This window comes from Grampus griseus (assembly GCF_964374135.1).
Source record: "Grampus griseus genome assembly, chromosome: 6".
Taxonomy (NCBI): domain Eukaryota; kingdom Metazoa; phylum Chordata; class Mammalia; order Artiodactyla; family Delphinidae; genus Grampus; species Grampus griseus.
The window spans coordinates 876,886-942,690 of NC_139000.1; the positions used below are offsets into that span (position 1 = coordinate 876,886).

Genomic DNA, 65,805 nt, shown 5'->3' on the forward strand with positions numbered 1-65,805 from the left:
GAGGAAATCTCCCAAAAGTGGAGCAGAAAGAAAAGGAGTTAAAAATAGAAAAGATAAGGACATTCACAGCCCCAGGAGGGAATCTAAGATCTTAGTGATAGGAATTGCAGAAAGTGGAAACAAGCAAGGAAGGGAGTTAGTTATTGAGGAAAGAGCACAAGAAAACATTCTCAAACTGAAGGGCCTTATTGTCCAAACTTAGGGGGTCTAGAGTGTGGAGCACATGGTGGGGAAGCACACCAAGGCCATCACCCTGAGGTTGCAGAGAAAGGAGGGCAAGTAGAAGGTCCTAAAACTTCCAGATGGGGGGAGGGGGGAGGGAAGGGAGAGGAGAAGGAGGGAGAGACAGAGACAGAGGCAAAGAGAGAGAGGAGGAAGCCCACACAAAGCAGGTCATAAATAAAGGACTGACAACAAGAAAGACATGGGACTTCTCAACAGTAATATGGAAACTAGAAGACAATAGAGCCTGACTTTGAAATTCTAAGAGAAAACATATTCCAACCTGTAATTTGTTGCTCAAAGTATCAATCAATCACCTTGAGAGTTGATGATGGGATAAAGACATTTTCAAACATGCTGTCTCAAAAAATTTTCCTCCCATGTAGTCTTGGTCTGAAAGTTACTAGAGCCTGTCCACCAAGATAAGAGTGAAAGGAAAGAAGATGCTGGCATTGGCTCCAGGAGACAGAAGAAACTCCTCAAAAGACAGTTCCAGGCTCGGGTCTGGACGAAGCCCACCCAACTTTGCTGGGGAGAACAGGCTGCAGAGGATGAGGCTTGGGAAACACAGGGATGGCCAGTCACCTGATGGGTGGAGAGGAGATCTGCAGCCCCGACAGACAGTCTGGGGCTGAATTAATGGGGGTAAATAAAAATGAAGTGAATTAACATGCAGCTAATCAAAAAAATTAGAGACACTTGTCAACACAAGGAAAAAGTGATGGGGGAAAGGAAGTAGAATCCTAATGTATTATGTAGATCTGCTGTGAACAATACTTGTACAGTCATATTCATCAGAATACTAACAAAGGATGTAACCAATAACTTTTAAGTTAACAATGAGTAACAAGTAGCTTGTTGGTCTGTTGATCCAACCTGACATAGTTAGCTTCCATAGGGTGTTCAGCCCCTCTCAGCCCCCTGACCACTCCTTTTGCCCTGGTCAGTCCAATTCACTGCCCATACTCCCCTGAGCACTGCCTTCACCCCATGTTCACACCCCCATCCTCCACACTGGCCAGAGGGCTCTTCCCCAAAGGAAAACCTCAGTGGGTTACTCCTAATCCCCAAAGGCTCCTTCTTTTCAGAAAGTGCCTGTCTAGGGACTTCCCTGGTGGTGCAGTGGTTAAGAATCCTCCTGTCAATGCAGGGGACACGGGTTCGAGCCCTGGTCTGGGAAGATCCCACATACTGCAGAGCAACTAAGCCCGTGCACCACAACTACTGAGCCTGCGCTGTAGAGCCCGCGAGCCACAACTACTAAGCCTGCATGCCACAAGTTCTGAAGCCCACGTACCTAGAGCCCCTGCTCTGCAACAAGAGAAGCCACCGCAATGAGAAGCCTGCGCACCGCAACGAAGAGTAGCCCCCGCTCGCCGCAACTAGAGAAAGCCCGTGCACACAGCAACGAAGACCCAATGCAGCCATAAATAAATAAATAAAATATTTGACTACTAGTGAAATTTTTCCCAATTTTTTTTTTTGCCACACCTTGTGTCATGTGGGATCTTAGTTCCCTGAGCAGGGATTGAACCTGCACCCCCTGCATTGGAAGTGCATTGTCTTAACCACTGGACCACCAGGGAAGTCCCAAATTTTTCCCAATTTGATGAAAAACATTAATATATAGATCCAAGAAGCTCAGCAAACCCAAGGAGGATAAATATGAAAATGGTATAATTGGGCACATAATAGGAACCCCCCCCCCAAAAAAAGAGAAAATCTTGAAACAGCCAGAGAACATGTCACATTACATGCAGGGCACAATGATCAAAACAGATATGAACGACGGATGATTTATCATTGGAAACAATGGAGGTCAGAACACAATGGGACAATATTTATAAAAGACACCCTTCAAAAATAAACACGGCAATTCCTCAAAAAATTAAAACTAGAGTCACCACATGATCAGCAGTTCCACTTCTGGGTACATATCCAAATAACTGAAATCAGGGTCTAGAAAAGATACGTGTACATCCACGTTCACAGTAGCACTACTCACAGTAGCTAAATACGGAAGCAACCTGTGTTCATCAATGGCTGAACGGATAAGCAAAATGTGGTATGTACGTGCAATGGACTATTATTCAGCCTTGAAAAAGAAAGAAGTTCTGACACAGGCTACAACATGGAGGAACCTTGAGGACGTCATGCTGAGTGAAATAAGCTAGTCACAGAAGGACAAATATTGTAGGATTCCATTTATATGAGGTTCCTAGAATAGTTAAAGTCCGAAAGTCCGAAAGTAGAGTGGTGGGTGCCGAGGGCTGGGGGAGAGGAGGAATAGGGAATTAGTGTTTCATGGGAACAGAGTTTCAGTTTTACAAAATAAAGAGTTCTGGAGATGGATTATGGGTGATGGTTTCACAGTATCATAAATGTATTTAATGCCACTGAACTCTACACTTTAAAAATGGCTAAGATGGTAATTTTTATGTTAAGTGTATTTTATCACAATAAAAAATGCTTTTTACAGAGGGGAAAGGGATGACACAAAAGCTGGGCTGCCAGGAAGTGGGGTCCTTGGGGCCACCCTGCCTTTGAATGTGTGAGTAGCCCCTCCTTCGTGAGGGTACAGACCTTCACGTTTACTAGATTTTACTGGATAGTATTTAGTTGATAACTTTTTTTTTTTTTTTTTTTTTTTGCGGTACGTGGGTCTCTCACTGTTGTGGCCTCTCCCGTTGCGGAGCACAGACTCAGCGGCCATGGCTCACGGGCTTAGCTGCTCCGCGGCATGTGGGATCTTCCTGGACCGGGGCACGAACCCGCGTCCCCTGCATCGGCAGGCAGACTCTCAACCACTGCGCCACCAGGGAATCCCAGTTGATAACTTTTAATGCTAATTTTCACCAGGGAGGGACTTCCCTGGCGGTCCAGTGGTTAAGACTTCGCCTTCCAATGCAGGGGTTGCGGGTTCGAGCCCTGCTCAGGGAGCTAAGATCCCACATGCCTCGCGTCCAAAAAACCAAAACGTAAAACAGAAGCAATATTGTAACAAATTCAATAAAGACTTTAAAAATGGTCCACATCAAAAAAAAAATCTAATTCTCATCAGGGATACAATATTCAAGTTAATATCTTTATTTGGGAAATAGAGAAATAGCCATGTTTTATCTTTGTTTTCCAGAAGGCTACAGAATTCTCTTTTCCCTTCTCCATGAATGGAGATGTGTGACACTGGTTCCTTTAGTGAAGGCAAGCAGGGGATTCATTAAACAGCAGTGGTGTGGCGCCTCAGGGGAGATGTGAGCTGCTCACCAGGCCTCTTGAAGCTGATTCTCCATGCCACCTGCTGCAGCTTCGCCCCCAAAGCTACTCTCCCGTGGACCCTGAGTAAATCAGGAGCACCCAGAGCCAGGAGGGGGTGAGCACGGGTGACCCGACAGGGAATGGGTCGGGGGGAGGGGCACAGACACCTGTACCACCTGTGCCCTGGTGGTAGCTCATGCCACAAGGACGGGGGCTGCAGAGGTCTCTGTGGCATCAGGCTTGGACTCCTGACCAAGGGCCAGATGTGATGATGGCTATCCTGGCAGACACCTGCATGGACAGAAGACACCAGGGTCTAGGATGCCCCCTCTCTGGGCTGAGCCAACCAGGGCAGATGCAACACCACGGAGCTGATGCAACTTCTCCTTTGGGGATCACAGCCCTCAAGAGAGGGCCTCACTCGAGGGTTCACATGGCCGGGTGTTGCTTCAGTTCCAGGAGTAGGATATCTTGACTTAAAGAGGTTAAGACCGCCGTCTCTTTCTAAGCAGCCTCCTCTCTCTTCACACTCTTCCTGGGCCCGCTGCAGTGACCACAGGCATTTTTGGGACCCCACTAAGAGGAGCTTGAGTTGGGATGCACTTAGTTGGGGTACATGGGATATTTTTATGCTGTTCACAGTCTTGCTGGCCTGTCCTGGGGCAGGTACATCTTCTACATCTGCCAACTACTACCCGCACAGCGCCCGGAACTGGAAGTACGTGGAGCAAAGGAGAAACAAGGTTTGTCGTATGAACCAAAAGGGAGTCTATGCAAAATTGTTAGCAGAGGACTCGGCTGTCCCGACTCCTGGACAGAACGTGTGGATTTAATTACAGAAAACTCAGCCAGAGTTGGAGTCGACTCGGGACAGACCTGTACGGTGTGCCCTCATGCCTGCCATGCACGTCAATTACCCCAAACAGGAAGAGATCTCTGCCTACATCTTGGGCAGGAAGGTGCCTCTACTTACCGTCAGGCAGGAGGAAGGAAACTTCCCTCCACCCCCCAACAGCCCAGCCAATCAGAGACTGCAGCAGTCCAGCCAACAAGAAGCCTCCATTGGACCCCCAGCTCCCCAAACTCTTTGGTTATCACAGCCCGTCCCAACTGCCCCTTCTCCCTATAAAAGCAAGTTCTTCCTGTTCTCCCGATTTGCCTATGGTCTGCCACAGTTTTACTATTCTGAACTGTAATTCCTAAATATACTTGCTCTTGCTGGTAAGATAACTGGATGTTATATTATTAAAGTGTACACATTTATCAGAATTCCTGTGTTGTGGAGCATAAACCTATAAGAATGCTACAAAGAGTGAGCACATCTGTGCGAAGCGCAAGTATTACCCAAACCGAGGTCAACGCTAACAATCAGAGACAAATTTGATCACACAGCTTAGAAAAATGTCTGAATTGTCTTCCTGTTCTTTCCGTAAAACAATTCTGCAAAGTCATGATGTGGCATTCAATGAGGATACAGCCAAAAATGTAAGCAAAAGCATTAGAGATGCATTCATTAATTCATACAAACGTTATTTTTCTGAATTTTGTGATGTGTGGAGTTTGTCAGTTTTTTTAAATTTATAGACTTATTTTCTCATTATACAAGATTATCATAGGGCTTCCCTGGTGGCGCAGTGGTTGAGAGTCCGCCTGCAGATGCAAGGGACGCGGGTTCGTGTCCCTGTCCGGGAAGATCCCACATGCCGCGGAGCGGCTGGGCCCGTGAGCCATGGCCGCTGGGCCTGCACGTCTGGAGCCTGTGCTCCGCAACGGGAGAGGCCACAACAGTGCGAGGCCCGCGTACCGGAAAAAAAAAAAAAAAAAAAGATTATCATAAAATAACTATAAAATATTATAAAGTTATTGTTAAATAACTTATTCACGTTATATTACGTATACATATATTACATATTGTAAAATTATGTATATATTATATTATTCAAAATATACATGTTATACAAAAACATTCTCTTTTGTAACTAATTTTTTTTATAATTTTATATATTTCCTTGGAGTCCTCCCACAAAATATATTTGCTTCAGGCCCCACCTAACCCGCACCCTGGCCCCCATCATCTTTGCATCACGTGAGCAGAACTCCAGAGAAACAGAACTTCCATTTGCGTGCCAGGTGACCAAAAAAGGCATGAAACAGAAACTAACCTCAACTACAGGAAAATCAATGAGGCTACCTTTCCCTTGCATCCAGTCTGCGCGCCCACCTTGCCCGCGAGGGGCCAGGCCAGGCCGGGGCTGCTCGATCCCCATCCCCAAAGCTGCGACCAGGAAGCCAGGTGTGGACCCCAGTCTCCCTCCCCCTACCTGCTCCTCCCCCGAGTCCCCTCTTCTCCCCTTCTCGCCCCGGCGCACAGAACCCGCTACTCGCATTTCCCCTTCCCCTCCCAGTACCCCTCTTCACGTCCTGCGCCCCGACCCCGTTCCAGAGCCACCCTGCGCCGCCTCCCCAAGCCGGGTTCCCCTTCCTCCCACCCCCTCATCCTCTCGCCTCCCCGCCCACGGCCCCTGTACCTCTCATTGCCCCACATGCCCCTCATCACCCCCCACCGCTCCCAAGCGCCCCTCCAGCTGCCCCTGGCGCCCCCCCCCGGCCACCCCCACACACAACACCCCCCAGCGGCCGCACGCCCCGGCCGCGACTTCTCCCGCCCCACGTCACGCACCTCTGGCGTTTCCACAGACGAGCCGGGCACGGATTGGCCCCGAGCCGCGGGAAGTGCCCGCCCCCAGAGCCGCCGGCCAATGGGAGGAGGGGGCGGGCCAGAGGCGGGCGCCGGAAGCGCTCGAGCGACTAGGGGTCGTCGCGTCGCCGGGTTTCGAGCAGCTGCCGCGGAGCCGCCGGACGGACCGCCAGCGCCGCCTGCCCCGCCATGGCTGAGAGTGACTGGGACACGGTAACGGTGCTGCGCAAAAAGGGCCCCACGGCCGCCCAGGCAAAGTCCAAGCAGGTGCGGGCTCAGCGCGGGCCTCGGGGCCCAGGAGCGGCCGGGCGGGCGGGGCGGACGCGGGGCCGGGGGCGGGGAGGACGCGGGGCTGGGGGCGGGGAGTGGGGACTGGAGCAGGGACCGGGTGGGAGCGGAGCGGGGACAGGGGGCGGCGACGGGGCGGGGGCCGGGGGCAGGAGTGGGAGACAGGGGCGGGGTGGGGGTGGAAGGGTCCGGATGGTCTTAGGGCAGTGACACAGGCCTGCGGGCGAGGCGCTGGACCTCTTGGTGGGGACAGGTACATAGGGACTGGAGGGGAGCGGGGCGAGGTTAGCGGGGTGGACCTCGGGGCGCAGATGGGGGATGGAGCGCAGATAGGTGGTGGGTCGAGGGGAGGGATGGGACAGGGGCACGGTTGCCTGGCACCCCCGCCCCAGGGTCTCCTTCCCGCTTCTGCGGGCTGCCGGGTGCCTGGCCAGTCCGCTGCCGCCTGTGGAGCCCACTGAAGCACATTGCCGGTCATAGGGAGTCCCTGGCCCCAGGCTGAGGTGGCCTAGGACCCTGCGTCCCCAACTTGCAAGGGTAGCCGGCATGCCCTGAGGGGTACTTGGGGCAGAAGATTCCCTGGCTAGTCCATCCGGGGTTCATCTGTGAGTCGATGTGAGGGAAAAGGGGAAGGGCAGTTTAGTCCCCACCCCTGCTTGTTTCTGCTCTCAGGCCGCCTTGGGCCAGCCTTAGACACGCAGTGCCAGGTCTGGGCCAGGGCTAGCTTTGGCACTGGTGATCAGCATTCATTGACCTGCCCAGGACTTCTCAGTTAGTCAAAACCAAACTCACTCTTTTTTTTTTCCCAAAGGAAACTTAATAGCCACAAGCTAGGAATCATGTGAACAGCTCTAGAAAGCATCTGTGCACCTGTCACACTGAGAATGTCGCACAGTCATGTCTCTGAGGTGTCAGAAGCTTCAAGAAATACACTACATTAATACTCGGGGACTGTAGATCAGGGGATGTCGCTGTCTTTGCTGATGTTGGGGACGGGGGCTGCAGGCTTTGTGCGACGTACTGTCTTTTATCAGGAGCCGGACTGGCTGAGGAAGGCCAGACCAGGTCCTCACTTGACGTTCCTTCCTGCTTTTGCAGGAGAGTGTACTAGAGAGGTAAATCTATTTCAAGTGTGGGTTTCCGAAAGGAATCCATTAGCACGTTGTTTTCAGCAGCCAAGACGTGAGCTCTTTCTGTTTTCCTTAGCAGGAGTTTATTGAGAGTTGCCTGGATATTTGGTTGTAGAGGGATTTGTATAATGGGCTTTGGTTTAAACCCAGCATTTGCTTGTCAGTGCTTGGAAAAGCATCAGGTACTAAGCACGTAGCACTGCGCTTAGGGGCATGAGCTCGGAGCTCACGGGCTCAAAAAGCGCCAGGCGTTAGCAGTGCGCTGACTGGCTGACAGCAGCCTAAACCGGTGTTTGCCAAATACTGCAAAGCTAATTTTGACCGAAAAACACTTGCTAATTTTCCAGGCCATCTTAGCAGCTCAGAGACGAGGAGAAGATGTGGAGACTTCCAAGAAATGTAGGTACTCGTGTGTCCACTCGCAAGACCGGGGGGGGGTGCTCTTGGGGTTCGTACCTGCAGACGCGTGAGTGCTGCCCCCGGGCTGTCGGGTGGCTGCTGGCAGCTGAAGCCGCCGCAGAGCTGGGCGACGTCAGGGATCTTGTGAGAGCAGCTGTGGTTGGCGTAGGTCAGGAGGGATTGTTCTCCTCCTTAGTTCACAGATTCTGGACTTGTCCTTTGCGTGCTCTTGTCCCCACTTTGGGTGGCCTGGCCTAGCACGTCACCCTGGGCACAGGGCGCCTCTTGGGCCTGGTTCCCATTCTGAAACGGCTCTCCTTCGGCTTCATTGCAAACCCTCTCCTCTGCTCTTGCCTCGTGCCGGTCCAGGGGCCGCCGGCCAGAACAAACAGCATTCGATCACCAAGAACACAGCCAAGCTGGACCGGGAGACCGAGGAGCTGCACCACGACCGGGTGACCCTGGAGGTGGGCAAGGTGATCCAGCAGGGCCGGCAGGGCAAAGGACTGACGCAGAAGGACCTGGCGACGGTGAGCGCGGCGGGTCCCCTCCTCCCGGGCCGTGGTCGGGCAGGCGGGAGGCGTGGGCTCCGCTCTCCTGGTGACTTGAGGGCTTCAGTTCGCTCTTGCCCCGGGAACCCTGAGCCCTCTCGGGGGGGCCACACGAGTCGGCTGTAACTTCCTGAGCTGCTATCCGCTCAGACCCTCGGCCTGCACAGTGCCGCGGGGGTCGGCGCCTGAGGCGCCTCACCTGGATGAGTTCTAGTCTCCCAGCATCTCCTTCTGGAACTGACGTGTGCAAATACACGTTCTCTTTAGAAAATCAACGAAAAGCCACAGGTCATCGCGGACTATGAGAGTGGCCGGGCCATTCCTAACAACCAGGTTCTGGGCAAGATCGAGAGAGCCATCGGTGAGTGTCCCGCCATCCTTCAGTGGGTCTCGGCTGCCGCTGCCTGACCGCGCGCGGTACGGCCGCCCCTCCTGGGTGGGCTTGGTGAGGAGGGGCGCAGGAAGGCCCCTGGGGCCCCGGAATTCTCCGGCGCCTGAAGAAAATTCCCACGAGCATGTAGCGTCTGGGCGCCTCCCCCTTTGGCATCTCCCCGAGCCCCCTGTGCTGTGGGCCTCGCTCTCCCTGCCCCGCCCCCAGCATTGGCGGCAGCGTGGCTCCCAGAGCGAGGAGGCCTAGTTCTGGGGAGGGGCGTCCTCTGTCCCCATGAAGACGGGCAGGCACGTGCTCTTCAGAGTCAGGCGTGGAAGCTAGCGTGGTGGGCGTGGTGCTCATCGGTTTCCCGCCCCTCCACACACGCGCCCACTGCCCCCCGCCTCCAGTGGAGCCTGGGAGCCGCGCTCAAGGGTCGGTGCTGGTGCCGCTGCCCCCTCCGGGGCAGTGGGTAGTGGTGCTGTGGAGCTGCCCTGTGCCTTGAAGACCCAGGGGCGAGCTGCAGTGGTCATGGGCCGGTGGCTCTTTCAGGCCTCAAGCTCCGGGGGAGAGACATTGGGAAGCCGATCGAGAAGGGGCCGAGGGCGAAATGAGCACAAAGCCTCGAAATCAGTGCGTTCCGGCTGATCTCGTCTGGCTGGTTCCCCTTGACCACCAGCGCCAGCGCGGGTCTCCTCACCGGCCGTGCGGAACACAGGGCGGTAGCCCTGCCCGGGAACCCCCTCTACCCGTACCTGCTGTCAAACTAACAAAACCTTGCAGCGTGTTTGCTTCTCCTGATTGTTTTCCTTCCTGTCCCCGTCCCTCACGTGGGGTGCAGAGCGCTGCCTTCCTCTCCCCCGGGGTCTGCCCTGTCACGGCTGTGGCTCCAGGGAGCTCGGAGGGGGGACCGCCTCGCACACGGTGGGCAGCCACCGTCTGGGAGAGGAGCTGCGTGTCCGGCCCGGCTCGTAGAGAAGCTAATAAACGTTTGTCGCCCTTCCTGCTGGTGCTGAATCCTTGCTGTCCGGCCTCGCCTCTTGTGCCTGCAGCTCCCCCTCCCTCTAGCCCCCAGTGTGGCGAAGGGCTGTTTGCATGCAGCACTGTGGGGGAGTCTGCGGGCCAGGAGGGTCGCTCTGCACGCTGTTGCTCGTCACCTCTGCTGGGACGGTTAGTGGGCGTCCATCAGCTTCTTGGCGCCAGACCCTGGCCCTCCCCGGCACTGAGTCCCTGGTCACATCGTTCCGTGCAGAGCCCAGTGGGCCGGGGTGGCAAGGTGGAGCCACCTGGGCTGGAGTCCAGGGTACCTGGCCATGCAGGTGTGGCCGTCACCCCCTCCCCTAGGACAGCCATGCCCGGGGGGCCTTCCAGACCTGGCGGGTGGTGTCTGAATCTCCCTCGTGGAAGACCAGAGCCTGGGACTGTCCCTAGGTCAGAAAGACTCAGCTCCATTTTATTAGATGAGGGTGGCGTGTGGGCGGGGACCTTGACCATGGAAGGGTGGACACGGTGACCTTTATTTGGGACAGGGGACACATCAGGGCATTCCTCCTACAAGTCCAGCTCCATGCCACCTTGGACCCAGTTAAGTGTCTGCTCCTAAGTCTGTCACCGGCAGCTCTGGGGATTTGTCTCTGTCTTAAATCAGATGCAGAATCGCCCGGTGAGGTGGGGCCCCTGATGGGCCTGGGTCGGAGTCCCACTAGGCTGGCCAGAGGCTCGCTTGGCCTGGGGCAGGGGCTTCTCAGGTCCCGCTGCGCCTCCCTCCTGGTGCCCCTAGCCCCTGGCGCCGTCTCTGGGGACTGCCTGTTTCCAGTCTCCTGAGCCACTGAGGCACGTGGGAGGGGCCCCCAAGCACATCCTCTTGGGCAGGTCGGGGAGCCCGGGGAGCCCCCGCTTCCTGCTGGCCTCAACCTTGGCTGGCCAGCGGGGGGTCCCTTGTGGGCCGGGCCACTTATTGCTGGGGTATGTAGCTGCGGCCCCTGTGAGGGTGAGGGATGCAGGGGCTCGACGCCTCCTGGGGGGTGGGAAAGGTGTTGGTCCCTGGGCCACGGGGTCTTCTCTGCGTCATCTACTGGTCATTGGTGACCGATGCTGGCAGGGTGACATGGCCCTAGGAGGAAGGAGGAGATCTGTGGCCACCGGGCAGCGGTGGCCCCGCGTGTGGGAGGGTCCTGTTCACCGTCCAGCCGAGTGCAGGGCTCAGGGGCTCCTGCCCGCCACTCCCCCCAGGGCTCCTACCGCGTTGAAGAGAATGTTGTCAAAGCTGGGGGCCACGGTGTCCGTCTCCCCCCAGAAGGGGCAGCCCCCCCTGTTCTGCAGCCAGCGCCGTCCCGCAAGTCCAAGCAACACCAGCAGCATGAGGAGGAGGAGGGTGCCACCAACCACCGCTGGCACCGACGTGGCCACTGCTGTGTCTCCTGTGGGTGTGGGGTGCGTGACCCGGGATCCGAGCCCTCCCTGTCAGCCCCACGCCCGGGCACGGCCGTCCCCACAGCCCTGAGGACTTCTGCGCCCCCCGCTAAAGGAGGGGCGCCGGTCGTGCCCACACAAGGCTCCCAGCTGAGGCCGGGCCCTGGTGGGCAGGCGGCTGCCAGCTGCGGAGCTGGGGGAATCGAGGCCCCAGGCTAGGGCCCCACCCCGCCTTTGTCACAGAACACCAGCAACCGCAGGTGCTGCAGCAAGAGGCTGGCTGTGGCCTCTGGCCTGACCGGACGTGGGGGCGCGGAGTGCAGAGGCCGGGGAGGGGCGCCCCAGTCCTGAGCGAACAGGGGCCAGGGGCGGCCCAGCCCGGCATGGGGCACAGCGGGCGAGCGAGGGGACGGTGCAGGGCCCGGCCCGGTGGCTCTCCTGGTCTCTTGGGCCAGGAGCAGGCCGCTGGCAGCCACGTGGGCCGTGAACCACCGAAGCCGGTGAAGGCCCAGACCCGGGGCAGGGCTTACCCTGGCTGGGTGTAGGCAGCTGGCAACGTTGCCCGGCCAGGTACTCAACGTCATCCAGGGCAATGGGCCCCAGGGCTGGCTGGCCGCCCAGAGTGGCTTCAAACACAATCTAACCGGGAGGGAGAAGAGGCTGGGTGGGCCCGAGGAGGAGGATGGCCCCTCCTGAGCTCCTGAGCCCCCTGAGGTCCCCCGGCTCTGGGCGGTCCGGCCTCACCTGGAACTCCTCGGCGCTGGCCACTTCCACCTGGCCTTCCAGCCACTGGTGCCGCAGGCGCCCGCCCGCGCCCCACACGGCCAGCTGACCCCGGGCGCTGCTCAGGAGCACCCTCAGCTCACCCTTGTCTGAGAGCAGGGGGCCAGGTGTCAGACCCCCGACCCGGCGGGAGGCGGGGCTGCCCCCGTGCCCGGTGCCCCCACCACGCTCGCTGCCGGCCCGACTCACAGAAATGCTCAGGAAAGCCCATGTGGTACCAGAAGCGGAGGCAGGAGGCCTCGGTGGCGGGCAGTGGCTGGCTGCGCAGCCAGGCCGCTCGGCCCCCCGGGCCCAGCACGCCCGTTTCGAAGAGAGCAAAGTGGCCTGGCAACGAGAGAGGGCACGGTGCCCCGTGGACCGGATGGAGCCAGGCCCCCCTGACCTTTGGCCTCTGACCCTGGCGGGAGCCTGGCTGGGCTGGCCGGTTGGCCCGGACTGGGGTGAGTGAGGTGTGTGGCCGGGGGTGTGTATGGCGCTGGGGTCCCTTCCCGACTCAGACCCACCTGCCTCTGTGCCCAGGGTGTGGTCCACAGGCGGCTGGGGGTAGCGGGAGGGCGCAGCTCCACTGCTCCAGTCCCAGCTGTACCCGCCCAGGCCAGGCCAGGGCAGATGGTTCCAGCCACACAGACCAGCCTCAAAGTCACAGGAAGCTGCAAGGGACTTGGGCAATAAGCGGTGCTGCCCCCGTCCCCGGGGCACCACCGCTGCGGGGGGTAGAGGTCAGGCCAGGCGTCTCGGGGGAGGCACGGAGCCGGTACCACCAGGAGCCAGGCAGGTCCCAGGGCCAGGCCACGGGCTCCCACCTGGCCGAGGGCAGGGCCCATCCTGGAGGAGCAGGTCGTCCAGCGCGATGTAGGAGCGCTCCACGCCGGCAGCCACGGCCTCAAACACCACCTGGGCGGGCACAGGGCGGGGGGGCTCGCTTCCGGTCGGTACTGGATGGCCCTTGGGGGTGAGGAAGGCCCTCCACCCCGCTCACCCTCCAGGCCCGCTCGGCCTGCAAGTCCACGCTGCCCAGGCGCCAGGCAAACCCTCCATCGGTGCCGATGCTGAGCACCTGCCTCCTCTCAGCCTCCTCCACGTGGACCCTCAGCGTGCCTGCCACCCGAGCAGCCACAGCCCCGGTCAGCGGCAGGGGCGGCTCCCGAGCGGCCTCCAGCAGGGGCCTGAGGGACCCACGGGCCCCGCTCCCGGCAGCCCCTCACCTGGGTTGCGGAGGCTCAGGTGGTACCAGAAGGTCAGGCAGGCGGCCTGGGCCAGGGGCCTGTGCTCCTCTGAAATCAGGGAAGCCACGTGGCCACGGGGCAGGGCCTGCGGGCTCATGTCCACCACCATGTAGTGCCCTGGGGGGTGCCAGCGTCAGCCTGCCGGCCCCCCCCCGCCCCGCCCCTGCCCCCCAGCTCCCCACCCCCACCCCACGCCTCTGCCCCACCCCCTGCTGGCACCCTGAGCCGTCTCTGTGGTGTGGTCTGCAGGGGGGCCCCGGGCCGCCTGGCCCGTGGCATTGGTCTGGCGTGTCCAGAGGCCCCGGCCCCCCGTGGAGAAGCCGCAGGCCGAGTCCTCGAAGGAGCAGCGCTTGGGGGCCCAGCAGGGCCCGGGCCGCACAGTCATGTCGTCCAGCGCCATGGTGCCGTGGTACCCGTCCCGGAGGCCCTCGAACAGCAGCTGGGGGACAGCGGGGGGTCAGCTGTCTGGGGCCTTGCCCTGCCCACCTCTGCCGGGCACCGGGCCTCACTTGGTACTTGGCGCTGGAGTCCTGCGGGTGGTGGAGGGTGGCCCAGGCCTCATGCCAGCGGTTGCCGTGGGTGCCAGACCGCGACCACAGGTGCCTTTCTCTCTCCCCTTCTCGCCTCATTGCCAGGCGCAGAGTCCCTAGGGGGAGGCAGGGTTTGGAGGGGACAAGACCCCGACTCCTGCCTCTCACCCCTCCTAGAGCCCCGACGGGCCCAGAGACAGAACTCGAGCCCCCCGTGGGCCTCCACCGCGGCCCCGCCCAGCACGGGGTCTCACCGATCTGGGGCCCATAGAGGTGGTACCAGAAGGAGAGGCACTCCTGAGCGGCCGCGGGTGACTGGGGCCAGGTGAGCAGGTGAGCACCGGGGCCCTGGGCTGGGGGTTCCGTGGGGTCTAGGAGCATGAAGTGGCCTGCAGGCGGGCCGTGGGGCTGAGCCGCAGAGACGCCAGGCTGGGGACACTCAGCCCAGAGCTCCCCTCTGCCCCCTGGGAGTCCGGTCTGGGAGGCCCCCGGGGTGGGTATGGGAGGCCGCTCCGAGTCTGAGAGCCGCCCCCAGGTCGGGGCGCCCCTGCCTCACCTTGGCCTGTGGTGTGGTCGTACCCAGGGCCACGGCTCTCGACTCGGTGCCAGTGGGCATCTGTGAGGTGGCCAGTGTGCCAGCCGCAGGTGCCCCGCTCAAAGTTACAGGAGATCTCTGGGGGTAAGGCACTGGGGGGTCAGCAGCCCCCGCACCCCTCCTGAGCCCCGAGAGGGTGGGAGAGACTTGCTCCCGGACTGGGGACTCCCGGGGGTTCCTCGAGGAGGCCTGGGTGGGAGGCCCCTGGGTGGGGACTGGGCCACGGTGGTCACCTTTCTCGGTGACCGCCGCAGGGCTGCAGTCCTTCAGGGTCACGCTGTCCACCCCAGCGCCCTGCTGGCCAGGGCCATCCAGGTCCAGCAGCCCAACGAACTCCAGCTTTACGGGGGCACGGGGGACGGGCCGGTAAGTCAGGGCCGGCTCCGCGTGCCCCTCGCCCCCCGCCCCAGGCTGCCCGCCTCACCTGGAAGGGCCGGTGGCGAGCCCCGAGAAGGACTGTGTCCACTTTCCAGCCCCCGGAGCTGCTGCCCGCGGCCTGCCACACCAGCTCACGGCTGCTGCCTTCCACCACGACCAGCTCCAGGAAGCCTGGTAAGGGGTCACTGTGGGCTGGCCTGCCCCACCTCCGCCCCAGGGCTGGGCAGAGGGCCTGGAGGGACAGCGGTACCTTGGGGGTGACTCTGAAAATAGTAAGCCATGTGGAGTTCACAGCGGGGGCCAGAGGGGCCCAGGGTGGGTGTGAGGACGCGGGCCTGCTCTGCCAGCTGCCCCCAGGCCCTCTGCACGGACAGGAAGTGCCCTGGGGAAGAGCAGGCGTCTCAGAGCTGATTCCTGAGAATGGGGGACACCCCCCAATTCAGAGACCCTCCCCGGTGAAAAGAAGCAGAGCGGGGACCCTTGTGCGGGTGCAGTTGGAAGGCAGGCTGCAGGCTGCCCTGGGCGGGGCACTCGGGCCTCACCAGCGGCCCCGCTGGCGTCCATGCCAGGGCTCCCGCTGTCCTGGGCCGGGAGACGCACCCACTGCAGCCGCCCCACACTGGCATCCTCCCAGCCCCCGGCCGAGGGGGACTCGAAGTCCGTGGTGCCTGCAATGGCAGCCGGTGTGAACGGTCCCGCCCACCACTGCGAGCGGGGCTGGTCTGGGGGTAGGGAGGTGAGGGCTCCCCGCACCCAGCTCCGCCTCTTACCGCATTCCTGCTCGTCCTCGCCCCCAGGGCACTGCTGCTGGAAGTCACACAGCTGCTCCGGGGGGACACACAGCTCCCCACACAAGAGATGTCCGGGCTCGCAGAAATTCCAGGGCTGCAGGCTGGACAGCTGGGACCGGGGACCTGGAGCCCAGAGCCCAGGAGGTGGGCCAGCCACCTCTGTGGGGGCAGAGCAGGGATCAGGCAGGTGGGTGGGGGCTGTGCCTCTCCTCACGGGGGGCGGGGGGGTGCCCAGCAGGCTCACCTGGGACTGGTTTGCAGTGGTCAGACAGGATGAGGTCATCCAGGCCCACGACGCCCCCCGGGCCCGTCTGCCCGGCCAGGAGGATCTGAGGGCGGAGGCGGCTCTGTCATCCCTGGGTCTGCTCCCTCGAGCCCTCTCCCCACGACCCACACCTCGTACCTGTCTATCGCTGGACGCTCCCTCCCGTCACCACCCCAGCCCTGCAGGAGGGGCCTCGGCGGGCAGCCCCTCCTCCCCTCTGGCTTGCCTTCCTGCTGAGACAGCGGAGGGGCCCAGACCGGACTCCCTGAGGGGCCCCTGGACCTCCCCACGTCCCTGCATGGTGCTGCCCTCGCCAGCCTCACCCGAAAGGGGTGCTTGCTCTGGATGTCAACGCGGTCTCGGACCCAGGCGGCCCCCAGTTCCCCGTGGCGCCTGCGCAGCAGGACAGTGGCCTGGGGGGCGCCAGCGCTCCGCGTCTGCAGGAACACCTGGAGGCAGCCGGCCTCGGACCCGTGCAGGTAGTGATAGAAGGTGAGCTGGAAGGGGAGTGAGCATGTCAGGGGAGGCTCTCCAGGGCCTGGGCGATCAGGGTGGCCACCCTGTGTCCTCCACCCGCCTCACCGAGCACTTCTCGGGGGCCGAGGCCTGGAACTCGGGGCTGGAGAGGATGGCTGGGGCGCTGGGCTCTGCCACGGCCACCAGGAAGGAGCCTGGGGAGACAGCAGGCGTGAGCCGGGCTGGCAGGGGTGCTGTGGCCGAGCGTGGCCCGGGTGGCGGCCGGGGTCCCCGGGGGGCCTCACCCTGCGCGCTGTTCCGGCTGTGGTCACGGTGCGGCCAGGCGGGGTGCTGCGGACCGCCCGCGCTGTGGTTCCGGGCCCAGCCCTCTGAGCGGTTCCACAGGCCCAGGCCCCTCTCAAAATCGGTGGCCGTGTGGTGGTCTAGGGCGGGAAGCGGGGCTCCGGCTACCACGCGGGGCCTCCTCCCTGGGCCCCCCGCCTCCCCGGGCCTGTGCTGATGGCCCCAGCTCCAGGTGGACAGGAGCTGCCTCACCCCCAGAAGGACCGTGCCAAGGGACAACCCCCGCCCGTGGCCCCGCCAGCCCCGGCTCACTGCAGGTGGGCGTGTCTTCATCTGAACCGTCGCCGCAGTTGTCCTCCCCGTCGCACAGCTGGTGGGGCTCCACGCAGGCCTTGTTCTGGCAATGGTGATGCCCAAGGGGGCAGTGCGCCTGCGGGGCTAGGGTGGGGGAGGGTTAACCCACCACCCCACCCCAAGGCTCCGGGTCAGGGCAGCTTGGGGAGAGGCTCAAGGCCGGAATGAGGGGACCACGGGCTCCTGCTAACCCCTCCCCCACCCAGGGGTGTGTTCACGGCCTGGGGACCTTACTGGGCAACCCACAGCTCCAGAAGGCCACGTCGTCCAAGGCCACAGCACCCCTGCGGGTGGCGTTTCGGGTGGCAGAGAAGGTCACCTGAAGAGAGCGAGGTCCCTGGGATCTCAGGCAGAGCTCAGACCCTTCTCACTGCCCCCACCATGCGACCGTCCCCGTCTCACCCTGAAGTCACCCTGGATGCGGCCGGTGGGCACCACCAGCTCCTGCCAGCCTGGGACCCAGGGCCCCGAGCTCCGCCACAGGGTCAGTGTCTCCACACCGTGGGTCAGCTCCAGCCGCAGCTCGGCCACACCTGCAGTGGGGCGTCCCAGGCATCTCAGGCCCCGGGACCCCTCCCCCCGCCCGGTGGCTGCTGCGCCCTGCCCCAGGACCCCTGCCCGTCCCGTCCTGGGGGCGCCCTCCCGTCTCTGCGGCAGCTCCCCTTCCTTTTCCGGTCCCTCCCCTCGGGACCCGCACGTGGGGCGCACGGTCCTGGGCCCGCACCTCCAGAGGCCACGTGGTACCAGAGGCTCAGCTCACAGGAGGGGGCTGCCTCACGCAGGGTTGGGGAGCGCAGGGCTGCGGTGGCCACCTCTCTCCCACGGTGTGTGCCAGCAGCCGCGTACCAGCCTGGCCGGGCCGAGAGGTCAGGAGACCGGGCGGGAAGCACAGAGGGGAGGGCTAGTGTGGAGACCCGCCCAGGCCTCACCGAGGTCAGTGCCCAGAGTGTGGTCCGAGCGCGGCCCTGGACCCTCCGGCGTGGCCCCTGCCCGGTCTCGGAGCCAGCTGTAGCCCGAGGTGCTTATGTCCCGCCAGCCACAGGAGTCCTGCTCGAAGTCGCAGGCGAAGGGGGCGCCCAGGGTGGGTGAGGCCCCGTGGTAACCTGCAGGGCAGGTGGTCAGGTGGGGTGCCTGCAGGCGCCGGCCCTGCCCGCTCCCCGCCCGGCCCCGGCTCACCGCACTGGGCCTCGTCGGGGCAGCCCCTGCAGTCACACACAAAGTTGCACACGGCCTCGCGGGGGGGTCTGCAGCGGCTGGGGCCCCAGGCCCAGCCCGGGGACCTTGCTGCCAGCAGAGAGACAGCCAGGTGGCCTGGGGTAGGGAGACACCACATCCCAGTTTGCCTGGGACTGTTCCATGGCCCAGAAACGGCTCAGACTCGGGCGTCCCGGGACATAGGTCACACTGCTTTGGGGTCCAGGCCAGGAAGTCATGCAGGGAGGGGGCTGGGTCTGTGTCTGGGGGCCTGGAACCCAGAGAACTGCCACCTGGGGGGTCCCTGTCAGGGCCAAGCAGAGAATGACTGAACCTGGGGAGGCTGCCTGCGTGCCAGGATGGGGGGTGCATGGGCGAGCGAGGGACCAAGGACCCCTGATGTGGGACACTCCCTGGGGAAGAGAACAGGAGCCCAGCAAGAAACCGGAGGGGCTGCCAGCAGGGGGCCCCCTCAAGGGGCTGCATCAACGGGTGGCCCAGGCCCCCCAGAGCTCTGTCCAGGTCAAGAGTGGCTGACTACCATCTGCCTTCAGGGCCCTCTCACCTTGGAGCCCAGGTGGAGATGGAGGCCAGGGAGAGCAGCACCCTTCCCCGGCGGGGCCATCCTCAGGACCCCAAGGGCTCGCCTGCGTCCCCCACTGCAGGCCGTCCAGGGCCTGAACCCCTCCTTCTCTGTAGGCCCAGCACCCGAGCCCCCGGACACTCCTGCTTCGGGAGCCAGACCCGACGACTCACCCAGGAGCAGGACCAAGACGGGCAGGAGGTGGCCGGGCAGAGACATGGTCAGGCCAGAGGAAGGGAGACCAAGGGGCAGTGTGTGCACCGGCCAGCCTGGTGGGCACTTTTCCTGGTCATCAGCCCGAGGCCCCACCGGCTGACTCTGCTCTAATCGGAGAGTGGGGCTCAGCCCCATCTGTACCTGCGGCCCCTCGCCTGGCCCCGCCCTGCGCTGACAAGGACGGGCACCCGGCTGTAAAAGCATCCAGGAGAGGGGCCCCTGGCCTAGGTGGGCTCCCACCTGCCTGGCTCCTTCAGGCCAAAGGTCAGGCTCCGACCATCATGCCCACTGCTGCCCAGCCCTGCCGGGTGGAGGCCCCACTGGAGACAGCACCGAGTGACACCGGCCTCGGCCGCTTCTCCCGGGGTCTCTGACCCCACACCTGCTGGGAATTCAACTCAGCCTGGCCCGGGTCGCCGGTAGGAAACCAGCTTGTGCAAACCCCCCATCCAGCCCCTGAGTTCCCTGCACGGGTTGGGGCAGCCCTAGCAACCCGGGACGTTGGCCTCCATAGCTCAGCCTGTGGGTTCCTCTTCGCTTGCTCTTACAAACGATGGAGAGACTATTCGTCAGCGAGTGTCCTGAACGGTGTGGGCTGGACGCTGCCAGGCACAGGGTCCAGAGGAACCTAGAGACTCTGGGGCTTGTGGCACCGACCCCCCTGGAGGATTTGGAGCCAGGCTCCACCCGCAGTTTACTACGGTGCAGCCTGGGGAGCTTGTCTCACCTGAGCCTCAGTTTCCTCATCTTTGTTTTAAAATTTATTTATTTATTGGCTGCGTCAGGTCTTAGTTGCTGCACGTGGGATCTTTTGTTATGGCGCACGGGCTCAGTAGTTGCGGTGCGTGGGCTTAGCTGCCCTGCAGCACGTGGGATCTTAGCTCCCCGACCAGGGGTCGAACCCGCCTTCCCTGCATTGCAAGACGGATTCTTAACCACTGGACCACCGGGGAAGTCTTTCCTCGTTTTCAAACGCGGTCACAATGGTGCCTGCCTGGACAGGCTCCCGTGAGGGCCCTGGAGGCTCACAGGAGGCTGGCACGGCAGGGTCACAGCCTCGGCAAGGGGCACCTCCGCTCCCCACAGCCCTGCGCCAAGAGAAGGGTCTTGGGAGAGGGGCTCCCAGCTCCAAGTCTGAAGCCCTGCCTGTTTACTTGGAGCAGAGCCTGTGGCTGCGGCGCAGGGCCGTGGGACCTGACCTTGGAGTCGAGGGGTCGTAGACTGCCTGACTCATGACCTCAGTTGGCAGCTGGCCAGGAGGGTGGTTGCTGGCGCCTGCCCTCCCTGCACACTGGGATGGGTCCCCGCCTCGGCAGGCCCGAGGGACTCAGCCCTAGCTCCTTGCGTAAGGACTCGTCAGGCCTCCTCCCAGATGTCCTTGGGGATAGCAGGTGCGTGGAGAAGCAATCAGGCCATAAACGGGGGCAGCAGCCCAGGGGCCCCCTTATCAGGCCCCAAAGGGCTGAGTGTGCACTGCCACTCCCGGGGCCCCCAGGGGTGGAGCGGGGTGAGGGGCAGCCAGGAGTGACCCGCTGCCCCCACTCTAGTCAGGGGTACAGAGAGGTGACCTAGGAACAGAGAAGCCAAGACACACAGCATTCAGGGACCAGCAGAGGTGACGATGCTTTTAATTCTCCCCAGAGAGGTAACCCCGGGCACTGAGGCCTGGCCAGGGTGGCAAAGTGCCAGGGGGTGCAGCCCAGCCTCTTGGGAGGTGGCCTTGAGAACAGAGTTCCAAGTGGGTCGCTGGAGGTGGCTGGTCTCAGGTGGGCCTCAGTAGCCGTCGTCGGCCCAGGTGACCTCGTAGTCAGGGTACCTGGCTTTGATCTTCTCAGTGGAGACGGAGTGCTGGGCGCGACCGTAACCCTGAAAGGAGAAGGCAGCTCTCACAGCCCTGTCCTGGCTCTGGGCGCCCGGTCAGCAGGGACACCAGGGGCCAGCTCAGGAGGGGGCTGTCATCCCCTCCGACCACACCAGGGCGCTCTCCTGTGGAAGCGTGGCCACCAGGGTGAGCAAATCTTGAGGGAGGTTCCTTTAGCTGGAGGCCCAGACCCCTCTAGGTGCCCCCGTGTATCTGCTGGTAGCTTGGTGAAGGGAGGGACAGGGGCCTCTTAGTTTCACCCCAGCACTGATGGCCTCAAAGCACTAAAGGATGACGGCCAGTCAGGCTTTTGGACCAGGAACAGCACGCAGACCGTCAGAGCAGAGGGGCAGGGGGCGGCTCCCTCCCACCCTGTGTGCTTCCTGTGTCATGCCACGTGAGAAATGGGGAGCCTACAGGCCCCGGATGGGGGGGTTCTGCCGCCGAGAAGGGCCGGAAAACTGAGCACCCCAGGTCAGGCAGCTTGGAGGGCCAGGTCTCCCCAAGCCAGGACTGGGGCCCTCGGCCCACCCAGGCCCGAGGCTGTGGGCTCACCATGGAGTAGCCGTACACATGGATCTTCTTGTCCTGGCTCTGGTGGGAGATGCGCCCGCCCCCCAGGCACACGCAGTCATAGCCTTTCTTCTGCATCTCGCCTGATACCTTGTCATAGATGTCCGCTGGGATAGGAAGGGGGGCTCAGCACGCGCCCTGGCTGCCCTTGAAGGCTGAAGGGGTCTGAAGCCCCGCTCTGAGCAGCTCCCTCCCCAGGAAAGGAGACCCTCTGGGAAGGGATGAAATGGAGGAGGGGGTGCACCCGGGCAGGGGCGCTGGGACTAGGAGGGAGGAGTCGGGCCATGGCAGCCCCTCGTCTCCAGGACCATCTGGGTACTCCAGACTCTGGGTACTCCACGCTCCTCTGGGCCAGCCAGGGATGAAACCGGGTACAGGATCACCTCCCACTACGCCCCTCGGCCCCGCCCGCGGCCGTGGCTAGTCCCGCCCACAGACGCCGGAGACCCCGCCCCCTGGCCCTCCGCCCCGCCCTCACCGTGGTACTCGGCCCACTTGTAGCCGCGAACGATCTCTTTGCTCTCCCCCGCCGGGGCCCCGGAGGGCGGCACCGCGTGGACTCGAATCAGCACATACTTGAAGACGCCGTCGGAGTCGATGTCCACGTCGGGGATCTGGGAGAGGTCCGCCGCCGTCATGTTCCCGGAGCGCACTCACCCCCTGCGGCCCGCGGCCCTTCCCCCACGCGACCCGGGGCTGCGCCGACAGTGCGGGAGGCGGGGCTTGGGAGCCCATGACCAATCCTGCGGGGTCATGCTGCCCGAGCCCAGTGCCTCAGCCAACCACGCGGCAACCCGCGGCACAGACTGGCCAATCGCGATCCAGCTCCTTGCAGCCCAGACACCACGCCGGCTCCACTTAAAGAGGAACTTGGGACCGGGAGTAGGTGGTGACTCAATCCAGCCCCCGTGAAAGTTCCTTTCCAGGGAGCTTGCGGGGAGGAGGGGGGTGTGACAGGCCCCTTTGGTGGGGGTTAGGAGGCTCATGAGGCCCAAGGGACGCGCGCCGGCCCTGGCGCCGTCCCCCACGTGACCGAAGGCCTCCCTTCCCCTACACCGATCCTGCTGTCCGCTCCCGCTGTCCCTTGGCTTCCCTCCGGGTTCCCCCCACCCCGTGCCCGAGGGCCTCCCTCCCCAGTCCCCCACCGAGGCCGAGGGCCTCTCTCTCCTGCTTCCCACTCCGCGTTGCTCCATGGTGTCCCTCCCAGGTTTCCGAAGGCCCCCCCCCACGCCTCCGAAAGTCTCCGTCCCGCGTGCCACCCACTCCCCCGCACAAAGAATGAGGCAGCAATGGCTACATTCGAGTTTTATTTTCCTTGGTTCGAAAGCGCTCGCCCTCTGGAAATAATCCCGGCCCAGGGTCCTTCCTGGAGGGCCGGCCCTCAGGCGCGGGGCAGAAGGCGGAGGCACCCAGGCCGGGGGGCGCGGCGGCCAGTTTGGGAGGCCGCGAAGGCGGGTGGGGCAAGCGGGGCGCGTGGCCGGTGCAAATGCGCGGAGCCGAGGTGGGCGCACAGGCATTTAGGGGAGGGAGATGGGCGCGGGTGCACGGTCAGGGGCGAGGGCCGGGAACAGAGGCGGGGTTTGGGGGGGGGGTCCACAATTTAATTCAGTCGATGCCCCACCTGGCCCCAATGGGGGACTGGGGGCTACAGGAGGGCCCTTCCGGGCTCCCGGCCTTGCCCCCTCTCCAGGTTACTCGCCATCCTTGGAGCCCGGGCCAGGGCCAGCGGGCACCCCGGGGTAGGGCGGGGAAGGACGGACACTCGAGCGTGCGCTCCCGAGGGCCGGAGCCGGGCCCCCTGGCCGCACCACAGGGCACGGCTAGAGCGAGCGTTCGGGGGCGTTTGTTTAATCGCGCCCCCACCCCTCCGGTGTACCACCGCCCTGGCGAACCTGCTCCCATCCACGCTTTCCCCGCCCTGCTCCAAACTGGGAACGCCCCTCTTCTTTGGTCCTCCCTGTGCCTAGGAATAGGGTCCCTGCTGGACGGCCTCCTCGGCCCCTCCCGCAAATCCATCCTGTGCACCTGCTTCCTGCCTCCCTGTATACCTGCTTCCTGCCTCCCTGTGTGGGTAGGGCCTGCGCTGCCGTTTGCACCCCGGGTCTGCCCTGGCACACGCCTAGGGCCATCCTGTCGGGTGAGGGCAGGCAGCCCGATTCACGCCCAGCCAGGTCTCAGGTCTGGCCAGCGCCCCTACCCATACGTCCGCTCTGCTTCCCCCACCCAGGACTCCCTTCCCTCTGGCTGGGTGTCTTGCACCTTGGCTGAGGACCCCCGAGTACCCCTTCACTGCTGCTTGCCCAACCCCTGCAGCAGGGCGGGCAGCGCCGTCAGTTTGCCATGGTCCGGCACAGCAGGGATGGGGGCCAGCGGAGACACCACGCGCAGGTCCCCGCCGGCCCTGCCCATCAGGCCAGGACGTGCTTGGGATGCGGACACACCGAGGCCAATCAGGGTGTCCTCTAGAGGGGAAAGGCCTCTGAGCAGGACGCATCCCAGACCACAGGAGGCGGGTGGGCAGTGTGTTTTAAAGGGACGGGACTAGGCTTTGGTCGACTCGGGCTCCTGGACCAGGGCGAGCCGGGGTTGGAGAGGTTCCAGGGAGGCCCTGCAGACGGACAGGGGTCGGAGGAACCGATTATGCGCGGTGGGATCTGCAGCAGTGACCCCTCCGCGTAAAGGCAGGGCGGGCTGGTCCTCAGACCCACCCCGCCTCCCAGCGGGGAGCACCAAGCGGCCGAGGACCGGCCCTTGGGGAGGCCCGAAGGCGAGCTGGGGGAGAGGGAGCCGGGCGGGACTGGTCTGGGGGTTGGGGGGGAAGGGGGTTCGCAGGAAGGCGGAGGGAAAGGCGGAGCCTGTGGAGAACGCAATGGGGCGGAGCTTTTGGCGAGCTGGGCGGGGCCTGAGTGGACTGGGCAGGGCTCGGGTGGACTGGATGGGGTTCAGGGTGGGCCCTGGGTGGACTGGGCGGGCCCCGGGCGCGCCCTCGCGGCTCACATAATGTCATCCAACAGGTTGGCACTGGCCACCCAGTCTAGCGCGCGTGGCTCGGAGGCGGCCATGATCATGCACATGAAGGGACGGCCTGTGCGCCGGTCCGTGGGGTAGATGGTGGTGGGTGTGAAGCGCCGGTTGGCTTCGACGAACTCGCAGAGCTGCTCGTAGACGCGCGGGAACTCGTGGCGTAGGAAGACGCCGCGGAGCCGCAGCTCTCGCTGGATGTGGATGAAGGCCACCTCGCGTGCTCGCCGGCCCGCCTCGCCGTCCTGGTCCAGGCCCGCAGTGCCGGGCGGCGGCGTCAGGATCAACGTCTCCATGTCGGGTTCGCGGCCCCGCGCCGGGGGCGGCCGTGCTGGGCTGCCGGCCGCCAGCGCCACTTTGGCGAACTTGCGCACCGTGGGTCCGGGGCTGCGCGGCGCGGGAGCTGGCCGGGCAGGGGCGCCGGGTGGCACAGCGCCGGGGCCCACGGCCACGGACACGCTGAGCAGGAAGCACTCCGCCGGCTCGTAGAGGCGGCCGGCGGCCGCCAGCTCCCGAGCATAGCTGCCCAGTGGCGCCGCGTGCATGGCCAGCTCGCGCAGCGACAGGTAGGTGGGCGACAGCAGCAGCCCCTCGAGGCCGAAGCGCAGGAAGTTGTCTGCGGAGCCGGGACTCGGGAAGCCCAGGAAGAGAACGCCGCGGCCGCGCGACAAGAAGCCGACGCGCGCGATGCGCGAGAAGGCGCGGTGCACTGGGCCGCTGTCGCGGCAGAATTGCAACACGTGGCGGCACACGCTGCCCACGCGGCCGTACACGCAGCGCACCTTGTGCGCGTCCCAATCCTCGCGGCGACAGAGGCGCGAGCAGTAGTAGGTGTAGCAGCTATGGCAGGACTTGAAGTAGAGGCAGGCGTTGAACATGGTCTCGGTGCGCCCGCAGCGCGCATTGGAGCACGTCATCAGGTCATCCTCGTCGGCGCTGGGCTCCGGGGACGCGTCGGCCGCCTGACCCGGGCCCGCGGGCTCCTCAGCGCTGCCGGCAGACAGGGGTGGCGAGCGCGGTGCCCGCGTCGGGACCCCGGCGCCCGAGGGTCGCGAGTCTAGCAGGCGCCGCAGCTGGCGGCCCAGGCCGTCGGACGCGGGCTCGGGCGCTTGGCCGGCTGGGGGCCGCGAGTCGATGACCAGATCGGTGATGAGCTCGTCCAGCTGTTCGAGGCTGCGCTGGCGGCCAGAGGCGGGGCCAGCGGGGACGGCGGGCGGAGGCGGCCGCGGGCGACTCCCCAGCAGCTCCCAGCTCCTGGCGCTCGGGCGCTCAGCCGCGCGCAGGTCGTTGTCGGTGATGGTGATCTCCGGCGTGACGTACCAGTTTCGGGCCAGGCCCTCGCCCATACGGCCCTTCTCCGACAGCGACGTCTCGGACAGCGACAGCGCCGCGTAGCGTCTGGGCGAGGTGGACAGGTTCACTATGACGGGCGGGCGCCGGCCTTCGGGGGATGTGCCCCGCGGCTCCCGTGCCTCGCGCCCCAGCAGGTTCTCGTAGCTGCGGCCGCGGCCCAGTGGGTCTTCGCGGCGCGGCGCGGGCGCCAGGATGTTGTCCCAGGAGCGCGAGTAGTGGCGGCTGTCGGTCGCTAGCCGGGGTGGGCTGGTGCCGGTGCCGCCGTGCCACGAGGCGAGCAACGGGCCGGGGTCCGGGGGAGGAGGCGCCACCTGCAGGGTGCGGTAAGGCCTCGGGCCCCAGTCGCCCCAGGCCGGGCTGCTGCGCGGGTGCGGGTAAGTCCGCGTCAGGGCGTCTCGATTGCGGTACCGCCCGAAGTCCTCAGTGTAAAAGGGGCGGGCGGCGGGGTGAGCCCGGGGCTCTTCGGGGGCGTAGCGGGGGCCGCAGGGCGGGCCGTAGGCTCGGGGGGCCTCCCCGTAGTAGGAACGGGAGGGTGGTTCTTGGACGGGGAACGTGCGAACTTCCCCCGCATAGTAGATGCCCCCGTGTCTTGGACTGGGCCCGGGTGGCTCTTCGGACAGAAAGGGCCTGGGGTAGTAGCTGTCGAAGGGCGGCCCAGGGCTGGCCATGAAGCCACCGGCGTGGCCCTCGGGTTCCTCGCTGTAGAAGAATTGGGTGGGGCCCGGCGGGGCGGTGAGGGGCAGACTCCGGCGCTCCGCGTAGTCTCGCGGCCCGAGAAGGGGCCCGTCGCAGTACAGCGCCCGGGGGTCGGCGCAGTATGAGTCACTGGGGGTGGGGGTGAGCGAAAGCCCCACGTGGCGAGGCCCGGGCACCGTGAGGCCGTGGAGCTGCGGGGCGGCGCGGGGCCAGGGCGCGGTCGCGGTGGGCCCGCAGGGCCTCGAGCTCCGGGCGGCATGCTGCAGCACCGCGTCGTCGGGCTTGACGTCCAGGCGGCAGCGGACGTGGGGGGCCGGCCCCGCGGGTGGCTCGGCCGGCGCACAGCGGTTGGCGGCGGCGCACAGGGGCGCCATGCGGCCCGGGCCGCCCCGCTGAGGCTGCAGCTTGATGGGGTGCAGCTCGTTGGCGAGCGCGCGCAGCGCGGGGTACGCGGGCTCCCGGCGGGGCGATGCGTCGGCCGGCGCCGCCCGCTGGGCCTCCCGGCCTCGGCGCGGCGGCACAGGCGGCGAGGCGGGTGCGGGCGCCAGGCCCGGGGCCGCACGGGGTGCGCTCTTGGAGCGGGCGCGGCGCCGTGGCTCGCCGTCGCGGGATCGGGCGCGCGGCGCGGCGGGCTCCGGAGGCGGCGGCTCCGGACGGGCCTCCATGGCCTCCCGGTCCAGTGCCTCCAGGAAATCGAAACTGCGGCAGTGGCGCTTGTTGAAAGGCGCGGGCGCAGCAGGCCGGGCCATTGGGCGCTCACATGGCGGGGGCCTCGACACGGGCCCCGGGGCCGCCACCTTGATGTCCTGGTACACGGTCGACACCAGCAGGTCCGGCGGGTCCGTGCGGGTCATCTTAAAAGAGGCCTCCAGGCTGCAGCTCACTCGGCCTTTTGGGGCTTTCGCCCTGAGGGGAGACGCGGGTCAGGGCGGCCCCTCTGTAGCCCAGGCCCCGCTAACCCCCAGCGCTGGCCCGGCTTACCTGGGGCACAGTGGGCGGGGCAGCCCTGGCCACGGGCCTTGGCCGAGGCCGCAGGGACTTGCTCCATGCTGGCGTCAGAAGCACCTGCAGGAGGAAGCCAGCTGTCCGGCCACTCAGGTCCCGCCCCCTCATCCAGACCATCCTTTCTGTGCCACTTTCTGTTGGGATGAGGCGGGTCAGCCAGAACAGGGATGTCATTGCAGTGGTTCCCGAACTTCTGCGCCCACTAGTGACCACTGGGCAGGCTTGGGTAGACCCCCTTTCCTGGGACAGGCCAGCAGCGGGGTAGGAAGAGTGGGGGTGTGATCCCAGGACCACCACCGTGGTGCCCACTGCTGGAGCAACTGGGTACTCCTTTGGGGCCTTCACAGACTTCTTCACAGAGCAGGTGGCTGAAGCCCCCTCCTTAAGACCCAGTGCAGAGCGAGCCCTCCACTGCTGCAGTGTGAGGTCCCGGCCCCAGCCTTCAGCAGCTCCACTCAGTCACCTGATCGTCCCGCCCCACCTGCTGGCTAGGCTGGACAGGCAGTCCTCCCCCAGCGCTGTGTCAGGCCCCAGGTCCTGAAGCGGCCCCACCGGGTCCAGGCATCTCGGCTCGTGGACTTGCCGGCCCCACCCTCAACTCTCCGTGTGGCCCAGGCCAGAGTAATGCTTCCAAAGGTCACAGTGGACCCTAAAGCTCCCTTTCCTTTGCAGAAACATCCTTTGACTCTCCCTCATCTTGGGGTGGCGAAACCCACTAAGATCTTTGGGGCTGTCACGAAAAGCCCGGGAGAGCGACCCCCCCATCTTTGCAGTGAGTACACTGCAGCCGGCGACCGGGCCCTGGTTGCAGGACCACGTGGGGGCTTGCGAGCCAGGAGCTCGAGGCTGCCCCTGGGCCCCTGAGCAAAGCACCAGGCCAGGAGGCTGCCAGCCGGGGAAGCAGGGCGGTGGGTGGGTAAAGCCCCCGCCGCCCCCGGTTCTCAGGCAGGCCCTCCCCACAGCCGCTCGGGAAGGCGCCATGGAAACCTGAGGTTCCGTGCCCCCGCATGCAGGCTGAGCTGGGGTCCAGCCCTCCGTACCAGGCTCACGTTCAGACCTGAGCCACCGGCTTCACTGGGTACCCAGAGCCTGGACAGGCTGGGAGGAGCTCAGACAGCGGTACAGGTCCCCACTTCCTCACACAGGCTGGGGGAGCGTGCTCCAGGGTGAGCTGGGTCCTCACCTGGTAGGACCTCTGGTCTGGTTGACCCTCTGTGTCCCGGGTGTGCCAGGGGCTTCCTGCCGGCAGGGCTGCCCTCCTGGGTCAAGGCCACCCAGGCCCAGTGCCTGCCCCCAGCTCGGCCTCAGGCGCACCCCAACTGCCCCTGGTTTGCAGGACCACCCCCTCCCACTCCCTTCCATCTTAAAGCTAGGCCGGAATTGGGGGCTGGATGACGGGGTGTGAGGCTCCGCCCCAGGGAGGTGACAGCCAGGCCTTGGTGCTGCTGTGATGAGGAGCTAGACCGGGCGACACCCCTGCCCGTGGGGATGGGACAGTCCGCCCTCGCCGGGGTCCTAGGCCTAATGAGCCCGGCGGGTGGCCTCCCCGCCAAGCAGCCCGGCCCCTGCCCCGAGCGCCCGGGTGGGGGGCCGGCGTCCTCCAGGGGCGGCACCCCCATCCTTGCAGGTGCCGCACCTGCGAAAGACCCGCGGGGCAGCGGCCTCGACCCCTTACCTGGGCGGTGCTCCCCCACCTTGCCCGGTGGGCTGCGCAGGCCCGGCGAGCTCTGCCGTCCCCCGCGCTGCCGCCGCGTCCCCGGCACCAGCAGAAGCTTCCAGGCAGCGGCGCGAGGCCGCCGGGCCGCTCAGTGCTGCCCCCAATGGCGACTGGCAGGACTGCACTTAAAGGGGCCGCGCCGTGGGCCGGGGACGCGTGTGCCCCGCTGGCTCCAGGTTGGGGCTGTGGCTGGGCGCGAGGTGACGGGCTCTCTGCAGCCTCAAGGGCAGGCCTGGGGTCTAACGAGGGGACCCGGGTCCAGGGGGCACCTGGCCGGTCCTGCCAGCCCCCATCTCCAGGACACCTGCCCAAGGGCAGCTGGTGGCCTGGCAGGCCTTGGAGCTGAAGCCTGGAGAAGGCCCAAGCCCTGGCCCGCACAGCAGACAACTCCCGGAATTCAAGCCTCGGTTCAGCCCGGGCAGGAGCAGATGGGCGGCTCCCCGCCCTGCTGGCCTCTGCGCTGCAGTGCTGGAGGTGCCAAGCCCTCCCCAGGTACCTGGGTCCAGATGGGCACCACCTGTAGTGCCTGCAGCCTCCTGTCCCCAGGATGTCCAGCTTCCCCATGCAAGCGCACACTCTTGCGCTCCCCGCCTCCAATGTCCAGAGGCTGCTGCTGCTGCTCTGGGCAGCTCTGCACACCCATGAACTGCATGGTGACAGCCTCCCTCCAGGCCCCTCCCACACACGATACTGAGCAGGAAATATTCTAGCTTGGCAGAGGGGCAGGTCACCTGGCAGAGGAGCAGGTCACCGATGCCCTTGGCTCCGAAGGCCGGGACCTGCCACACTGTGGGTCCGTCAGATGAGGGGCCCTGGGCAGTACGGTCAGTATGGTCCCCACGTTAGCAGGTACTACAGGGACAGTCGACCTCACAAACTCTGGGCTAAAGGGAGCCCCTAAGGTATCTGGGGTCCAGCTCCCAACACCTGCCCACTGATCGATGGCCCACGGCCTCGTGGGTGCGAAGCTCTCTAGGCACGGCAACTGGGGAGGGGGAGGCCCGGCCACCAGGCCCCGCTTCCGCCTGCACGCCCTCGGAGGGAGCAGTCCTCTGGGCACCTGTGGGGTTGCGGGCGGGGCAGGGCCCTGCTGACAGCTGGCGGGGAGTGGCCTGTGGGGTTAGGGTTGGGTGTCAGGTGGGAGCAGGGACACACAGCTGCCCTCAGAGGGCTGGACCGGGCACACAGGATGGTGGCCGTGCTGGTCCCACCTGGATAGGGCATGGCACACGGAGGGCTGGGCCTGCTGGAGGCTTCCTACCCCCAAGGGTAGTCATCCCTCAGGGGAAAAGGGCTCCGGGGCCTGAAGGTAGGGTGCTAGGACCTTCCTGCCCACCCACGCCGACCGGGGGCTGGGGGCAGGTGGGCCCGTCCCAGCCGGGCAGGGGCCCCGCAGCAGCATACACAGATGCGCAGTAAAACAGGAGAGCTTTATGGTCCGAGTGGTGTGCAAGGACAACAAAAGAACACGAGTGTTGTGGGCCTCCCCGCTTGGCCCGCGCACGCCCGAGCTCAGGTGCGGGTGCAAAGCCGGTCGCCGTGCCTGGAAAGAGCTGCCCCCAGAGACGCGCCAGCGTCGCCTGCCCTCTGCGCACAGGTGCCCCAAGGGTCTGGGGACCAGACGTCTGCAGAGCCGGCGCAGCTGAAGCGGAGGCCGCTGCATGCAGCGGGCCTGGGTGAGTGCGTGCGGCGGGCCGAGGGCAAGCAGGGGCCGGGCGGGCGACGGGAACATTGCCCCAACCCTGCAAACAGCCTCACGGGCTTCCTCGGCCTCAGTCCCATCCCTGAGAAGCGCTGGGGGCCGGCTGCCCCTCCCCGCAGGGCAGGCCCAGCGCCCCCAGCACACGCGGAGCGCCCTGCGGTCTGCGCGCCAGGCCTAGAGCTCCTCGTAATCGCCGCCCCCGCGGAGGTGGCCGCCCGGGGCCCCGCCCCCCAGGAAGGCCTCCAGCTCGTCGACCGCAGGCCTCTCTGTGCCCCGCCGCCGCCGCCGCTCCTCCCGACCCTTGTCCTCCGCTTGGTCCCTGCTCTTCTTCCGCCGGCTCTTCTTCTTCGCGGCCTTCTCTTCCTCCTGGGGGGGGGGGGGGGCGTGCAGCGTCACCCGGGGGCTGGGAGAGCTGGGCCCGCCCTGCCCAGGGGCACCCGGGAGGGCTCAGGGAGCGTGTGTACCTCTCTGCCCTTCTTCTTCTTCTTCTTCTTCTCCTTCGAGGGAGGCCTGCCCTCCTTATCTGCACGGATGAGACGCAGCCTCAGCTCCCCGTGGACCAGAGGCCAGGCCCTCCCCGGGCCTCCCGGACTGGTGTGAGCCTGGGAGTGGGCGGGTCTAGCAGAGGCCCTGAGCCGGGGTCCCAGTGTGAGCACAGCCCAGAGTGAACACCCAGCACCTCAAGCCTCTGCCCTGGGTCTGGGTGGGGCCCTGGCTACAAAGGCAACAGGAGCCGCTCCTGTGGACGGGCCGACACTTCAGCACCAGGACAGGCCCAGGAAGGTCCTTTCCTCCCCACTTTGGGGACGAGGCAGTTCCAGGACCGGCCCAGGTGACGCTGCTGGGCTCGAGCTGCCCAGGGTGGAGGCTGGGGATGAGGCAGGGAGCGGTGGAGCGGGCCAGGGTTGTCATGGAGCACATGGGGGCTCAGCAACGCAGGGCCGGACTGAGGGCTCAGAAGAGCTTGCAGCAGCGCTGCCCACGCCGCCAAACGCCTCCCCTGTGGCCACTCGGTCAGCTGCCTCAGCTGCCCATCCTTCCAGCCTGGTCCTGGCCTGAAAGCCTGGGATGTCGTGAGAACACAGCCGAACCCCAAGCAGGACAGAGAAAAAAGAAGGAACTGGGCTTCCGGCCCCGCGGGATGGCCTCGCTGCTTGCGCCCCTGTGCTCTGGGGCCCCCAGGTTCAAAGGCACAGGTAAGGGGGTCAGAAACATGGCCCCTGGCTGGGACACAGTACAAGTCACCAGTGCCGACACCGTTGGATGGGGAGGGAGGGGCAGGCGTGTCGCCCCGCAGCTACCTTCCTCGCTGCTCTCCTTGCGGCCTGTGTTTTCCAGCCCCAACCCGAAGAGATCCGAGTCGTTCTTCAGTCTGAAGGAGGGGGCAGGGGGTTTGGGGGGCGGGGGCGGCTGGACAGGGCCGGCTTCCTCATCTGTCACGTCCGAGAGGTCCTCTCGCACCGGGAACTCACCCTGGAGAAGGAGCGGGCAGGTGGGCCGCTGAGCCCCTCCCCAGTTCCCTGTCACGTGACTCCGTAAGGAGGCTCCTGCGCCGGCCCCGCACCACGGGCTCACCCAGAGTGACGACAGCCCGAGCGGGGCAGCCGTGACGCCGAGGCCCCCCACCACATCCTCCCCAGAACGGGGGCAGCCTGGGCCTGGCACACGCAGCCCCCTGCGGGGCAGCCCTCCCGGCTCAGCCAGGCTGCCCTGACTCACGCCCCCCGAGACCCCTGCTGCGTTCTCGTGCCTCCCGTGCCTTTCTGCCATTCCCCACCCACCACTCGCCCTGGACTCGGAGGCAGCGTGGTGCCAAGATCGGTCCTCACCGCTCTCCGCTGAGCATCTGAGTCACTCTCAAAGTCAGGGTCGTCCATGACGAAGGAGAGCATCTGGGCGGCAATAGGCCCCTCGGGGTCACTCTCCGATGACACCTGCTTGTCCCCCCCGTCCTCCAGCCCCGGAGAGGAGCCCTCAGTGCCGCCTGGCCAGTGGGGCTCTGTGGCCTTGGGAGCTGCGTCCTGGTGTGGCCTCGAGGCCTTCGTGGAGGAACTGCAGGACACACAGGAGGGTCACGGAGCCTGAGGCTGCCCTCCCCCGCGGGACACCCCTTCCTTCCCACCCCCAACATACCGTTTGGTCCCTGGTTCAGAGCACTTCTGGGGGGCCAGGACGGTGGCCTCGTGGTGCCCTGCCGCCACCTCTTCCTCCTCGCTGGACGGAGTGATGTGCTCCCTGGGGATGGGGCCCGTGGGTGGCAGGGGCCTACTAGGTGGCTTATCTTCAAGGTCCACGTCGTCCTGGAAACCTGCCACCATTGGGTTCCCCCCTGGGGCCTCCCCATCACTGCAAAGGACAAGCAGGGCAGTCAGAGGTCACGAGTGGGGTACGGAGCACCCACCCTGATCACCAGGCCGCTCTGTGCCAGGCAAGGGCCCTGACGGCGGGGTTGTCCACCCTTGCATGGATGCAGCAAAGGGGGATGCACTTCGAGGGTGGCCTTGGGGGCTGTCCCGTGTAGGGGACCCACCACACTGCAGCAGAGCTGTGGCAGAGGTCGACAGGAGAGCAGGCGTGAGGTGGGCTGAGGAGAGGACAGAGATGCCCCTGTGCGGCGGGAAGCCACGGCGGGCCCGCGGGTGGACACCTGAAGTGGGTGCCCTCCCGTGGGGCGGTGGGGTGAGGGGTGCGGGGCCCCCCGTGGCAGGGGCACAGCGCTGGCTTCGGCCTGCTATTTTGCACTTTGGGACACGCGGTGGTGGTGGAGGCGGAGCGGCGGGCCTCACTCGGGCTCGGCACCGGGAAGGGAGAGTGCGCCGGGCCTCGAGCCTCTCCCGTGCGGCCCTGACCGGCCACCTGCTGCGGGAGAAGCTGACGGCAGCTCTTTGGCCCCAGGGTTCCTCCTTCCACCCGGCCAAGGCTCTCAAGTGGCATCAGCCCCAGGAAGTCACTGAGAGGAAGATGCCGCCGACAGGCGGGTCACCGGCTCCCTGCTCCCTCCCTGCAGGTGTGAGGCTGCCCTTCCCGCAGCTCCTCAGGCCCAGCTCTGCTTCTGTCCCCAGAGCCCAGATGGGGTGCCTGTCCCCTCCGCCCGCCCAGTGCCAGGGAGGCAGCAGAGTCCACACCTGACGGGCCGAGGGCCAAGGCTGAGGACGGCAGCAGCTACCCGCCTGCCTTCCAGGCCCCGCGCTTACCTGTCACTGTCCTGCGGGACCTTGGCTCCAACTTTCTTTTCATCCTTTGGGGGGCCTACGTCCTCCAGGAAGCTGCGGTCAAGACTGTCGTCAGGAACAAAGTCCTCCACGTTCTGGACTCTTGCCGGGGCCTCTGAAGCTGGGGCCGGCTCTGTGGACAGCAGGCACCAACTCTTGCCCAGCGCCCAGCCCAGCCGGGTCCACCCCAGGCTGGGCCACAAGCAGGATGCTGTGTGGCTAGGCTGTGGGGCTGCCTGCCCAGCAGGGGTGTGCCCCACTTGGGATGCCTGTGCCCACCTCCCGAGGGCTGCTTCTGGGGCCTACCTGGGGGTGAAGGGGCCACCTCGGCCGCCGGCGAGGTCCCGAACAGCCGCGAGATGATGCTGCGCCGGGGGGGTGCCGCGGGGACCAGGGGGTGTGCAGGGGCTGGCGGCGCCTCCGAGGGGCAGGGGGGCCCCGGGCAAGCCGAGGGGGCCTGGAGGGGCGGCTGTGGAGCCGGCTGGGGTGTGCTGGGGCTGGAGCTCCCCGTGGACACTGCACTCAGAGGCACCACAGGAGATGGGGAGCCCGAGGATGGACTCTGCCCGTTGGTGGCCAGCGGGGACGCGTGGCCACGGCTGCGGGCCTCCATCATCTCAAGGAAGCTGGGGGCAAACAGGGCAAGGGGTGAGAAAGCCACCTCCCCGCGCCTCCTCCTCTGAGGCTCCTCAGAGGCTGCTACTGCTGTGCTGGTGGGGACGGGGTGTCCCCGCTCTCAGGCTCAGAGCCCCTACCTGCCTTTCCAGGTTTCCCAGCGCAGGCTGGTGGCAAACACTGCAAGCGCCCCCAGGGCGGGGAGTGATAGGTGCGAACACAAACACTGGCTGGGAGTCTCTTCCCTCGAGGGGAAGGGTGCGCGTGTGCAGACAGGCAGGCTTTGCTGTGCCCCCGCCCTATGCCCCCTGACCCTGTTTCTAGAACCCACCTACAGGGACAGGCTGCAACCCTCCCAGACAGGGAGGGGCCTAGACCCGGGCAGCCTGGGCCCGACCGTCCCACTGACTGAGGACCCTGGTGTCACCTAGGCCTGTAGCAGGGCCCTCCTCCCGTGGGGTGGGCTTTCAAACAGAAGGTGTGGAATGGAGAGCCGGCCTGTGCTTGTGGGCCGGGGTCCCGGGGGGCTGGGGTGTCCGGGCCAGCCGGCCTCACCTCTAGGTTGGTATTTGGGTGAGGGGGTGGGGGGTGGGAGGAAGGACGGGCAAGGCACTGGGTCCTGGCGCAGGCTGGGAGCGGATCCGCCCCAGACCTCGTCCGGTCCCCCAGCTGCTCAGGGGAGGTCACAGGGACACCACAGCCGAGCCCCCCCATGGTGCCGTCTTCTTCCAGTGGCCTGGTCCTGGGGGCTGGCTGGGGACGGACGCTGTGGGGAGGCTCCAGATGCCACCTCCCCAGGGACCCTATGCTTGGTGATGCCGGGCGCCCAAGCTCTCCGTCAGAGAACACCTTGCAGGAGCTGGTCAGCCCCAGGGTGGCATCCACAGCAAGGCCAGCCTGGCAGACGGAGCAGGTGAACCCCCCCCAGAATAACTCCTGCTGCCCCCCTCTCGCTGTTCCAGGACCAGCAGCTGGATCTTTCTCGGGAGACCCAAAGGCCCTTCCTCGAGTCCCTCTGGGGCAGCTGGGAGGTGCGAGGGTCCTGCCTGGGCCGCAGCCAGAGCCCGTGCTCCAGGCCGTGAGCACAGGTGGGCCAGCAGCCTGCGCCCCACCCCCCAGCCCCAACATTTGGATAATTCAACAACACAAAGGAAGCAGCTGTTTTTAGGGGTGGTTCAGGGTTAGGCCTTCCCCCACGAGCTGTGGAAGGCGGACGGGCCTGCTACCTGCTCTGGGCGCCCCAAGACCCTGCGAGGGCAGAGGAGGGCCTGCCCGGGGGCTGCTCCCCGCCCGCTCGGCCGTCCTGCTGGAAGTGGCAGGACAACGCCCCTTCCTCCACTATCAAGGGCCAGGAGATTTCGTTCCCACCCTACACGCCTTCCCAAGGTCAAGGAGCTCTCTCCACTGGCATCAACCTCGGAAACCTATGTCAAAACAGGGACGGGGCCTCGGCTGGAAAACGCCAGGGTGGCCGGTCTTGCTGGGGCCTGCGGTGGACACGTGGCTGGGTCAGCGGCTCCCCCTTCTGCATGCCAGGTGGCCGACAGGCGGGCCGGTCTGGACAGAGGCAGGCGGGGGCTGGGCAGCTAGAGCGCCTACAGCCGCACCGGGCCCGCACGCCGTGTTCCCTCCACCCCCGCAAGGCACGCAGCTGTCTGAGGGCAGCAGCTGCAGAAGCACCTCCGTGAAGTGCCGGCCACGCTGTGTGCCCATCACACCCGGTTAAAGCAGGCCGGGCCCGAAGTGCCCAGTGGGCGGGGGCGGCAGGGCCCTGGGGTGTCCAACCTCACATCCTCAGGGGCAGCAGGAGCCCGGTATCTGCTTCCCAAGAAGAGCCGAGGCCTGACAGCGTGGAGAGAGCCACCCTCACCCCCTTCCCATGGGGCCTGGACCACATTCAAAGCTGAAATGACTCCATTTCTTTGAGCAACACACCTCCACGCGGACAGATCTACCCGGGTGGGTGGCACTCAGGCTGCGGGCCCGCTGAGCGCACACCCGAGCTCAGAGGGAGGCCTGGCCCACAGGGTGCACGTGCCACCTGCCCGCAGAGCCCCGCCTGCAGGGTCTAAATGCTGAGGGCAGCCGCGGCCGACATACATGTCGTAGTTCTGGTCCTCGGTCTCCTGCTGCACGGACAACTCCTCCAGCGTGGCATCGATGTCCAGCTGGTTCGTCTCCAGCTGCCGCAGCAGCGTCTCTCTCTACAGAAAGGAAGCAGACACCTGAGCCGGGACCGTCGCTGCGGTGAGCCACCCCTTCAGCCTGGCGGCCCTCTCGGCGGGCCCTTGATGGACAAAACCACCTGAAGCTGAGTGCCTGGAGCCGGGAGCCCGCACGGCCTCGCCCAGGGGGGCACGATGCCTCGGCTGCTCTGCAGGGCTCCAGGGGCAGAGGTCGTGATGCGAGCGAACCGCCCAGAGAGACAGCGCCCTGTTCACACAAGGTACCCCAAAGTGTAAGAAGCCCCAACACTTGCTGCAAACCACGCGCTTCCTGCCAGCCCCAGGCTCAGGACCAGCAGCGGCTTCCAGCTTCCATCCTGCCCGACGCCACCCCCCAACCCACGCTGCGGGCGTTTTCCCGCGATTTGTGTGCACGTTTTACTTGGACAGAAGGTTAAAGGGACTCCTTCAGGCGACGAGGATCAACACCCAGGAAAGGGTGGCCAGCACGTCTGCGAGGTCCGGACACCCTGAAAACGCCCGCCGCCCTGGCCTGCAGAGGCCTCATCCCGTCAAAAGAAGGCGAGAGGAAAGGAAAGAGCCGCTCGCCCGAGTAAGTTCCACATCCTTCTGGAGAAGGGCCACGGGTCAACGTCCCAGTGACAAGCCGCGTGGGTGACACGTGTCCCCGCCGTGTGATGAGCAGGGCAGTCACCTCTGGGGTCTCGCGCACAAAAGCCCATCACCCATCTGAGGTCAGACAGACCCTGAGCCAGGCACGTCTGAAGAACTGTCACAGCCCAGCGCAGCCGCGGAAGAGTGACCACCACGTGTGGGGTGGGCTGGGTGGGGCCCAGGACAGAGGGCCGGCGGGAGGTGCCGACAAAGCCTGGCTCTGTGGTCTTGATGGGAACACGTGGAAACGTGAGGCTGCAATCGGGGAACTGAACCGGGGCACGGAACCCTCTGCGCTCTCTGCCAGCCGACAGCTGTTCCCACATACGAAGGTCGGTAGCACCAAGAGCAAAGGGCTGCACGGTAGGCGGGGCCCAGGCAGGGGCTTCTCGGGCCCATCCCGGCACCTGTCGCCAGAGAGGGGCCAGGTCCACAGCGGGGACACAGCGGCACGGCCACAGGGAAGATCCGAGGCGTCCTGATCTGGGTGCCGGGGCCGAGTGCACCTCCTCGGTGAGGACGGACACACGAGGGCCCCAGCAGGGGTCAGCGCAGAGGGTCGCAGCTCCCGGGAAGAACATGCAAGGACACCCATGTTCTCCCGCAGCTGGTGGGTCCGTGGCTCCAGAAAGGCCCAGGTCCCAGACCACCAGGCAAGGGGAGGGGACAGGGTGGGCCATCCAGGGGCCGCCAGCATCCGCACACGGCATCCTAACCGACGGCCTCGCTCCAACCAAACCACCAAGCTGCCCGCCCGCTCGGGCCCCGTCCCTGCGCCACAGCGGCCCTGGCAGATCCAAGCCCCACGCCCTGCACCCTGCCGGCAGGGCTCACCTGGAGCTGCAGGAATGGGATGTTGAAGAACCTGTGCAGGTACTTGAGCCCGAAGCTGTTCTTCATGGAGGACTCGGCGTAGCGGAAGTAAGAAGACCCTGGGGGCCTGTTCGTGAAAAGCACGGAGACGTGAGACACGGTGGTGGCAGCGGGCAGCGTGGCCTGGCCCCAGCACCCCCTTGCAGGGCTGAGTCGCCTCCTGTGGGTGACGGGCTCATGGTCCACAGGCGGAGACCTGAAGTTCAGAGGGCTCTGCTTAGCCGGGCGCCCACCAGGGGATGCCTGGACCAGGAAGGTGCTGCCTGCCTGCCCGGCAGGACCTCGAGGCACCATCCCCAGTGCCCGGCCCCGGCCTCAGAGAGGGAGGGAGGCCGCCCCCACCTGGCACCTGGGGCTGCTCGGTGCCAGGAAGCCAGGTGCCCACCCACACCCCGCCCTCCAGGTCTGCGTCCGCATCCCGGAGGGGCAGGGTGCGGGCCAGGCGGGGCGGGGAAGCCGGGGGAGCTGGCGCACCTGGGGACCCGGGGCTGTGCAGCTGGGTGGGCGGCCAGGGCTCGAGGCAGAGGAGGGCGCAAGCAGGAGCGTCCCAGGCGGACGGGCCGACCGCGGCAGCTGCGCCTGCGAGCTGGCGCCCACCTGTCCAGGCTGTCGATGAAGTCTCGCGCGTCGTCGGGCAGGATGACGCGGTGCTCGCCCATGTCGCGGTAGTTCCCCAGCACGCACACAGGCACGTGCGTCGGCACTTTGGGAAGCTCCCGGAGAATGTAGTTGAAGGTCCTTGGGAGGCGCATGTGGGGAGAGACCCGCCTTAGCTTCCGCCCCAGGGAACAGCGTGGCTGAATGGCCAGCATGCACACTGCCCACGGCCAGCCCTCAAGAAGCACTGAGTGGGCCAGCGCCCTCACCACTGCTTGGTGATGTCGAACATCATGACCACCCCGTTGCAGTTCTTGTACACGTCCAGGAACTCGGCATCCAGGGCCATCTCGGACTCCGCCTAGGGATGGGGGAATCGGGCCTCAGAGACGGTGCCCCAGGCCAGGTCCCACAGGCGCGCACCTGCCAGCTCCTGGGAAAGGCTGAACAGGACTTTTACAACTGAAAAGACAATGGCTATTTTCATTTTGGGAAAAAGAAACATAGACGCAAGGTTATCTGGGGTGGAGCCACACCGTGCCTGCCCTCGGCTGAGGGTCTCCCGCAGTGGCCGGCGGCGGCGTCCCGACCTTGGGGCTCACAGACGCTCCACTCTGGGACAACGGAGCAGAAGAAATGCGTCCCAGAGAACCGCCCAGAGCACACACACCAGGGGGGCTGCAGTGCTGGGGCGGTGGCAGCATGCCCACAAAGACCACACAGACCTGGGCCAGGCGGTCACTGGATCTTCCTGTCCTAAAAGGGAACCCTAAAGGCTGCCCGCCGTCAGGAGGCCGTCTACGGACGGGAGGACCCGGAGAGAAGGGCCCTTGGAAGCCGTCGGAAAGCTTTGCAGCTGGCCCCTGAATTCTTTGTGTCGAGGTGGCGGCCGTGGTGAGAGCCCTCTCGGAGCCACACTCATGCCCACGTGTGCCTGGGGCCACACCTGAAGGTGTGCCTATGCTTTTAATGGCTGAGGCCTTTGTAACACGGATATAAAATTTGGCCACTTCACCTAAATACCTCTCAGGTCACCCCAACTCCAAGTAGGGTCTGGCGGGCATCCCTGACACAGAGCAGCAGCTCAGGTGACCCCAGCCACCCCAACGCGACCAAGGGCAGCACGGGAGTGGCCACTGAGTCCACCAGCACAGATGGAGTCCTCAGGAGGGCCAGGCCAGGCGGGAGGCAGAGGGGTCTGAAGAACAGATGCCTGCTCACAACCCCCCACCCGAAAGAGTGGGCCACGTGGGAACAGACGCAGCTCACCTCCTGGGGTTCATTCTCCATCTTCAAGGCATCGCCTCGCTTCTTGCATTTTCCTTAAGAAAAGACACAAAGTCACGGGGTGGAAATGCTGGGCCCAAGGATGGCCTGAGGGGGTAGCAGCCCCTCCTTGTGTCCCACTGCCCCCCATGCCCCTGCCCCCGCCTCCAGTAGGTGCCTTACGGGCTGGGGTTGGAGCCGCCGGGACCCTAGGGCAGGACCTGGCCAGGACCCCAGGGAGGCCACGGAGGCTCCCTGAGCCGGTGCTGAGGGTGGACGAGCTGGGCTTGGGGCCAGGAAGCCGTGGAACCACCTGAGCAGTAAGAGCTCCCATGCCCAGCCTCCCTTCCCTCCATCTCAGACATTTCTGACAGGGGAGAAAGGACCACTCGTCACCCTAGGGTCCTGGGGCCCTCAGTCTCAGAGCAGCGGGCTAGGTGAAACCAACAAACCGGGGTTCGTTTATTAGAAGGCCGCCCTCTGCCTCTTCCACAGCCTCTCCCAGAACCTCTCACCACCCTCTGATCCCGTCTCTGGAGGTGCCCCAGCTCAACGGACGCTGGCCACCTCGCGCCCTCCCAGTGGATGCCTGGGGCCATGGGGTCGAGGCCCGAGCACCACGACTGCCGACAGGTGTGGCCAAAGCCCAGGACGTGCCACCACCACCCAGCTGCGAGCAGAGCGGAACCTGGGCCGGTGCTCCTGGGAGGAGGGCCGGGCAGCCAGAGTTACGCCGCGCCCACGCCCGCCATGAGGGGCACCATCTCTCAGCCGCTGCCACCCCCCTCCAACTCGATGCCCTTTGCTGCTGTGGACGAGCCTCGGACCGTGTCCAACAGGGGACCAGTCAGGGTGGTAGAGAAGGCACGTTTCCTTCCCACTCTGCAGATGACACCAGATGACGGAGCCGTGGGGATGCTGGATGCTCATACAGAATGCTGCCCCTGCCCCTGGCCGCCAGCACACGAGCAAGCCTCCTCTCCACGCCGCAAGGAGCTCTGTGGTGAACAGCCACCCAGGGAACTGTGGCCAGCCCATCACTGCCCTTCCATGGGCGGGAAGTGGGGTGCTCGGAGGTTCCCAGAACAGGGCAGTGCCTGCCTCTGTACCATGAGGTCGTTCCCCGCACTGAAGACACGACATGCTGCTGCATGGAAGGGGTCCCGTCAGCAAAGACAGAGCCCATTCTGGACATGTGCATCCTGTCCCGAATGAGTGCAGACCCAGGGAGTCGGAGCCAGGCACGCGGGGCAGGGGTGCGGGATGTGCCGGGGCACGGAGGGCAGCCTGGCCCGAGCGACGGCTCCCCCTCACATCCGGGATGGTGGCTGGGCTGCAAGGGGCTGCTTCCTAGTGCTACCCGGCCACACGCACACAGGACGCAGTGCAAGCACGCTCTGGAGCACGAGGCCCCTCCAGGCCCTGTGGGGTTTAAGGCATCCTGGGGGCAGTAGCCCCAGCATGGCGCTCGGGCTCAGGGCAGCAGCGTCCTCACCTGGCTCGATGGGTCCTCGGGACCCAAACCCACCTCCAAAGAACGTGGTGTAGGAGAGAGTGCGTGTCCTGCACCAGAAATCACAAGCTCGTAGAAGACAACGTCCCTTTGTCCCTGAAGGACGGGAGGAGCTATAGCAGGCCTGCGGGGTCCGAGGCTGGGCCTGGGGGTCGGAGGTCAAAGCTGCGAGGCCAGACCACGGTGTGCACAGGGCACTGGCCCCAGGAAGGAACAGGAGCATCACACAGGAGGGGCCTGTGGCCTGTGTGCGAGGAGGAGATGAATGGGATGAGACGCTGGGGGCGAACGTGCCACGCCCCCACCCCGGCCCGCCTGCTGCTCACAGGCACGGCCGTTTGGGGTCTGTGTGCGTGCTGGGGTCCCCGAAGGCTCAAGCCACCTCAGAAGCCAAGGACCCTTGGCCCTGGGCCCAGGGGCAGGGACAAGTGGGCTGCCACACCCATGGTGCTGCAGGAAGGGCTCCCTGAACAGCCCCACAGAGCCTCTGGGTGTGGTCCTGTCTACCCTCCATGGCCACGTGCTCAGCTCAAGTGGGTGGAACAGGTGTTTCAAGAGCAAAGACCACGGTGCCCCGACTGGGCAGCACCGGGCGCTCCATCCTGGACCACACACCCCGAGCCCGACGGCACGCTCAGCACAGAGCCAGGCCTCCGACGGCCCCTGTGCCCAGGAACCAGAGTCAAGGGAACGAGGCGCCAGGAGGCGGCAGAGGAGGGGCCGCCAGCGAGGGAGAGAGGACAGCTGTTCTCCTCCACAGCACAAGCAAAGCTCGAAGAGAAAAGCACACTCACAGAAGGACCTGACTTACCTTTGTCAACCACATCCCAGACTTCAACTTTCACGATATCATCAGTGGCTAGAATAGGGGGAAACAGTAAGATGAGCATCCAGTGTGAACTTCCGGTTCCAAAGATGGGCCACGCGGATGTCACTGTCCCCACTCGGTGCCTCCCCGCCCAGGCTGGCGGGTGCTGTGCCCAGGACACCCCTCCCTGGAAGGCAGGGAACAATCTGGACACCTCCTCCGCTGACACGACCCCGTATCCCGAAGGGTCCCTGGGGCAGGCTCGCCCCCAGCCTGAACCCGGCCCCCGCTGGCCCCCGGCTTCTGCGGGAAGGCCCAGTCCCCGTGATTCTGCCCTGCTCCTTGGTAGAGGCCTCGGCTCCGCTGCTTGCGGGGGGCCAGGGCAGCAGGCTCTGGGATGGGCCAGTCTGGCGTCAGGGCCTGTGCACGTGCCCGGGCTGTCAGCAGGTCCACCCACCACCCCAGGGATTCCGTGGGGAAAGGGGAGAGGCGGGGAACTGCCGGGCACCTGCCACCAAGCTGCAGGGCACAAGAAGTGCGCTGTCCCCGCCAACTTCACCCAGACCGGGAAGGGGTGCCCTGGGGGGGAGGCTTCCCTGTGCAGCTGGTGGGCAGGGCAGCACGAATGCACACAGCTGTCCTGTGTCGCGGCCTGGCCGTCCCTAGGAGCGAGCCGGAATGTCTACAAAGGCCCGTGTGTCCTGCTGTTGGCCCGCTGGATTTTTTTTTCAGCGAAAAGGAAGGTTTAAAATGGCTCAAAGGGCTTTTGCTTTCTGGCTCCTGGGCACGCAGAGTGGATTCGCTCCCTCCCAGCAGGGCGCCCCGTGGCCGCTGTCCCCAGGCGCGGAGTGAAGGTGCCTGCCATTCTGCCTCCGGCTGGGTGGCCGCCAGGTGTGTTCTGCCCATCAGGCAGCCTCGCCAACAAACGCCCTCCCAGGACCCCGTGGGGACGGCACCTCACAACTGCCGCCGAGAGCCGGGCTCCAAGGCCCAAGGGGCCTCTGTCTGCCGCGGCCCAGCACGCGCTGTGGCCGGGACGCTCCCTGCCCGGAGGCTCTGCCCCTGGGACGTCCGAAGCTCCGGGCCTCTGGCCCCGCTCCCCAGGTGGACCGAGTCTCCCACAGGACAGGGGACTTCAGGGCCACCCCAAAGCGGCTCTGATGAGCCCCCGAGTTCACGCGTGTGCGGTGTTCCTGTGGCGACCCCAGGCTGGGGGCGGGCGACGGGAGGAAGGCCCCACCCAGCAGGCCCTGCCCCGCCCCCGCCGCCTCACTTTTGTAGCTCCAGTGGATGCTGGTGACCTGGATCTCCTGCGTGGGGATGTACTCCTCCACGAACTTCTTGCCCTGCAGCCGGTGCCACAGGGCTGTCTTGCCCGTGTTCCTGTCCCCTCGGATCACGATCTTCACTGCGGGGAGAAAGCACAGATGAGGCACACAGTCAAGGCAAAAGGCAAACTTTCATCCCCCGAGCGGGTCCACGCATGGCTTCTCGTGCGCAGACGTGGCCAGTGTGGCTGGCGAGCCAGGAGAGCTGGGTGAGGTGGGCTGGCCGGGACCCCCCGGAGGGACGAGGCCGTGGGCACACGTTCGCTCCCTCGGGGCACCGGCAGCCCTGCTCTCCCCCAGGCCCCCGACGGACTTCCTCCGGGGCAGGTGGTCGACCTCGGGACTCTGCACTCGGGAACGCAGTGCTCCAGAGCTGGGTGCCCGTGGGGCAGGTTGGGGCAGGCTGTGCTCACCTCTGCAGGCCCCACGATTCCCACATCCGCTCCTACCCTCCTTTCCCAGAGCCCTGGCATCTTCGGGGCAGGATTCTGCAGGACGCAGGGCTCCTCAAGACCACATCTGGGATGACAACAGGAAACCTGGACTCTACTCTGCTTACTCAGCCGGTGTTTAGGAGCGTGTGCACGTGGAGGGCTGGGGGCAGCGTCTCCCCCACTGGCACCGGGCACCGGGCAGGGCCGGCGTGGTCTCCGTGTTTCTCACCCGGTCGTCCTGTAGGGCGCCGTCTTCTAAGTTTTCAACGTCTGGCACAAAGTCGTCCGTGACACCTTATGTTCCAGGCTTCGTGGTTGCTGCTGCGTACTCTTCATCCTCCCTGGTATTTGTTTTGTCTTTTTAATTAACCTTCCCAGAGGCTCGTCTACTTGACCAGTCACGCACACACACCCTGTGTGTTTTGCTGGACGCCTCCACGGACCCTTCTTAGAAAGCACTTGCTCCTGCGTTTTTCTTTGTCGTTTACTTCCTTTCTTTCTTGAGGTTTCTCCTGGGTTTCACACCGTACTCTCGGGTCGACCAGCACAAGCGTGTGGGCTGTTCATTGTCACTGGATTACAGATACTCCTCTGACCCATAAATTACTGAGAAATATTTCTAAGCTCCCCCGGAAAGTTGTCCTTTTCGTTATTCCCATCCAGTCTGGCTCACGGTGGCCCCAGAATGTGGTTTCCATGGCACGTACCCTCGGGGTCTGCTCAGACGGTCGGTTTTGGGAAGGCTCCTTGGTGTGAGCGGGGCTGGGCGCAGACGCCTGCTCTTCACTGAGTCTTGCTCTCGCCCGGCCGGCTGTCTGACCCGCGCCCAGCGTGAGTCCCCACAGCTCCGGCACGAGGACCCCACGGGTGCGGCTTCCTCACGGCTGATACTGACCCACCGCGTGGTTCCACGACCCTGCTTTCGACCTTTCTATGCCATCGTGTGTTGGACGTGTCTCTTACACATCACACAGCCAGAAAGAAATCAAATCGCAGTCTCTCTTTCACTGGTGCGTCTGCCTGTTCTCATTCCCTGGTTGCCAACAGCGGCGGGTAACCCCCTCCGCCACGTGCGGTCATTTCCAGTCACTGCCGGGGCTCCCTCCCCTCTTTTCTGCCTCTTTCACGTTGGACGAGGGTTTTTTTAATTCCCCTTTTGCCTGGTATTTATTTGGAGGGTTTGAGATCTATTTCCTTTCTTAAATCTTTAACACACACCTCTGCTGCAGTGAAGCCTGAAGTTAACACGTGTCCTCGGCTCCCACTTAAACACACTCTGGTCAGCGCCATCGTGGGTTACACGCTGATTGCTAGCATCTGGCTCCTCCTCCTGCGCTCCCCACGGTCGTCACGATGCTTGTTCACCCATTCCCGTGCTGACCTGTGCCTTGCAAACCTCCTCCATCTCCCGAGCCCCCTCTCCACCTGTCTGGAGTGCCTCCTCCGGGACTTATCTCAGCAGGAGCCTTCGCACAGCAACCGTCCCGCTGAGGCCGGAGAGGGGCTTAATCGCACGCGCTCACTTGGCGTAGATTTCTAGGCCGACCGGGACTTCCCCACAGCAACGTCTCCGCCACCATCACCGTCGGCGTGTTGTCGGGCTCCTGGCTGTCCCTCTGCTTGCACTGGTCGCTTCTACAATTCTCCTCTTTGACTTTGCTGTCCTGAAATTCCCATGATGTGTCCAACTCTGGGAGTCTGAAAGCCCTGGCCTTGGGTTTCTTGGAGTTTCACGTACTCCGGGAACTCCGGGAAGTCCTAGCCTGCATTTCTGCAGTAACTACCTCTTCTCCACCCCTGCTATTCTTTCCTTCTGAGACTCAGATCACGTGTGTGTGGGCATCGCTCAGTTCTGGGCCCGCATCCCCCTGCCAGGTGCCAACTCCACCTTCAGCTATTACGCTGCTTCGCCCACCGGCCGGCTTTTTGTTTGCGTGACCGTGCTCTTTCATTTCTGCAGGGTCTCTTTGGTTCTTTTTTCAAACACGGCTTGTCTGTCCAGAGTCTTGATATAATCTTAGAACTGCTTCCTTCTTTTATATCTTTACCAATTTTAACATGTATTGATATTTGTTTTCTATTGTTTTGAGAATGAAAAGTCTTAATTTTCTCTCTCTTCAACTGAAATCCTTTTAAAATTTGCAATTTACTCTTCAAAAAAGTTAATTAGAAGAAACCGTACAACGTCAGAAATAAATAAAATGACCTGCTTTCATCCATTAAAAAAAGGAATTGGCCTCTACTTTTAAATTAAAAAGTCCAATCAATCTCAGAACCTTGGACACTGGCTCAGATAAGCTAAATAAGTGATCCACTGAAAAACCTGTAATTAAGATTCTCCCAAGAAGCGACGAGGAGCCCTTACTTAGGAAGCACGTGGCGCTTTACGCCAGGCGTTTTACTAAACAGAATAACTCTATTTCTATTCTACGTCTTTTCTTTCATTCTAAGCAAAGCTACAACGCAGAAGACCCAAGAATCTCTTCTACTCCGATTCAACAGTAATTCACTCACACTGCCACACGTTTCCTGCAAGATCGGGAATCTCGTTTTTGTGTTTTCATACAATAAAAAAAGTGGTTTATCTTGGATGCAAATGATGCAATCAATCACTCTGCAGGAGGCACAACTGAAATCCAGCGATGCCCTTTCTCCGTACCACCAGCAGGGGTCACTAGACACACGCCCAGCTGGCCACCTCCTCCTGGGCAGCCCCTCACCCCCACCGCAGCAGCGGCTCCTCTGCTCAGAGCCCTCTGAGGTGTCCCGTTCACAGAGTCCCCAGGACGGTGTGAGGGCCGCACTTCTGCGGCTTGGCCCCCCGTGCTTCTCTCCTGATCTCGCTCCGCTGTGACCCCTCGGCCCTTCTCCACGAGGCCCGCTCTGACCTACGTAAAGTCCCAACCCCAGCCCCCACCCTGCTCCATTCCTCCACCCTTCAGATGGGTGATGTGGTTACCGCCTCATCATGCTTAGTGCCCACAGTCTGCCTTTCCACCCCCACTAGAATGGAAGCTCCACAAGGCAGAGACTGCCGTCTGGGTTTTCACTGATCTACGCTCAGTAAATATTTGCTAAGTAAATGAACGCTAGGGAAGGAAAACCTATAAATGAAAACGTGGCAGATCACGGGCAGCAAAGGCTCGGGAATTTGCAAATCGGCCCTGCTGGGGCAGGTCAAATAGTTTGCCAAACACAGCTGTTTATTTCCGAGAGAAAAAGCTCTCTTACCCAGAAACCAGCCTTTCAAAGGTTTCTTGGCAAGGAGGTGTTTAACTCCATTTTAAGTGCTAGCACTGAAATCCGACTGGCCAGGACTCTGGCTGTCCCAGCGTCTGGAGGCCTTCTCAGTAAGGAATGCAGCCTGGAGCAAGGGCACTCTGGACGAAACGCACAAGACCGGGCCTCCTCACTGGACCCAACACGGGTAGAAAGAGCAGACCAACACAGGTAGCATCCTTCCACTTAACACGCGAATGACTTCCAAACCAAGGACAACGTCCAATGTCTCATTTGGGTTTTGATTCTAAACGGGATGTGTATGCTGGGACTCTGCATGGGTGTCACTTCTCATCGTCATAGCAATTTAAAAGAAAACGACTTGTCTGCCCCAGGAGGACAAGGTTCTGTAAGAGACAATCATCAATTCTCACCCATAAAAGTCCTGAGTCTATAACTATCGTATTGCTGGTTTGCTCTCCTAAGTAAGATGTTTGGGGAAATAAATATTAGAAATGTTCTATTCTACTGACTAATAAAAAAATTTTAAAGTTTCAAAACTGCAGTATTAGCCAACTACAGGGGCAGCATCACCCTGAAATGTCCTGTGGGCACAGCACCCCGTTTCTCTCAACTGCACCACCTTTCGTTCATTTTGTTCCAGATCAGAATCTGCCCCCCCTCCCCAACTTCCTGAGGCGGGTCTCTTCTCTGGAAGGACTCCAATGTCCTTTCTACTTTTTTTTTTTTTTTTTTGCGGTACTCGGGCCTCTCACTGTTGTGGCCTCTCCCGTTGCGGAGCACAGGCTCCGGACGCGCAGGCTCAGCGGCCATGGCTCACGGGCCCAGCCGCTCCGCGGCATGTGGGATCCTCCCGGACCAGGGCACGAACCCGTGTCCCCTGCATTAGCAGGCGGACTCTCAACCACTGCGCCACCAGGGAAGCCCCATCCTTTCTACTTTTTACTCCCGCCCACCCAGGACCAGGGGGTGTGCCCACCAGGGAGTGCTTTTCCAAAGGTGAACATTTTTCAGGTCCAGTTTCCAAAGGACTAAGATTAAGTTTTAAAAAATAATACCATAAATAGTAAAATTAAATAAGGGAACCAAAGGTGGATTGTAAAGACTTGTGTAAATGAGTATTTTGACTTACTATTATCCTCTTCTTGGAATGTGAGAGAAATACACACAAAATTGGGTAAAATACATGCAAAACGATCCCTCTTTTAAATCCAAAGTCTTTCCAATCAGTTTCTTAATATGGTACATTGTTACCAAAATCTGGGTCATCACAGAGACTGAAAGGCTCCCCTGAAAGTAGCAAAGGGAGGAATGTCCAGTATCTTGTAGCAATATATAGAAATACTTAAAAAGGAAAACAATTTAAAAGCAGAGAACAACATTAAAAAATCTTTAAATACCGCTAGCAAAAAGCCAGCAAGATGGAAAAACTTTAAAGAGGTCAAGAGGACGGTCAGCCTCTAGGAGCTACACAATTTACATAATTTATAACTGAGGACTGGAAACGACCTGGGCTTTCAGGGCATCTGGTAAATAACTCCTCTTTCCCGTAGGAGAAAAGAAATCTCTACAATAACAAGTAAGAGAGTAAGAGCCTGTGCCTTCTGGAGCTTTTCTAAATATATCCCTTACAAATGCTTCTTTTTTAAAAAAAGGGGGGGGGGCAAGAGCGTGCGGTGTAGCTGACATTCCGTCTTCAAACGGGGTTCGAAGTCTACAAAGAAAAATCCCATAGCTCAAACTACCGAAGCCGGCGGAGTCCTCCGCTCTCTTCTCTTGCGGGTGACCCCACGGTTCATGGATGGAGAGCTCCACCACCCACTTTAAGAAGCGTCATACACCACAGACTCTCCCCACGTTATGTAAGAATCCCTCTTAGACGAGGTCACCTGGGCCAATGAGGGTACCGCAGACGCACCAGGAACCGCCTAGACCAATTTCACTCGAATGTCCCACAGTGCCAGCATTCCTCGGGAATGACCCACAGGTCAGAGGGGAGCGCCGCGGGCCGAGGAGTCCACCTTCTGGCCCTGGGGTCCTCTAGGACCTCCTCTCCGGCCCGCATCACCTCCCAACCCCAAGGGAACGCCCCTGGGGCACCCGCAACGTGCCCGGCACAGGTAAGGGCTCAGCTCACCTGCACACAGACGGCGAGGCCCTCGGAGCGCGACGGGTCCCCCAGCGCTTCCCGGGCGAGGCCCGCCCCGGTTACCACAAGTCCTGGACGGCGCGGCTGGGGCCTGCGGACCCTGCGGGACGGCGCCCGCTGCACCCGTGCCCCCACTTTCCACGTGCCCCCGCAGGAACCCCACGCCGGGCTACACTCACTGTTGTACTGCACCCCCTTGGCGAAGCGCCTCTGCAGCGCCTGGTTCATGGACTGCAGCCCAGCCGGGATGTTCCTGTCGCGGCCCGGAGCCTGCTCCGACCCCACCAGCTTCTTGAGCGCGGAAAACATCTTCCCGCTCCCACGTCCGAGCCCGGCGCGGCTCCCGAGTTCAGCGGCAGCGGCGGCGGCTGCGCGGCGCGGATCGCACCATGTCCCGGGCCCCGGCGACTGGGCGCCTGCCTCGAGGGCGGCTCAGGGGCTCAGCCGCGGAGGATCAGCTTCGTCCCCCGCGGACCCCGGCGCGGCCGCTCTGCACTCGTCAGCGCCGCCATCTTGGCGCCGGCTCGGCGGGGCGCGCGGCTACGGGGCACCGCGAGGGCCACAGGAGTGCGGCGCGCGGAGGGGTGCGCGTGCGCAGAGCGCTGCGGTCGCGGGGCGTGCGGCTACGGGGCGCCGCGAGGGCCACGGGCGGGTGGCGCGCGGAGGTGCGCTCTTGAGCCGGGCGGTGTAGGTGCGGGGCGTTGGACTCCGCAGTCCCGCCTTACGAACTGCCCCCAGGGTTTCAGCTCAGCTCAGACCCCCGTCCGCATCCCCGCCCGGACCCCCTACTCACTCTTACCCCCTGCACCCTCGGGCCCAGATCCACACCGAGCACCCCACTTCGCCGCAGACTTCCCAACGCTGTCCCCCACATCTGCGTCCCCTCAGGTGCCCCGCAGTCCTGGAAAATTGTTTATTTGTGTAACCAATGACAGCATGGGGGCGGGGTGTGCTGGCGAGGCGGGTTCTTCCTCTTCCGGTCACTTCTTCTTGGCTACCTTGAGCTTCCCCTCTATCAGCCGCTGGCCCTGCCTCTTGATCTCGGCCCGCGAGGGCACGTAACTGTGGTCCACGTCGGCGAACTGGAAGGTCTCTGCAAAGGAGTGTGGCGGTGGGGGGGGGGCAGCCGCGCCCGCAGCCCGTCTGCCCCGCGAGGGTCCCCAGATCCTGGATTGTCCCCTGGCGTCCGTTCACCGCAGGGCCAATTGTACCAACGACGTATATTTCTTACTTTCTGTGTCCCTGATGCTCTGGCATTTGGGGTCTCGCACAGCCGGGGAGAGAGACAGACCAGGGCTCACCCAGCCCTTCCAGAGCCCACACTCGACCACCTCTGTCTAACGCACACCCCATGCCTGAATCACCCAAGGCCAGGTGCCAGGCAACTGGAGACAGCCCCTGTGCCCCAAACCTGCTGGAATTATTTGAACGGGCAGATCTTAAGCGGTGTGCCCCCTGCCTTGCCCTTCCCACAGAAACTCCAATAAGCGCCCTGACCAAGGCCTTACCCCCTGCCTGCCTACCGGCACTGGTGCCTCCCTGTGTCACAAAAGGTGGTAAGTTCTTTCAATGGCATTAACTTCACCAAGTCACCTCCATAAATTAAAAATCCTGTGGGTGCAACTGACACACCCTTTCCATCCCTTTAGCCCCTGTGCCTCCAGGCCGCCCTGGTCAGATGCGGCAAGCACCGTCCCCAGCCTCTGCCTCTGCACAGCTCAGGCCCACCGCCAGCTGCTGGGCGGCCCGTGCCTGCGACATCCTCCCCCCTCTCCTCAAAGCTGATCCTGGTGTTCTGCTTCTCCTTCAGGGCCGAGGACTCCAGGGCATGCCTCACCTTCGTGTGGACCTGCAGGGCATGGGGACTGTCAGCTCTGAGGGCACACGGGGCGTGTGGGCACCCCCCGGGCCAGGGCTACCTCCTCTGTCCTGGGCAGCATCTGCGCTCGGTCAGCCAGGTACAGCAGCTTCCCCTCGCAGTATGCCAGCTTGCTGTACACATCCAGGGTGTCGGAGGGCAGCGCTTCTTTCTGTGGCCAGGAGGAACAAGTCGTCTCCCTCTGGCCCCTCCAGGGGACCCTCTGTACTGGGGGCCCCTCCACGCTTCCCTGGTACCTGGGCCGTGGGCAGGGGGACGCCCATCAGGCGGATGTGGAGGTTGTCGATGCCAGTTTGGATGGTCAGCAGCAGCTCTGGCTCTTGGCCATGTTGGCGTGGGCCAGCTGCAGCCGGGCTTCCTCCTCCTGCAGCATGTCCTTCATTTTCTTCTCAACAGACTTCAAGCTGTTGAGGATGAGGGAGGTGGGTAGCGGACTGAGGGCAAGGTCGCGGAGTCCCGAGCAGGCGCTGTGCTGATTCGGGCTCAGGAGCTCACACGCGGGCACTTGGGGCCCCTCGGCAGTGGGTGCGCTCAGCTCCGAGCCTGGTGCCAGCCACGGGGCTGTCAGTGAGGAGGAGGTCAGGGGCTCCCGGGTGCCTGATGGAGCTGGGCATCATGCCCTCCGTCGCCAGCTCCTTCGTCACGGCCTCCAGCTGCGCCCGCCTCCCCTCACCGCCCGCCACCTGCAGCGCCAGGTTCTCCTCCGTGCTCCTCTGAGCCAGGAAGCGGCCGGTGATGTCCTGGCGGGGCCGGTGGGGTGAGGAGCAGGTGTGAGCCAGGAGGGAGCTTGTTCTTCTGGCTTCCGGTGGTCAGTAACATTGACCGTGGCTGGGTGTTGAGGACCCGTGAGGCCCTCTGTGTGTGTCACCCTCGTGACAGGCAGAGGGGCCAGATGACCCAAAGGAAGAGCCAGAGAGACCACCGCCACGAGACTGCGTGGCTTTGAGTCACTCGTCCAAGGGTGGACAAGCTTACGTCAGGACCATGGACAGGAGCTCAAGGCTTACTGATGATAAATCCAGGGCGGATTAAAATAAAGGGGGTGGGACGGAGAGGCAGCTGCTCACACGATGCTGTTGGTTTGGGAAGGGGAAGGAGTTAAGAGGTGAAGGCCGCCTCCTCGGGGTTTGAGATCCTCAAATTCCAGCGGGCTCTGTGCAGCCCCTGGAACACGGCTCGGATTTGCCATCTGCGTCCCTGGAGTGCCCGCTACTCTGAGCTGTGGGGCCGCTGCTTTGTGTGTCCATTCATGCAGCAGGTGTCTGCAGAGCCTGGCCCAGCTCAGCTGGGCCTTGAGCTGGGGCAGGGTCCCCACCCGTCCTTCTGCCCACACCCCAGGAGTGCCAGTACCCAGAGGTGAGAGCACCGCACAGCAGTCTAGACTTTCTCCACCAAAGCCGTCACGTCCGTCTGGTATTCGATATCAGCCTTGAAGGTCTCCCTCCTCCTCACTGGGCAACGCAGAGGGGAAGGTCAGCCGGCATGCAAGAATGCTGTGGGAGCTCTGCGCGGGGCCGTCGGATGCCCCCGTACGTCGTCAGGGGAGGCCACCCAAGAGCTGGGTACCCGTCAGAGTCGCCTTCACCCTAACTGGCTCCCTGCTCGGCCAGCCCTCGAGGGGTGCCCCAAGGCAGCTCCATCCGCAGGAGGACCAAAAGCGGCCTGGCACAGTGGGGCTCAGCGGGGCTTCTCAGAGGCGGCTCGGGTGCATTTTACAGCTGAGAAGCCGGGGGCTCAGCCACCCCTGGCCAAGAGCCCAGAGCCGGCAGCAGCACCTTGAAGCATGCGCTGTGACTGTTGGTGTGCTCCGGTGCAGGTCTAGCCAGGGAGGGGCCGGGGCTCGTTGGTCTCCCTCACCCCGGGCCCCGCAGGTTACCCCCACCTCACGGTGACCCACCTCTCGGGACCCTGGCTGGGGCGGCGGGAGCTGAGCGTTCACCTTTCAGTTTCGGGACCCATCAGGCTGGAGGGGAAGTGCAAGTCCCGCCGGCCCTGAGCGCGGAGGGGGAGGAGGTGAGAGGTGTCCTCTGTGGCACAGGGGCTGCTGTGCCTGGCGTGGCCCGGACGCATGCAGCGGTATTTCCCGCTGGTCTCCTTGGAGTGGATCTTGTCAGTGAGCTGCTTCTGCTGGTTGAGCCGGTCCTCCCATGCCTGGCGTTCCTCGATGAAGGTGGCCTCCCCTTTGCCTCATGTTCATCTGGGGACACAGGAAGGGGGCGGGGGTCTGTCCCACCAAGGCCACCCGGGGTGCTGACCCAGCGTCAGTCCCCGCCTTCCCGATTTGGGACGCTCCACCTGCGACCATCACCCTCACCCTTGCGTTCTGCCCTCCTCTGGGACGCCCCCCTCCTGCCTGGCCTCTGAGCCTTCCCTCGCGTTACGCCCCTCCAGCTGGGGTCGCTCCGGCTACAGCCGTAGGCTCAGGGACCGCCTGGGACACGCCTCACAGATTTTTCTCTCCAGCCCCGGTCCTCTGCTGCCTCTGCCAGCTCCCCTTACAACTCACTAGAGTGGAATCCACATGTCTGAACACAAACTCATCATCTTCCCCCAGACCTCCTGTCTCCCGGGCACATCCTGCTCTGGTGGCTAAATCCACTGCCTGCCTGGGCCTGCTCACGTGTCCTGGATGCCACGCTCTGCCCTTGCCTGCACGTCTCACCCGCCCCGCCCCTCATCGGGGTGACCTCTTAAAGGCTTCTCGGCTCCGTCCGAGTTCGGCCACCCATCTCCACCACTGGTCTGGCCCAAGTGACCAGTGTCTTGGCCCTGGTCCTCTCCAGTCTCTGCAGCCAGAGCACACCCGTTTGGAGACACGAATCTGATTCCATCTCCTCCCAGGGCTCCAGGTTAGGAGGGCTGCCACTGCAGCCCCGCCACCTGCTGCCCACACAGGCTCCAGCCCCCACACCTCCTTTTGGCCCTGTTACACCCCAAGACTCTGTTGCCCAACCTCCAACCCCCAGAATCCGCCATTCACTGCCTTCCTGAGAAGGTCCGAACCCCAGGGTGGCCCCACTTCGTGAGGAGGGGGCAGGCTGGCCTGGCAGGGGCCTCGGCACAGAGTGGGTGAAGGGGTGGCACCTGCCCCGTCCAGGTCAATTCTCTGCCTTCTCTGTCTACCTCTGCCCAGGCTCACAGGTGGTAAGGCAAGCAGGCCGGCAGGGCAGCCACTGGACTCCTCCAGTGATGACGGGGGATGTGGGCATGGGGGTGTCCCGAAGGACCCTGGGCCAGACAGGTTCAAGAGATAGCCCTGCAGGGAGGGCCCCCAGCCTGGGGCCTGCTCTCACCTTGGCCTCATCCGTAATCATCATGGCATCTTGGGACAGGACTGTCTCACCTTGACCTCATCCGTAATCATCATGGCATCTTGGGACATGACTGTCATATCCGACAGTTCCGAGCAGTAGTCAACCACGAGATTCTGCAGCTTGTCCAGCTCTGTGGGGTATCCTGCCAGCTTCTGCAGCAGAAGGGCAAGGGCAGGTGGGCACAGAGCCTGACAGTCTAGGGACTGCGGGCCAACCACAGGCTCCCCTGGCCCCTCCCTCGTTCTCTTCTGGCCCTCAAAGTGGACCACGTCTACTCCCCACCCCTCACCCCGGACTGTGCAAGTCCAGGGGACAAGTATAACCTGGCCTGTGGCCCCAGCCGGGCCCAAAGCAGGTGAAAGGACATGTTTGGGGAGGGAAGACAGCATCTTCCTGGTGGATTCTCTCACTGCCCAGGGCCAGAGTCCAGAGACACTTCCAAAGAAGTTGTGATGGGATGTCCCACCGCGTGAGCGGTGACTGTGAAACGCCGGAGGCTGGCTGCTGTAAGTGAAGAAGAGGGTCTCAAAACACTGGTGTGGGGTCAGAGACTCAGGACTCAAGGCCAAGGCTGTAACCTGACCAGCTAGCGTGGGGCCTCAGGAAAGCCTGGGTTCTGCCATGTGTAAGGTAGGGTGATAACGGCTCTTTCAGGAGGTCGCTATCAGGACGGATTGAGAAGGTAGAATGATGTGTGTTTAGCACAGGGTCAGGTTCGTAAATGTCCAATATATCTTGGCTCTTAGGATTTTGTTGTGGAAAACTACAACGTAGAATCTGCACTTTTTTTTTTTTTCCTGCGGTACGCGGGCCTCTCACTGTTGTGGCCTCTCCCGTCGCGGAGCACAGACTCCGGACGCGCAGGCTCAGCGGCCGTGGCTCACGGGCCCAGCCGCTCCGCGGCATGTGGAATCTTCCCGGACCGGGGCACGAACCCGCGTCCCCTGCATCGGCAGGCGGGCTCTCAACCACTGCACCACCAGGGAAGCCCTTTTTTTTTTTTTTTTTAATGCAAGGGAGACTTCCCTGGTGTTCCAGTGATTAAAACTCGGCACAGGGGGCACGGGTTCGATCCCCAGTCAGGGAACTAAGAACCCGCATGCTGTGCCATGCGGCCAAAAAAAAAAAAAAAAATGCAGATGACCACAGGAGTTATTTTTTTTTAGTGCATATGTTCTGAAAAGATAAGCAAGTACCACTGGGAGGACATGATGCATACAAGTGAAGGAGGGGCTGGACCCCAGGGTGCAGTCGGAGTGGGAAGGGGTGTGGGTAGGAGGAGTGGGCCTGGGAAGGACACATGGGCAGGGCCACAAGGTGAGTCTCCAGGACCCGGGGCCTGAGGCAAGAGGGACAGGCTGGAGGACAAAGCTGCGTGCTGCTGGGCTCTGGGCACCGTGGGCAGGACTTGGGGGGCAGGACCCCAGCTGCGAAGAGCTGCAATGCCCACCCATCCCACACCCTCCTCCAAACGCATTTCTACCTGTCACCCTCCCGGCCACACTGCCCTCCAGGGCTTCCCCTCCCCCAGCCCCAGCATGAAGGTGGGGTCTTCCCTCTCTCTCTCGGCCCCCCCTGCCAAGCTGCTCCTCTTTGCACCCTGGCACCCAGCCTCCAGCCCTCCTCTCCAACTGTCCTCGTCCTCACCATCTTCCACCACCGGGCCTGTGGCGGGTGCCTGTGCTCTTCTGTGTGGGGGCCAAAGGGGGCCGCCAGTGAAGGGGGGTTGCCTCACAGCAGGGCTCACGGCCCCTGGGGACTTCCCCCTGGCCTTCTCGGCAGGGAGCAGGGTGGCTGGCTTGGAAGAGGTGGGCAGCAAGCGGAGGTTACTGACCTGCTCAGAGGCAGCTTGCCCTGGATGATGTTAGGGGACTTTTGAGGGTGCAGGACCCATCTCTTGGCCTCAGAAGCCAGGGGATGAGAAATGATGGGGCAAAGAAAAAACAACACTAAACCATCAAATAAGAACCCAAACAGGACTTCCCTGGTGGTGCAGTGGTTAAGAATCCACATGCCCATGCAGGGGACACGGGTTTGAGCCCTGGTCTGGGAAGATCCCACATGCTGCGAAGCAACTCAGCCCATGCACCACAGCTACTGAGCCTGCACTCCGGAGCCTGCGAGCCATAACTACTGAGCCCGCGAGCCACGACTACTGAAGCTCACAAGCCACAACTACTGAGGCCCGCGCACCTAGAGCCTGTGCTCCGCAACAAGAGAAGCCACTGCAGTGAGAAGCCTGCACACCGCAACGAAGAGTAGCCCTGCTCGCCACAACTAGAGAAAGCCCGCACGCAGCGACGAATACCCAAGCAGCCAAAAATAAATAAGTCAATAAATCACTAAATTTGTAAAAAACCAAAAAACAAACAATTCTGATGTAGCACATGATACGCCTTTTTGGAATAGCAAATAAATTCTTGAAAGAACGTTTCCCACCTACAAGGTGCCGCTGCTCAGCTTGGTGCCCAAAGCGGGGCTCAGCCTTTCTCGGGGTCACCCGGCCTGGGGGAGAGCTGCGCGCCAGCGGGTCAGCCTAACCCGGAGGGCACGCCCCCGCCGAGATTCCCGCCCTTCCTGGCCAGCTGGGCTCCCTGGGACCGGGATGCGGTCTCGGTCTCCGGGTGTGGATTGAGGGGCTCACTTGTTTCAGGTGGTCCAGCACGTCCACGTACAGCAGGTGGGTATTCTGGCTAGTGGTGATCTTGACCATCGTCTTTTCTATGTTGTTCTCCAGCTGACGGATGACCTGGGCGGGGTGGAAGGGCACATTGAGAGTGCGTGGGGACAGGCCACCTGGGAGTGCAGAGGCCGGCGGGGGCGGGGCTGGGCTTTCTTCCAAGGGAGCCTCATCCATCTAGCCCCGCCCTCCCACAGAGCCCCGGCCCCTCCTCCTGTGGCCCCGCCCCCATCACCCTGGAGGCCCCGCCCCGCTCCCCGCCGCCACCTGCGGCATGCGCGGCTCCTCCTTGGTGGCCTTGGGCTGGTTCTTAAGGCTGGCCAGCTCCAGCTGCATGCTTTCCAGCTTCTGCTCGCGCCGCCGCACCAAGTCGATCAGCACGTTGTGCATATTCACGCGGTCGAAGACGTACTTGCGCAGCTTCTCCCGCGCCACCTGGGTCGGGGAGGGCACGGCCCGCGCGTGGGTGCTCAGGGGCACGGAGCGCGCCTGCAGCTGGGCGGGTGGGGGGGTCCCGCGGCAACGCCACACGGATGCTGGGGCTGGGAACTCGCTCTGCTCCCCACCGGCTCCACGTCGTAGTGGTGCAGCGGCTGTGCGCCAGGCTCATGGGCACGTCCTTTCCGCAGGACTTGGAGGTGGTCCGCTGGTCAGACTGTGGGGCGCGGCGGCTGAGCGGGGGGCTCGGCCCCTCTGCGTTCCCCCCCGCCGGCCGCCGGCCCCTCCAGGGATTCTCCCCGGGTTTCCTCTGCCCTGTGCTAGCCCAGCAGCAAGACCCCAGCTCCTGGGGCCGCAAGGGGCAGAGCACTGAAGGACTCCATCCGGGCCATCCCTGCTCCGATGTGATGGGGGTCCAGAGAGGCGGGTCCCTGGCTCCCATATATGGCTGCTGCAGAGGGTAGCCCAGGAAAGGGACCTCTGTCGGGCCTCTGGCCCTGCCCTCTGAGGTGTGGTGGGGAAACTGACCCCCTCCACCCAGTTTCAGAATGGTTGGGGTTAGAGTGGGGAAAGGAGAGGAGGTGCCAGCTGTCCACCTGTGTTGGGGGAAGGGCTGTTTCAGCACGTGCCCCGCCCCCCCCCACCCCCAGCCAGCAGGTAGCAGGGAGGGTCCCTTCGTCCACCTTCTTGGACAAAGCCCCCTCGTGGGACCCGCGGCGAATGTTGCTGCGCAGGACAGCCAGCGTGGCCTTGTTCTTGAACGTGGTCTCCTTCACCGCCTGGATCTGCAGCGCCCGACGTTGCTCTGTGTGGAGGGACAGGGCAGCCAGGATGTAGGCCAAGGGCCAAGGGCCTGGCCGGGATACCCGGGTGGGGTATGCTCCACGCCGGGCAGGACAGAGGTGGGGGCGTGAGTTTGCTGTCTCCAAGGCCGCACTCCTTCCTCCCAGCCTGCATGGGGGCCAGCTTCGCTGCTCAGCAGTGCTCATCTGGACGGCTCTCAGTGGACAGCAGTGCTGGGAGGTGGGGAGGGCGGGGTGCAAGCCAGGGACGGGCAGGCCTGTGATTTCTTCCAGACCCTCTAGCCACAGAAGTGGGTGGATCCCCTCCTGTCCCCTCTGGCTTTGAGGCCACCGTGCTTACAAATCTCCTTGAAGCCCCCAGCTTCTCCTCCCCCTGGCCCCTGCATGGCAGACCCCTCCGATCCCTTCCCCCCAGCTCTGTTTGGGGGTGAGCAGTAGAGCGGCCCCCAGTCCATATGCCCTGGACCGTCCGTGTGTTAAGATCGTAAGTCCTGCCCCCAGGAGCCCCGGAGGCCCTGGGTCACCCCAGCGGCAGCTGCACCCTTGAGCCGAGTGACAGCCTTCAGCTCCTGGATCTGCCTCCACCTCCGCCTCACTACGGATCTTCATGGCGGCCCACGGCGCCCTCCGGGGCCGTCCGCACCTCCCACCCTCTCTGTGCTGAGCCTGCCCCGCAGAACCACAGTTCAGATTGCCACTGGAATCTCGGCCCATTGGGACGGGGGCGGAGGTTCTCAACGCCCAGGGAACCCAGGAATTCCTGGCCCACCCCGACGACCCCACCCTCTGCCCCCAGCCAGCCTTGGGGTTGCTCTCCTGGACACGAGTCTCGTGGCTGCTCTCCTAAAACTTCTGACCTCTCACTGCCTACAGGGTCTCCATTCCCTTACCCCACCCCAAGTTCAAACTCCAACCCTGGTGACCTGGCTCGTAAGTCCCCAGCCTCGGCCCTGACTACCCCATCTCTCCCTGGGGAAGTCCTGGGTCCAGCTTTACCTGTCACTTACTCCAGGAGGAGTCAGTCCCCTCCCTCTGCACCCCCAGCACAAGCTTCCCTTCCAGCCACGTGGCCCAAGCCTGGGATTCCAGGGGTGCACATCAGATGGGTTACTTCTTCCAACCTGCATGAGTTTGCCAACAAAGCACCACAGACCGGGCAGCTTAAACAACAGAAATTTATTGTCTCACATCCTGGAGGCTTGAAGTCTGAGATCAAGGTGTCGGCAGGGCTGGCTTCTCCTGAGGCGTCTCTCCCAGGCTTGTGGACGGCCGTGTCCTCGTGGGGTCTTTCCCCTGTACTCATCTGTGTCCTCATCACTTTCTCTTATAAGCACACCAGTCAGACTGGATGAGGGCCCATCCCCATTTTAACGTAATCACCCCTTCAAAGGTCCTGTCTCCAAATGCAGAGTCATATTCTGAGGTCCTGGGGGCTGCAAACTGAGTTTGTGGGAGACACAGTTCAGCCATAACAGTCTTCACCCATGCGCTGTTACAGCACGCATCTTTCTCTGTGACTTCTCGAACAGATCCTTTACTTTTCTGGTCACTCTCTTTTTAAAAAGTGAGTCCAGTCCCCTCTGAAACTCGAAGTTCACCCTCTGCCCTCCCTCTGAGCCCAGGTCTTTCCCTCAGGGGGTTGGGAGTGCCTGCCGTGGGCAGGGTCTATTCCCTTGATGCCCGTGTTCTCCCAGGGTGTGAGGCAGAGCCTGTGCCCCAATACTGGTTCTCCTTTCCTCAGATGGAGAACCCCTGAATTTTAGTGGGCACGAGGCTGCCCAGAGCAAGCTGCCCTCCTAGGTGCCTTTGCACTAGGCGTCCCACATGACTTAGTTCTAGCCAATGCAGTGTTCAGAGAAGTGAGTGAACTGCCCTCCTCCTCCCCCTTTCTCTTTCCTGTTGACAGGGATGAAGACCTGATGGCCGGAGCCAGCACAGCTGCCTGGGACCATGAGGTGGATTTGGAATGAGGGCTGTTACAGCACAGAACACGCTAAAAGAAGCCTGGGTCCCTGACTCCATACAGCCCCAGACCACCCACTTGAGCTTTTCCATGAAAGAAACTGAAAACTCTAGCTTGCTTATGCCGCGGTTATCTTGGGCTTCCTGTCGTTTTGCCTTCCCACGAACAGATTCCCCGGTGCATAGTGAGCGTGCAGTAGACGTTCTTTTGCGGGACTGGCTAGGTCAGCAGGCGCAGGGGCGGAGCTGGGGCTGGAGCAGCGCGGCCCTGTGTGCCTTCAGTGTTACCGGGAAGCCTGCTATAAAGGACGGTGGATTTGCCCAGGTGTTATATAATCTCTGCCTCTCCCTCTGTTGGGGGTGGGTGAGGTGGGCAGTCTTGCCCACCCAGGAACACTCCTCCATGCGGACAGAGCTCCAGTAAGCTGACTCTGGCCTCCTGAACCACTCACTTCCTCCTCCCCAGGGGAGAAGTGACTTAATCTGATAGGTGGGTTTGGAATGATAGGCAGGTGGGCGTGGCCACTTCCTGTCCCTTGTCTCCTGGAAGCCAGGTGCTGCCTGGCTGCACACCGTCTGCTCTGCTTCTCTGTGCCAGGCGGTACAGAAGCACCCCCGCATGGAGGGCCCATGGGGGCTGCCCAGAGTGTCTAATCCTGGGGTTCGGTGTTAGGAACAGCCCTGGCACCTCCTCCAATCAGCTGTATGGTACCGAGTGACATTTCTCTCATCTTCTTACTGCGCTGACTTGTTTCCCAACTGCTTCAGAACTCAGGCGGGAAACGGGAAACAGGAAAAGGCGTTTATTAGTCCCACAACCCCCAGCGGCAGCTGTCAGCTCTGACTGGGGTGGGCGGGGGGGATGCAGGGGTCAGAAAGGGCGTATCAGCAGCAGGAAGTGCAGAAGGCCCAACCCCCCACCCCAGAGCTGCCGCCCCCAAATATGCATGAGACAGGCCTGGTCTTCTCCAGCTCTGTGTCCACCACGTTTCTCACTGCCCTGCAGGAGGCCAGCCACCCAGGGGCAGCACGTCCTGGTCTGACCTTCTGGGCGTCCAGGCTGGGCAGGAGCAGTTTGCACAGGTCTGACAGAGCTGGCCATGCATGTGTGCAGGGGACATGGGTGTGGGGAGGCCAGCCTGGGGTGCAGAGGTGCTGAGGGCTGTGTTCTAGAACTCTCCGGCCCCAGGTCCTCTGTGCCCTGGCTGGAGCTCTCCTAGCTGTGCCGATCTGTAAGAGGCAAAGGGAGACAGCTAGAACCACACCCCAAAGCTGCGCCCGGTCCCTGTGCCCATTTTACCGGGGCAAAAACTGAGGCCTGTAACAGGAGGGATGCAGGCAGTGGAGGCCAGGCTTGAGATCAATCAGCTTGATGTCCACTGCGGCGCCTCTCAATCCGGCCGCTCTTCTCGGGGTGCCCACCCTCCTCGCTCTGCACTCGCCCCTCCCAGGGCCACCCAGACCCTCCTGGGTCTTCCTCCTGCACAAGGGCCTGGAAGTTCTGTCTGCCGCAGGCCCCTTCCCTCCCGCCCCCACCCCCATGCGCGTGTCAAGGGGACAGGCCTGTCCCGCCTACGCCCGGGGAATGGAGCCTCGGTTCCGCGTCCTGCTGCCCCCGGGACCCTCACCTGTGTCCATGTCTTTGGGGAGCTGCCCTGTCTCCAGGAAGAGCCAGAGGTTGCTGCATTTCTGCGACTCCACTCGGGTCACCCAGTAGCTGGCCACTGAGCCTGCGACTGGGGAGAGGCGGGCAGGGGCCAGTGGGCAGGGGGGCGGGGCCTCTGCACTCGTCAGGGGAAGGGAGCAGGGTGCAGGTTTCTTCCTGGGAGCGGTGGGGTCCAGCAGGGCTCCCACTGAGAACTGGAGCCCCATCCCCGGAGGCAGGGATGCCCGGAACCACAGCCCCCCACCCCTAGTGGGATCCACTTCTGCTGAAGAGCCAGCGGCGACGGGGGTGCATTTCAGGGGCGCCAGGCACCAGTCCTGGAGTACCCACCCACGGCCACCAGCACGTTCCACTGAAAGGGGTACGGAAACTTCTTCTGAACGAGCATCTGCAGGCCGACGGTCGCCCCGGTGCCTGCCAAGAGCCATGGTCCGCGTCAGCCAGCCCGTCCACGGGGCTTGCCAGGGGACCACGGGGCTCGCCAGGGGACCACGGGGCTCTCGGCCGAAGTGCTCGCGACACCTGCCAGGCTCTGAGCACTGCGGGCTGGCGACCTGGCGCCACCTGCTGGGGAGTCAGGGTGAGACAGGAGGGTGAGGTCTCTTCACACCCCAGGACAGACACCTGGACCCAGCCTACCTGTGACAAAGGTGAAAATGCCCTTCATGAAGGCGTTCGACTGGCACGCGGCATACTCCCCGAGTCCCTGGGATGGGGGAGGGGGTTGAAGGCTCAGTTCCCCGTCCCTCCTTTGGGCACACTCCGGCCCTGGGGTAGGGGACCACTCATCGTGAGGCCCTGGGGGCCTGGACACATCCCACCTGCCCCCATGCCCACCCAGGATGCCTCGATCTCCACAGCAACAGGGTCCCCCACCTCTGTCCCTCTTCTCTTCCCTGATAAGGGCACTCCCACCGAGGCCCCCGCCCCGCTCAGGTCAGCTTCTGAGGTCAGGGGCCCGCGTCCCAGGCCAGCCTTCTCACCGGGTGCTTGCTGGCCACGGCGTCGTCCACCCGGGACAGGCCCAGGTTCACCATGGCTGGCGGGGCGCGGGGAGCCGGCGGGGCAGAGCGGCGCCGGACCGGGTGGAGGGGCGGGGCCGGATGGGGCGGGGCGGGGCCTGGCGGGGCGGGGCCTGGCGGGCGGAGGGCCGGGCGGAGGGCCGGGCGCGTAGCGGGCCGCGCGCTCCCCAGGCCCAGCTCTGTGACGTTGGTTGGCCAGGAGGCGGCGCGAAGGCGGCCGCCGGCTAGCGCTCCTCCCCGCGGGCCCGGCCTGGGTCGTCCACCTCGTTTCCAGGCTCTCAGAGACATAATGATTAGTTAGTATTATTTGTGGGGGTGGGGCTTTGCTTACGGCATTACATCTACTGAAAACGACCACGGAATAGTGTATCCAAAGATGATATAGCGAGTTAATTCCAAAAACACCGTAAGCGCGTACTTGGCGCCAGTTCTGTGCTAGGAGCTGGGGGTCCCACGGAGGAGTCAGAGCTCCTAGCCCTCATAGAGCAGACAGGTAAACAGACCTGGGAGGAGGTCAGGAAAACAAAATGGGTAAAGCGTATGGAGAGAGGCCAGGGCCTGTGTGTACGTGTGTGCGCGCGTGCGCCCGCCCTCAAGGAGAGACCTGCGTGGGAGGGTCAGGCAGACCCTCAAGCTTCAACCTTGGGCTGCTGTGTGGGACTAAGCGTGGCCTATTTGCATAAGCTTCAGGAGGCCCATGTGGCTGGATGTGAGGGCGAGAGGCAAGGGTTGGGCTGTGCCTTGAAGCCTGGTGGGAACTTAAGTTCCTCTGATTGCGCACAGCCAGGCACAGCCAGGGATGTCAGCTCAGTGGACATCTTGCTGTCCCTGCGCGGTGCGGGGCCAGCCTTCCAGGAGGGCAGCTGCTAGGGTTTAGAGAGTGTTTCAGCAGTGGAGCAGGCAGGGGTGCTGTCATGGTGCAGCACGCTGTCAGGATATCGGGGGCTACTGGGGTGCAAGAGTGCTGTCAGGGTGCTCTTGGGGTGTGTTTGGAGGCTGCACGAACAGGCCTTGGCATTGGGTTGGAGGTGCCAGCGAGGAAGGAAGGGGACCCAGGCTGGCCTCCAGTGCTTGCCCTGAGCACAGGTGGGCACAGCAGTGCGGGGCTGAGGGGAGCTGATGGTGTGGGGCACGCTGGGAGGTGGTTCGGGCTCTGTCGGGTGTGAGATGTCTGGAGGCAGGAGAGTGGGATGTGTGAATTTGGAACCCAGTGGGGAGGTCAAGGTTGTAGTTAAAAATGCTTTCTCTAAAGAAAAATTTATTATTGCTTGTTAATGAAAATAGTGTATATTCTATATAAAAATTAAAGCTGTGCAGATGCTCCTAAAGTAAAATGCACGTCCCCCACCACCACCGTGGGCGCTGGCGGGGACCTTCCCGGTGCAAGTGGGGGATGGGGGGGATGGGGGGTGATGAAGAGACACAGGGTGCAGCCGTTCCCAGCGCCTGCTCCTTCCCAGGGCTCTGGAGAGAAGTGCCCAGGGCGCCCTCAGGGCGGGCTGGAGGGGACAGGGCGATTTCACCAGGTGCAGTGTGATCCGAAGTCACCACTGCCTCTGTGACAAGGTGTGGCTGGTTCACTTCTACTCCAGTTAAACCCAAAGTCGCTGCTTGTTAGTGGGTGTCTTTGGAAGTATCACCACGAAGTGGGTCAACAACTTACTGCTGAAGTCACTTGAGGAAACTGGCTTTCAAGCCTAGGCAGAGGGTGCAATGCTCTCTTAGTACAGAGTCATCAGGACTGACTGGCAGCCATTTCCCACCCTCAGCTGACGCTTTGATAATCTTAGTATTTAGTTTCTCAGACAAGCCACCTACAGACTCCTGTGGGTCAGCTTGGGAAGTCTAGAATACATGAACTCAGGAAGCCGTTTCATCTTCTCTGTGTTGAAGAGACAGTGTGGAAATTCTACGGACATATGAAATATTCTTTTGCTTCAAAATCTATTGCTTTGGGACTTCCCTGGTGGGCAGTGGCAAGGAATCCACCTGCCAATGCAGGGGAAGTGGGTTCGAGCCCTGGTCGGGGAACTAAGATCCCACATGCCGCAGGACAACTAAGCCCCCGTGCCACAACTACAGAGCTCGCATGCCGCAAACTGCAGAGCCCATGGGCCACAACTAGAGAGAGAAAACCTGCACGCCACAGCTAGAGAGAAGCCCACGCGCCCCGACGAAGTGCCCACGCACCGCAACAAAAAAGATCCTGCATGCCTCAACCAAGATCCCGCGTGCCGCA

The 65,805-nt window shown here is 63.2% G+C and overlaps 7 protein-coding genes across 8 annotated transcripts; 1 reads left to right on the forward strand and 6 right to left on the reverse strand.

Annotated features, from left to right (window-relative positions):
• The first annotated feature begins 6,261 nt into the window (after nt 1-6,261).
• On the forward strand, nt 6,262-9,917 carry EDF1 (endothelial differentiation related factor 1). The gene is made up of 5 exons (XM_082657432.1): nt 6,262-6,442; nt 7,941-7,992; nt 8,362-8,522; nt 8,811-8,904; nt 9,466-9,917. Exons 1-5 carry the CDS (start codon nt 6,365-6,367, stop codon nt 9,525-9,527), a joined length of 447 nt encoding a protein of 148 aa, XP_082513558.1. The 5' UTR covers nt 6,262-6,364; the 3' UTR covers nt 9,528-9,917.
• Nucleotides 9,918-11,045: 1,128 nt separating this feature from the next.
• MAMDC4 (MAM domain containing 4) lies at nt 11,046-19,002 on the reverse strand (the record flags this gene model as incomplete). The annotated part of the gene is made up of 28 exons (XM_082656265.1): nt 11,046-11,333; nt 11,574-11,964; nt 12,070-12,197; nt 12,298-12,432; nt 12,612-12,758; nt 12,912-13,002; nt 13,088-13,206; nt 13,314-13,451; nt 13,554-13,773; nt 13,844-13,980; nt 14,119-14,253; nt 14,421-14,537; nt 14,684-14,798; nt 14,884-15,008; nt 15,088-15,219; nt 15,380-15,505; nt 15,608-15,751; nt 15,843-15,957; nt 16,217-16,390; nt 16,476-16,564; nt 16,655-16,792; nt 16,965-17,090; nt 17,241-17,325; nt 17,409-17,539; nt 17,731-17,856; nt 17,936-18,109; nt 18,183-18,290; nt 18,957-19,002. 28 exons carry the CDS (start codon nt 19,000-19,002, stop codon nt 11,116-11,118), a joined length of 3,930 nt encoding a protein of 1,309 aa, XP_082512391.1. The 3' UTR covers nt 11,046-11,115.
• Nucleotides 19,003-20,605: 1,603 nt separating this feature from the next.
• PHPT1 (phosphohistidine phosphatase 1) lies at nt 20,606-22,194 on the reverse strand. The gene is made up of 3 exons (XM_082656067.1): nt 21,912-22,194; nt 21,416-21,540; nt 20,606-20,865 (listed from the first exon to the last, which is right to left on the reverse strand). Exons 1-3 carry the CDS (start codon nt 22,069-22,071, stop codon nt 20,773-20,775), a joined length of 378 nt encoding a protein of 125 aa, XP_082512193.1. The 5' UTR covers nt 22,072-22,194; the 3' UTR covers nt 20,606-20,772.
• A 2,232-nt stretch (nt 22,195-24,426) lies between these two features.
• Nucleotides 24,427-27,357, reverse strand: AJM1 (apical junction component 1 homolog; the record flags this gene model as incomplete). Its single annotated transcript, XM_082657206.1, has 1 exon — nt 24,427-27,357. One exon carries the CDS (start codon nt 27,355-27,357, stop codon nt 24,427-24,429), a length of 2,931 nt encoding a protein of 976 aa, XP_082513332.1.
• A 3,279-nt stretch (nt 27,358-30,636) lies between these two features.
• RABL6 (RAB, member RAS oncogene family like 6) lies at nt 30,637-50,315 on the reverse strand. 2 transcript variants are annotated; one of them, XM_082656083.1, is made up of 16 exons: nt 49,982-50,315; nt 43,925-44,059; nt 42,655-42,702; nt 40,334-40,386; nt 39,334-39,425; nt 39,065-39,205; nt 38,429-38,534; nt 36,855-36,958; nt 34,446-34,765; nt 34,122-34,272; nt 33,458-33,511; nt 33,061-33,273; nt 32,757-32,979; nt 32,229-32,400; nt 31,392-31,450; nt 30,637-31,293 (listed from the first exon to the last, which is right to left on the reverse strand). In XM_082656083.1, the coding sequence occupies exons 1-16, from the start codon at nt 50,109-50,111 to the stop codon at nt 31,102-31,104; spliced, it is 2,193 nt and encodes a 730-aa protein (XP_082512209.1). In that variant the 5' UTR covers nt 50,112-50,315; the 3' UTR covers nt 30,637-31,101. The 2 variants fall into 2 exon arrangements, with proteins under 2 accessions (XP_082512209.1, XP_082512210.1); XM_082656084.1 differs by lacking the exon at nt 33,458-33,511.
• Nucleotides 50,316-50,782: 467 nt separating this feature from the next.
• Nucleotides 50,783-59,525, reverse strand: CCDC183 (coiled-coil domain containing 183; the record flags this gene model as incomplete). Its single annotated transcript, XM_082656266.1, is given in 17 exon segments — nt 50,783-50,895; nt 51,555-51,651; nt 51,722-51,832; nt 51,918-51,994; nt 51,997-52,085; nt 52,177-52,421; nt 53,032-53,058; nt 53,062-53,132; nt 53,718-53,862; nt 53,864-53,878; nt 55,025-55,147; nt 57,640-57,744; nt 57,943-58,110; nt 58,251-58,256; nt 58,259-58,330; nt 58,797-58,966; nt 59,441-59,525. Coding segments are annotated over 17 exon segments (1,719 nt in total).
• A 2,141-nt stretch (nt 59,526-61,666) lies between these two features.
• On the reverse strand, nt 61,667-63,635 carry TMEM141 (transmembrane protein 141). Its single transcript, XM_082657301.1, has 5 exons — nt 63,528-63,635; nt 63,184-63,250; nt 62,875-62,958; nt 62,507-62,614; nt 61,667-62,108 (listed from the first exon to the last, which is right to left on the reverse strand). The coding sequence occupies exons 1-5, from the start codon at nt 63,579-63,581 to the stop codon at nt 62,095-62,097; spliced, it is 327 nt and encodes a 108-aa protein (XP_082513427.1). The 5' UTR covers nt 63,582-63,635; the 3' UTR covers nt 61,667-62,094.
• Between the last annotated feature and the right edge of the window lie 2,170 nt (nt 63,636-65,805).

Coding starts and splice junctions, on each gene's coding strand:
- EDF1 (XM_082657432.1), top strand. CDS start 6,365: ATGGCTGAGAGTGACTGGGACACGGTAACGGTGCTGCGCAAAAAGGGC. Junction 6,443..7,940: donor CCCAGGCAAAGTCCAAGCAG/GTGCGGGCTCAG, acceptor CTAATTTTCCAG/GCCATCTTAGCAGCTCAGAG. Junction 8,523..8,810: donor CGCAGAAGGACCTGGCGACG/GTGAGCGCGGCG, acceptor CGTTCTCTTTAG/AAAATCAACGAAAAGCCACA.
- PHPT1 (XM_082656067.1), bottom strand. CDS start 22,071: ATGACGGCGGCGGACCTCTCCCAGATCCCCGACGTGGACATCGACTCC. Junction 21,541..21,911: donor CAAGTGGGCCGAGTACCACG/GTGAGGGCGGGG, acceptor TTCCTATCCCAG/CGGACATCTATGACAAGGTA. Junction 20,866..21,415: donor ATGTGTACGGCTACTCCATG/GTGAGCCCACAG, acceptor TTCTCCTTTCAG/GGTTACGGTCGCGCCCAGCA.
- RABL6 (XM_082656083.1), bottom strand. CDS start 50,111: ATGTTTTCCGCGCTCAAGAAGCTGGTGGGGTCGGAGCAGGCTCCGGGC. Junction 39,206..39,333: donor TTCGACATCACCAAGCAGTG/GTGAGGGCGCTG, acceptor GCGCCTCCCAAG/GACCTTCAACTACATTCTCC. Junction 32,401..32,756: donor CAGATGCTCAGCGGAGAGCG/GTGAGGACCGAT, acceptor CTCCTTCTCCAG/GGTGAGTTCCCGGTGCGAGA.
- TMEM141 (XM_082657301.1), bottom strand. CDS start 63,581: ATGGTGAACCTGGGCCTGTCCCGGGTGGACGACGCCGTGGCCAGCAAG. Junction 63,251..63,527: donor CCGTGGCCAGCAAGCACCCG/GTGAGAAGGCTG, acceptor CCCCCATCCCAG/GGACTCGGGGAGTATGCCGC. Junction 62,959..63,183: donor CATTTTCACCTTTGTCACAG/GTAGGCTGGGTC, acceptor GGCTCTTGGCAG/GCACCGGGGCGACCGTCGGC.